Source organism: Lethenteron reissneri, chromosome 50, assembly GCF_015708825.2.
Source record: "Lethenteron reissneri isolate LAM-NWPU_2019-01 chromosome 50, ASM1570882v1, whole genome shotgun sequence".
NCBI lineage: Eukaryota > Metazoa > Chordata > Hyperoartia > Petromyzontiformes > Petromyzontidae > Lethenteron > Lethenteron reissneri.
In genome coordinates this window covers 950,968-1,008,350 of record NC_083828.1, presented here as the reverse complement: position 1 = coordinate 1,008,350, position 57,383 = coordinate 950,968, and the positions used below count along the sequence as shown (strand labels likewise).

Genomic DNA, 57,383 nt, shown 5'->3' with positions numbered 1-57,383 from the left:
CGAGCACCTACAAAGGCCAAAACACCGCGCGAGGGGGTGGGTGGCCAGCACCACGCCCGGCCGCCTTTGTCTCCCCAGTGCTAGCGATGTTTTTACGCACCACCGCACCAGGTACTCGCTTGAGGCTGAGTCGATACAATTTGTTTTTATTACGGCGAATAGTTTACACAATTCCGAAATTGAGCGACGTGATAAGATAAAACGAGACGATGATGGGAGGAAATTCCAAAGTGCGAGGGAAGAAGCAGAAACGTGAGTGATGTAACCTCCAGGGTGGTGAGTGGGTCACCGGTCCTGGGCCTCCCCTACGTTGACTCAGCCTCAAATTAGTATCTGGTGCGCTGTGTAAACATCGCCAAGAGGGAGACAAAGGCGGCCGGGCGTGGTTCTGCCACTCCCTCCCGTGCGCCGTACTGGCTCTTGCAGGTGCTCGCTGACAGCAACTTGCTCCAACAGTCTGTCAAAGTCTACGGCGCAATGTTTGTCTTTGTTTGAGTGAGCGAGTGGGTGAATGAGTGACTGGATGAGTGACTGGGTGGTTGACTGGGTGGGTGAATGAGTAGGTGAGCGAGTAAGTGGGTGAGTGTATTGTTGTGCCCTGCAGTGTGGTGGGTGATCACAGTGTCGACGAAGCAGTCTGGTAGACCTCAACGCGGGTGGAGGAACCAATCAGCAACGTTCACGGGAACACGAGCTGTGGTAGCAGCGATAGAAAAGTGATATGGAGATGAGAGATTTTCTGTATTTAATCGGTGAGTGCTAGATCATCAATAAAGTTGATTTTGTTTAACCAGCTGAGGACATCACGATACCAGGATAAGTCCCATTTGCATGAGTCACCCTAAGTCACGTAAATCTCACTGCTCTTCGTTCCATTACGTCTCGCGATCACAGTCTGTCTGAGCAAGCATAGCTCGAGGCAGAGCGAGTGCGGTCTCCAACTCCGATCCACTCTGAAGAACATCGCTGGTTTCTAAACGTCGCCTATTCCATGCTGTTATGTTGAAGGCCACAGTGTTATGCACGAATGTGTTGAGTTTGTTGTTGTTGTTGTTATTATCTGTAATTGTGCACCACCAAATAATTGATGACATCGCGCAACATACTTAAAGTCCAAGACTGGGGGACACTTTCACAACTCCGGCAGCTGCCTGATGATGCTGGTTTAACCAGCGACATGTCCACTCGCAATCATTCAACATGAACGGATCTCACTCCAACATTACCAGCGGTGCTGCTGAAGAAGTAATAAATAGGCCACGTTTGTTCACCACGTGATAACTTTATTAAATGGCTGTGTCGGGTGGAGGAGGGGTGTACGACACACATTTTACCCACGCGACGATCTGACCCCGAAACAAGAAAAAGCATACTCTTTGGTTCTTTCGGTAAAGTCACGTAGGTATGAAATAAAATAACATCGTGATCTATTTTATTTTCTACCTACGTGACTTTACCGAAATAACCAAAGAGTATGGTGGATTCCTGAAGTCACGAAAGCTTCAAATAAAAAAAAGCATTTCAATATTTATTAGACGCGAAAGCCGACACGTGTTGAATTGACCCAATAACAATAATCACCACGTGTTTAATGATCTCAGCGAGGCTTTGCCTGAGACGAAACGAACGCACTCAAGAGCTGCTGCTGCTGACAACGCCTCCGCTACGAGAGCCGTCGCGTGAGTTCACCCGAGCGGCGCACGCGAGCTCGCGTGAACTCACGCGAGCTCGGGCGACGAGCCACAGCACGCGCGGCATGCAGGGGTCGACCCGCACCACCGCCAGATAAAGCAAATTGCATAGTAATAAGTCGGTGATGCGGGACGTGTTGGGAGGGCGGGCGGTGATTAGGAATGTATGCGCGTGTGATGGCGGTGTCGGGGTGGTGGGGGTTGGCTGCTCTGCCTCTCATCATTGGTCACGGCAACGGCTGGGGTGGAGGGGGTCGAGGCTGGGGGTGGCAGGGGGGAAGACGGCTGCGCACGCGTCCCAGATACAACCCGCGGAGCCGCGCGCGCCGCCTCACTCACTTTTGTTCCGCGCTCAGAGTGGGACGCACAGAGCGAGCGAGAGAGAGGGGGGAGGGAGACAGGCAGCGACCCCACAGCCTCATCCTCCTGCAGCGCACGGCCACTGAGGCCAGCACGAGCCGTGCACTTCCACGCCCACACGGCCACAGCGCCACTCCGCATCGAGGGGCCACACACTCGATGGGCGTTCCCTCTTAGCGCGACAGTAGCTCCCGTGTGCCGCGCGTATTTACCTGCGCTCCATTCTCAGGCGGGGTGGGGGAGTAATCGAGTCACGATGTCGCCGCTCCTCTCGCTGCTGTTGCTGCTGCTGCTGCCGGTGCCGAGCGCCGCGCAGCGCGGGGCGCTCCGGTTCAGCGTGCGCGAGGAGGAGCCCCCGGGCACGGTCATCGCGCGCCTCGCCGACCTCTTCCTCGAGCAGCAACGCGACGGGGACGACCGCGACGGCGAGGAGGGCAGCGAAGCGGGGGCAGCGGCGGCGGGGGCCGCCCCGTCGCGCTTCGTGGTGATGGACGCGCGCGGCGCGGACCTCCCGCTCGGCGTGCACGGACGCGACGGCACGCTGAGCGTGGCCCGCGCGCTCGACCGCGAGGCGCTGTGCCCGCGCGCCGACCCGGGCCCCGTCGCCGCCGCTTCCGCCGCCGCCTGCGTCATCTCCATGGACGTGGCGGCCGAGTTCGAGGAGCCGCGCGCCGCGTTCCGCCTCGTGCGCGTGCACGTGGAGGTGCTCGACGTGAACGACCACGCGCCGGAATTCCCGCGCGCCGTCATCCCCGTGGAGGTGAGCGCGAAGGTTCACGATGATGGAGATGATGATGCGGTGGTGACAATGTCGACCATGATAATGAAGGTGCGTGAGTGTGCAATAGGTGAATGACGGTGCGCGCGTGTCTCACGATGACGCGTTGCTCCTCTCGACCAGGTGAGCGAGAGCGCCCCCGTGGGCACGCGCTTCCCGCTGGACGCGGCGCGCGACCCGGACGTGGGGGAGAACGCGCGCATCGAGTACTCCCTGGCGCCCTCGCAGCACTTCAGGCTGGAGGTGGGGGCCGCGGGGCCCGGCCAAGGGGCCCTGGCCGAGCTGGTGGTGACGCGCGCGCTGGACCGCGAGGAGCGCGCCCTGCACGAGCTGCGGCTGACGGCGCGCGACGCGGGCGCGACCCCGCGCGCGGGCACGGCGCTCGTGCGCGTCAGCGTCCTGGACACCAACGACAACAGCCCCGCGTGGGCGCGCGCCGCCTGGGAGGCCGAGGTGCGCGAGGACGCGGCCGCGGGCTCCACCGTGGCGCGCCTCTCGGCATCCGACCCGGACGAGGGCCCCAGCGGCGAGGTGGTCTACTCGCTGAGCGCGCACGCGGGTCCCGACGCGCGCCGCCTGTTCCGCGTGGACGCCTCCACGGGGCTGGTGACCCTGGCGCGCGCGCTGGACCGCGAGCAGCGGGCCTCGCACACCGTGCACGTGCAGGCCAGCGACCTGGGCCCGCACGCCGTGCCCGCGCACAGCCTCCTCACCGTGCGCGTCATCGACGTGAACGACAACGAGCCCGCGCTGCGCGTGCGCGTGCTCGCCGAGCGCGTGTCCGAGGCGGCGCCGCGCGGCACCCTCGTGGCGCACGTGACGGCGTGGGACGCGGACGCGGGGGACGACGGCCGCGTGAGCGTGGAGCTGCTGGAGGAGGGAGGCGGCGGCGGCTCCGCCGCGCGCGGGTTCCTGGCGCTCGTGGCGCGGGACGCGGACGGAGCCGCGGCCTCGGCGGCGGGGGGGGCGGGGGGAGGCGGCGGCGCCGCCTTCGTGCTGCTCACGGACCGCGCGCTGGACCGCGAGCGCGCGGAGGAGATCAACGTGACGGTGGTGGCACGCGACCACGGCTCCCCGCCGCGATCGTCCTCGCGTTCCTTCACGCTGCGCATCGCCGACGAGAACGACAACGCTCCCGCGTTCCCGCGCGCCGTGCTCGACGCCTCGGTGCCCGAGAACGCGCGGCCGGGCACCCTCGTGGCGAGCGTGACGGCGAGGGACGCGGACGCGGCGCACAACGCGCGCGTCTCCTACGCGCTGCTGAGCACGCACGGCGACGAGCACGAAGACGACGTGACGGAGCTGCTGCGCGTGGATCCCGCCACGGGCGCCGTGCGCACGTTGCGCCCGCTCGACCGCGAGGAGCACGCGCTGCTCACGTTCCGCGTCCGCGCCCAGGACTCGGGGACGCCGCCGCTCGCCAGCGACGTCACCGTGCACGTGCGCGTGCTCGACGCGAACGACAACGCACCCGCCATCGACGTCGGCGCGACGCGCTCGCTCGCGGTGCCCGTGGGCGCGCCCGCCGGGCACCCGGTGGGCACCGTGCGCGCGCGCGACCCCGACGAGGGGCTCAACGGCGCCGTGGAGCTGTCCGTGGCGGGCGAGTCGCCGCTCTCCATCTTCGAGCTGAGCCCCGGCACGGGGCAGCTGCGCACCCGCGTCCCGGTGCCGCGCTCCGCGCTGGGCGTGCACGCGCTCGTGGTGGTGGCGACCGACTCGGGGGAGCCGCGCCTCTCCACCACCGCCACCGTCTCCGTCACCGTGATGCTGCAGGAGGAGATGGAGCGACGCGGCGGCGGGGCGGCCGGAGCCGCGCACGGAGTCGCGTACAGCGCCGCGCTGGGCTCGCTCGGCACGGCGTGCGCGCTGCTCGTCCTCGCGCTGGCGGTCGCGGCCGCGAGGCGCGGGGTGAAAAGCGCGTTCAGGCGCGACGAGGAGCGCGGGGGCGAGGAGGAGGAAGAGGAGGAGGGGGAGGAGGAGGGGGCCTCCGACTCGAGCTCCCGCGCGCTGCACGCGGAGCGCGGCGCGGGGCGCGGCTCCCTGGGCAGCCTGGGTCTCAGCAGCAGCTGCAGTAGCAGCAGCAGCAGTGCGGACGCCGCTCCTCTCGAGCGCACGGCTCATCCCGAGTACCTGAGCGTTGGCGACGCGGCACCGAGGCCCCTGGAGGTGAGACGCACGTGGTTTGGGAAAAATGATCAGAGCGCAACGTTTCGTGTTTGAGAATTGCCGGCAGAAGCAGACATCACACAGCTACCTCTGGTCCACAGAGCAGAGGGCAGCTCTTTACCACGCGCTATGCATTGTGGGAGTCATGTTCATGGCATGGCAGCAAGACCGATATTTTTATTCTCAATTCCGGAATTTAGCCAAAGTGCACGACAGTTATTTTTTTTCCGCGCTGTTTTCTTTCGGTCATTTGGTGACCGGGCTGAGACGCTGCTGGTTCATTAACGGTGCGGCGGGGCTGCCCTCTCGCCCCCTCTCTCTCTCCTCCTCGCAGGTGTCGCAGCTGCTCGCCCTGCTGCACCAGGGCGAGTACCACCCGCGGCCCAGCTTCAAGGGGAACGCGCGGACGCGCAGCTTCAGGTGAGACGCGGCTCCTCCACTCCCCCCCCCACGCCCCTCCCTCCCCACACTCCCCCTCCCCCAATCCCCCTCCAACCCCACACTCCCCCTCCCTCTCCTCCTTTCCCCCTCCCTCCTCCTCCCTCCTCCTCCTCCCTCCCTCCTTCCCCCCGTCCTCACCCTCTCACCGGCGCCTCCTTGCGCCAGACGGAGTGAGCCCCCCCCCCCCCCCCTGGCACCCGCGGTGGTGGCGATCGACAAAATGAAACTCGGCAAAAGCTCAGCGCAGCCCCAAGCAGCTCAAGTATAAGAAACACAAACAGGGTAGAAACAAACACTCAACACTCTTGGGTGAGTGGAGAAAATTCCACATTCCTCTGACGGGAATCGATCACCCGCTTATTTGTTTCGGCCTCACCGTCCAATCGAGTGGAGCAACCAATGGCACAGCGCCACCTACAGAGGGCCATTGCCCGAAACGTCTGTATAGGCGTACGGGGTTAAAGCTATCGCGGCCTCACCGCCTGCGCAGACCCCCGTGAGCGAGGAGATGGTCGTCACGGTCCCTCTTCAAGGAGAGATTATTGGAGCAAAACCCGCAGCGCGCAAGGCGACGAGCACTGCTGAGATCCGCGCGGGAGAGTTCACGAACTCGCTTGCTCAGCTGCCATCTCTTGCCCAACGGAGGTTGGGAGTTTCACAAATCTCTGCGTGATCCGACAACCCTTTGCCTCGAAAGCGCCGAGTTACAGGCGCGCGCGCCACCACTCTCTGTGCCGCGCAATGCAAATCGCCCTCGTCACCCTCGTCACCCTCGTCACCACCGCGACCGTGTGGGTTGTCTTGCCGCAGGAGTTTGCCCACGGAGCCCGACCAGCTGAGCTCGCGGGACAGCGCGCGCGGGGACAGCGACACGGGCGGCAGCGGCTCCGAGGGTCGCGCCTCGCCCTGCGCACTCGGTGAGTCGACGCGGCGCACGGCGACCCCACCCCACCCCTCCCCTCCTTCCCACCACCTCACCCACTCACCCCCTCACCATCTCACCTCCTCACTACTACCACCCCCTAGCACCGAAGCCCTTCACCCCACCCCTTCCTCCCGTCGCAACCCTTCCCCCACATCACCATCTCGCCCCCTTACCACCAACCCCTCACCACATCACGCCACCACCACCACCGCCCTCACCGCCCTCCTCTCCGTGGCCGTGCAGGAGGAACGTGCACGGCCGAGTGCAGGGTGCTGGGCCACTCGGACTCGTGCTGGCTGCCCGCCACGGACGCGCCCTACCCGCGCGGAGGATCTCCTCCGCTCGTCGACGCCGCGCCGCCGCCGCCGGCTCTCAACAACCTGCGGGGCGGCCCCCCGCCGCACGCGGCCTGCAGCACCCTGCCACCCCGCTGCGAGCGGTGGCTCGCGGGGCCCCGGGGCGGCGGGGCCGCGAGCGGCGCCGACCTCCGGAGTCTCGACGCGCCGCCGAGGAAGCTCTTTCCCCGCGGGGCCGACGAGGCCGCGAGTGCGCCGCGCCTGCCGTGAGAGCGCGGGGCGCCGTGCCGCCCGACGTTCCGTCGCGACGCTCGCCGCCTCGGCCCGAGGCGAGCGGAGAGACCGAGAGACGACAGCGGCGTCGTCCTTCGCGAGGGTCGAGGGTCGCCCCCGGTGACGCGCTGTGGTACAGCGCGGGCCGCACGGGGCTACGGCGCGAGGCGCTTTGTCTTGAGCAGAGGTCCTCGTCCATTCCCGTTGCGCGGCGCACTTCAGAACTTCAGTAACCTGAGAACTTATTCGAGTTTCGCGGCTCACCGGATCAAAAACTCTTTGCCCAACTGCGCTCGCGCGACCGAGGGAGTTGAGAGGGCCGGGGTGGGGGCTGACGGCTGTCGGTCACCGTCCCGAGCCGTGATCAATGGAGAGGCGAGGACGGGAGATGGGGGTGGGGCCTGGATCGGCCACTGAACGGCACGGCGAGGGAGACTTCGTCTGTCCTAGCTTGCAAACAGCGAGCTTCTTTCCTATCATTGCGAAAACCTCGCGGCACACGTGGCACTTCGCCACGGCGCAGCGAGTCGCCGCTGCGGCCGTGCAGCACTTTGTCTCGAGGAAGTCGTCAGCGGTCTGGTGAGCGAGTGACGCTGGCTCCGTGCACCCGGGAACCCCCCCCCCCCACGTGGGGGGGGGGGGGGGAACACGCGATTTTATTCGCGCGGTGCCGCGGACTTGTACATGAGAAGCACAAATATTTATTTTTCTATCCACTTGTTGATGATTTATGAGCGAAAACTGACTTTATTCAGCGTGAAGCGGACCATGCAGAGTGCATTGGGGCAACGCAGATGCACTCGCCGGTACTCTCAGTGTTCACGTGTCCATTGCCAAGTTGACAGCAGCTCACCACTACGAGCTGCCGCTGCACGTTGAAAGTGATGGGGGACAGATTCTACTGATCCTCTGACAAGTTGTGTTGTATACATCTGGCCAGGGTGGATGAAGAGTAGGCCAAGTACCCTTCGTAGTGGCCAGCCGTCGCGTGGCTGAGCAGTGACAGGGCTGCACCTTTAACCGACATCTTGGAACACCCAGAAACATATCCGGTTGCAAAAGTTGGTGAAACCCACATTGCCTGTCTCGTATAGAAGTCACGTGTTTACTCCAGGGAGAGTTGACCTGTGCGCTATTCAATTATTTTAGCAAATGTCTGTGTCGACTTCAGTGGGAGGTCCCAGTCACTGGGCCCCAAGTATCCCAGGATCAGTCATCAACTCGTGAGCCATGTGGCAGAGGCGGAGCTCTCGAGGGTGCAGGCGGTGCACCTGCACTGGGGCCCACTTGCCAGAGGGCCCCAGGCGCCGGCTTGCAAAGCGAGCAGGGGCCTCATCTCGTCCCTTGCACCACGACCCATGCCGGCCGCTATTGGCACACCCATCGTATGTCGGAGCGGCACAGCTGCAGCCATGCCGACAGTCCAGGGGCCAAAGCAGAGACTGATACCGCCTACGGCACGAGAACTTGGGCCACACCGAGTGAATTAGACGGCTTATGAGAATGAATCACTTGATAATCCCACTCGTTTAAAATTGGCATCGCATAATTCACCGTTATTGTCCACCTACAGAAAGTGTAACTGATAAAGTGATGCCACCTCAGTTGGTACCGATGAGTGACACGTGTGTTGGTCTGGGCTCATGGGTGACAAGTCGGAAATGCGTTGTAATCAGTGTCCGCCACTCTGCTCGCCACTGCCGCCGCTGCTGCTGCGCTGGTGTTCATGCTGCGAGGCGAACAGCGACTACCCCGCGTGCCGTGATTGCTCCCATTCACCCGCCTGTTGTGTGTGACTGATGCACGCGCGGTGTGTACAGCCACACCTTGTATTGTACTGCAGTTGTCTGAAGTGTTGACGGTAAAATCGACGCTTTATATATTTTTGTATTAGAGGCTGCTTAAGCATCATCGACCGCTTTGAGTGGATTCATGTGCATGGCTGAGCTTCACGTTGACCTGCTCCACACCTGTATTCACACATGCATGGCGTTTTGCGTGACTGAGCGCGTCAGTCGGAGTGCTGTCTAACTCTAGAGCAGCAGAGCTGTTCTAATCGCATTCAAAGTCCTCGCCTTTTTTTCCAGCTTGCTGCGTCTTTAATAAAATAAAAATCCACGTGGTCCATCGGGCGCGTGTGTGACTCCACTGGTTGATGGTTAACTGCCTGAATCACTGCGTCTCTCCTTCATAATGGGGTTCTGTGCACACACGCAGATTACACCATGATCACTTTAACACGGAGTAGGCTTTCACGACCAATATTATTTACAATAAAGTTTTTTGGGTTAGATCTCGTTATTATAAATGTGTCGTAACCCTCCACCACCCGACACAGCCAGTAAGGTTTTTACTGGTAGGAACCTCCTGGTTACACCAGCCCACAGGGGATTATTGTGTCCGTCCGTCTGTTGTGCAGGGAGGGGCTGGGTGGGGAGGGGCTAGGTGGGGAGGGCTGGGTGGGGAGGGTGGGGCTGGGTGGGGAGGGGAGGGTGGGGAGGGGCTGGGTGGGGAGGGCGGGGAGGGGCTGGGTGGGGAGGGACTGGGTGGGGAGGGTGGGGCTGGGTGGGGGGTGGGAGGAGTGGAGCTGGGTGGGGAGTGGCTGGTCACCCCGTGGTGCCCTTATAAAACTCAACGTTTAAAGGGAAAGTGTGACAGGGGATCGGGGCATTTGCCAGGAGACTCTCCACCCGCGCATTGGTTGATCTGTTCAACAAAGACCCGACAAGAACAACCACGCGCCTGGGACGTCTCTCGAGATGCGACAGGGAGCAGGGTGTGGTGCTGGCTGGGAGGAGTGGGCAGGCTGGAGGAGGAAGGCCTCACGCCAGACGCTGCTGCGGCACTTTTACACAAAACTTTAAGGGGGAAGATGTCGCCTCGACAGCAACTGTGAGTGGATGTCAGCAGTGGCGAGGTATGGCGGCATCAGAGGCAATGGTCGCTTCTAGTTTGTTTTCATAAGGGGCCGTCCATAAATGACGTCACGCACCTAGGGGAGGGGGGGAGGGTCAGATATTGCTGACTGTGTGTGACGGAGGGGGGGAGAAATGTGACGTCACATCAAAATGCGCAACTTTAAATAAATATAGACAACACGTTCTACTTCATTAAATTGACTTTTTAATAAATGTTTTCTCCTACAACATCAGTGCAGCGCCACATTAAACACGCACTACAATGGCAACAATTTAAAGCGATTTTAAGCATGTTTTATATATTTGGGAGGGGGGGGGGGGCAAAGCTTTGTGACGTCATATTTGAGGGGGGGGTCTGACTTTTTGTGACTTCATGTGACGAAGGGGGGTGGGGGTCAAAAATCGCGTGACGTCATTTATGGACGGCCCCTAAGACTGCTGATGTAGAACTACAATTTCACATTGAGGTGGTCAAACCCAGACAGCCGCGTCAGGAGCAGCGCAGTGGATCATCGCTGTGACGTCTCCGGCCTGTTCTGGATGACCACAGGCGCACACTCCGACTGGAGAGTTTTTAATGTTCCACGTGTGCATCAGGTACCCGCACCTGCCATGGTGTGTGCAGCGGATTCGGTTTAGGGTGCACCATGAGCTTCGTGGAAGGTCAAACCCAGGGATGTTCTGCGTTTGGTCTTTCACAACAAGGTGGTGTTTTTGAGTTATTTTGACCTCCATTCAGCTCTGCAAGTGTCAAGCGGGTTGAACTCGCGCTGTTCAAGGCGCAGCGCACGGGTCCAAATGGGCTCGGCGGGACTTCAAGCGGTGACGAGGAACGTTCTTGGGGTCCTGGTGATTTAGAAGGCGACTGATTTTCTTGATTCGCAGGACTTCCCGGAGGGGGAGAGGTGAGTGACAGCACGGGCAGCCAGGGCGTTGGGGCGACTCGTGGGTTCCAGTGACACACCGCATTGCAGTGTTCAGTGGGACATCCACCAGTCGAGTGGCGACTGCTTCTGGTGGAGCACGCGGCTCGGCTGCAGGGAGCACGAGAACCCGCCTTGATGTCCCGTGCTGCCCCCCTGGTGCTCGCCGGTTTGTGGACCAGGTTGACCCTTGTTGTCGTTGTTGTCGTCTTCACGGCGACCTTTTGAGGTGGTCGTGGAAGGTGAGCGGACGGTCCACTTCACTCACTCAGGTTGTGACGAGGGGTTTCCCTGCGAGGCCCGGTGTCCTGCCACGCGGCCACACAGCCGAGGGCTGAACCTTCCCACCCGCCTTGAATACGTCAGTCAACGCAACCTCTTAACAGCATTGTGGAATCTGGGCAAATTCTAGATTTGAAGCTTTTGTGACTGCAAGGATTCATACTCTTAGGTTTTTTCGGTAAAGTCACATAGCAATAAATAAATAAATAGAAATAATATAATTATTAGAAATAAAATAATTAGTTCTATGATACAATTTTAATTTATTCCTACGTGACTTTACCGAAAAAACCTAAGAGTATGGCCAAATTAAGTTCAGAACAAAATGTATCCATTGTACCGAAATGCATAGACGCGGCGTAAAACGAATGTCTTGTTTCGCTGTATGGCGCTCACGAGAACATGAAGCCGGCTGACAACGTCTTAAACCCGCTGCCCAAACTGGTGAGCATGGAACGTGGCCACGTGGCGACACGCGCGTCCAGTCGCTCAGACAGAACAAGACTGCGATGGGCTGTGTGAGTAAAGTCACTGCTGTCCCGAGCAATGCGGTGGATTATTTGTGGTTGTACGATATTATGATTACACTTGTCCCGCCAGAGTAACGTGGAATGTAACACAAAGGGTGGACACTCGAGCCTTCGCCTGCGGCGGTAACATCTCAATCGCGTTTTGTCCACCAAGCGCGACCCGTACCCAACAGTCAGCTGATCGGCGACCAGTCGGGCTGCGTGTAAGATGCGAAGCGGAGCGCCCCCACGCTCGGAGCCTGGACTCAATGGTTAAAAGTTAATTTCTCGTTTGGCTTATAATTAGTGGTCGTGCAGGCTGCTTGACCCCACATTGGTGAATGCGGGATAAGTATCCGGTAAATACGCCAACGTTGGGCACCCATGTGGTTGGAACCATCGTCCAACGTTGACCCAACGTTCCATGTTCACTGGGTAAGGAGCAGATTGCAGTGCAAATGTGCTTATACTGGTAGGAACCCACTGGTTCCACCAGCCCACAGGGGATTATTGTGTCCGTCCGTCCGTCCGTCGTGCAGGGAGGGGCTGGGTGGGGAGGGGCTGGGTGGGGAGGGGCTGGTCACCCCGTGGTGCCCTTATAAAACTCAACGTTTAACCTACTCACGCCGGCTTGTGCCCGCCCTCACAGTCGGGCATATTTGCGGAATACACCACGCCGCCGTTGACCCTGCAGGCCATTGACCGAGCAACCCGACGTGTTCCTCGCAGCTCCCTCCACAGGAATGTGTTCCTGCACTGCCCTCTGCTGACGACATCGCCCCAGTGAATGAATACACAGTAGTGCGATGTGCACGTGCATTTCTGCTAAACATAGTTTACTGAAAACTTGTGTTTTATAATCTCAGACTAATAAATATAAATAATGGTATCTGCTCTCGGGTAGGGCCATTGCCCGAAACGTCGGGGCTACTACTACCACTACACGTGTTTTATTACAGAGCAATGCTGATGGGACGGCGTGGAACAATTCCTCAAAAGTGCGCAAACGACGCTTGGAGGAGAGACGCGTTGAATGGCACTGGGAGAGATCCGGGAGCGCGGTGGGTATCCACAAGATCGAGACACTCGTCACACTGATGCTGATGGCCGAGACCAATAACGGAACGCCGCTTCCGAGAAAATCGTCAAGCGTGGAGATGGAGCGATGAATGTAACTCGTGCGCACGTGTCGGCGGCTCGGGGAGGCATTCGTCCAGCAGTGGATCGCGCACGGAGACCGGAGACGACAGCCAAGTCGGGCGGTCACGTGGCCCAGTGGTCACGCACGATCGCCGCTAGTTGCGGTTCGAGCCGGGCGCCCACCCTGGTTAATAGCGCGGGTGTGTGCTACTGCTGCCCGTGCAACACGCGCCCTCTGCTGCACAGCGGACGTACGTGTATGTACGTTGGACTTCTTTCGCACCGTACGTAGCCAACCGTTGCTAATCGACGGCGCGGGACCCCGTGGCGTCATTCGATGAGGCTGCCCGGTAGCAACATTCCCCCCCCCCCCCCGCTGTGAAACTACTGCGGGCTGTGACACGGCGCCTTCGCGACCGCCTGGCGCTGGAAAAATGCCGCGAATACAAAATATGTAACATTTATAATACTGTAAGAAAATATGTTCTTATTACAATGCTGTAATCATGATTAAATATCTGTGGTTATGGATAAGCATTCGTATTGTAACTTTCTGACGCACCCCTACTGGACATTCCTCAAGTATAAATACATAATCTGATTGTGATCTCTGCAAAAGAGCTTCATAGCTCATCGGATTTCTCGAGTTTAAAGATTCTGATGCTGTGGGGACAGCGGCACTCCGGATCCAGCGCGAGTCGGCTCCACTCCGCCTCTTCCGAGCTGCCGGCCGTCAGACGTCGCCAATGCCAGCGACGTGTAAACGCACGCGGAAGTGAACCCCTCCGTCTTGACGATCACTCGAGCGGCCACAACAACATCACAAACAGCGGCAATTAATGCCGGTAACGCGGATATACGTACAACTCGTACTGCTGTCGTCGCGACGGCAATCTTCGGCGAGTAACACCGACAACTTATTACCAAATGTTGTGTTGGGCTTAAATGTAATGCGACCGTGTGCCGCCGCTGCTGCTGCTGACGAATCTGTCGACATTGGCGTCCTAACAGCACAATTATAACCTGCAATATATTATCATCTAATGTTTAATCTGAAAGCGTAGTGGACTTACGCAGCGTCAACACAGATATTTATAAACACAGGATACACATTAAACCACTCGCCGCGGCGTGCACTCGCTGCTGCTCGAGTGATTTCCCCGTGGGGCTAGAGCTGCTGCTGGTGGTGGTACTGGACGTCTGTGAACAAAGCGCTTCATAGCTCATCGGATTCCTCCAGTAGACTTACAGCTTCTGTAAGGATCGACACACTCGAGGTGGTCGTTGTGGGTTCGTGGCTTCGAGGTTGTTTCGCTGCTGGTGAGGGGTGGGGGGGGGGGCGAGGAGCCGGGATGTCTCTGGGGGTGTTTTTCGGCTGCACGTTCATCGCCTTCGGGCCGGCCTTGGCGCTCTTCGTGCTGACCGTGGCCGCCGACCCGGTCCGGGTCATCATCCTCATCGCCGGGTGAGAACGACGCCTCCTCATTACTCATCATCCATCACTCGCACAAAGACCGTGTCGCCTGGAGCACACTGTTGGGGCAAGTGCTGTTCGCGAGCACCTATGGAGGCCGTGGCGATGTTTACACACCGCACCAGGTACTCATTTGAGGCTGAGTCGACCTAGGGGAGGCCCAGGACCGGTTCAATTAATCGTCACCGGTGTTGGCCGTGAGCGGGAATCGAACTCGGGTCGCCGCCGGTTTTGTAGCGCTAACCACTGCGCCACCGCTCCCCCTCACATTTAGACATTCACAGACAAACACCAACGTTATATCATACACACCCGTGCACACATATACACACCCACACATCTATTACTAGGGTTTTGTATGTCCAAGGACGGGTGTATTGCAGTAAATATGAAACTTGCCAGCGAAAAGCAGAGCGCGACGTGATATTAATTGCATCCATTCGTGTGCAATTAGTAAGGGCGCGGTGACACAGAGCTAGTGCATGTGAAGGTTGTAATCCCTTGTTCATCACGACGTCCCTTTTACTTCGATGTCTCAACAGCAGCGTGACGGAGACCACGTGACGACGTGAGGGCGCTGCCTTGTGAGTGAGGGCTGTGAGTGGACGCCGAGGAGGGGGGAGGAGGCGCCTCGCCCCCCCCCCCCCGTGGAGTGACGTCACGTGCTCATGATTATTAATGAAGGGGGGGTCCATGTGGTAACCTGCTCATGAATATTAATGAGGGTGGCTGGTCGATGTGGAGTAACGTCAGGAGCGTTAAGGACGGACATTCCTGGGTGATGATCGTAGGCATGGAGATGATCAATTCCCACTGTTAACAACACGGTCCTGTATTGTATTGCAAGAACTTCCCGTGACACTGCTGACAACAGCCCATTACTATGGGCCAAGAATTACTCGGTCAGGAGTTCCCACACATCCTCAACAGTGGCCGACTTCCCCGAACGGAGTGGCGCCGCTGCCGAGGGGCCAGATTTTGCCAACTTCACCGGAGCCCCAGGCGGCGGGCATCGGAGAGGGAGCGGGGAAGTTGGACCGGGGGAAGAGGGGGAAGAGGGGGAAGAGGGGGGGGCTTTTTGAGTCCCCGCACCACGACCCGTGCCAACCACTGCTGGCACACCCCATCTAACTATTTCAGAGCGGCCAAATCGTTTTTTTCTGCCAAGTTAGATGGATCTAAAATTAAATATACATCAATAATGATAACATTTACCCCCCCCCCCCCAACTCCGGGTGCACCTCTGCCAACCACGCTATGCTACAGCCCAATGCCGCCCTCTAGGATCCCAACAGCCACGGCTTAACACGTGCCACATGGCGTCACCAGTTCATGTAAAACCAAACTATTACTCTAAACTATTCTTTTTATTTGACCAGGTAAGGCCCGCTGAGCTACACAGCTCTTTTTCAGAAGCGACCGGGCCACTAATGATAGCTCAACGAAGTGGCTTGTCATCACGTGGACATTTATAGCAGCCAAATACTCTAACCATGTGTTTTTAAACGTTGTGTGTGTGCTTGTTGGGCACTAGGCTACGTGCACCCAACCTGGCACAAGTGCTGCGATGACGTGAATGTCACTTAGTGGCGAATGCCGGTTGTTGTTGCGTTGTTGTTGTTGTTGTCGTGCCCAGGTCTTTCTTTTGGCTGGTGTCGCTGCTGGTGTCCTCTCTGGTGTGGTTCGTGGTCTCCGTGGTGACAGACCGCACCAATGTTCAGCTGCAGCAGGAGCTGCTCACGCTCGGGGTCTTCCTCTCCGTGTGCCTCCAGGAGCTCTCGCGCTTTGGCTACTACTGCCTGCTCAGGTACCTCCGAACGCAGTGGAGCCGCAACGATTTGTCGATTACAGTTGGTTCATCGACGAGAAACTGCAATCGACTACTATTTGTTTTTGTCTCTTCATCCTGAGAACAACTGACGAGAGGTTGACAAAACTACCCGCAGAGCGGAGACCGATAGAAAGCGCGAGAAGGCAAGAGAAGGAAGCCACTGGAGCGATGCACTTTTAAATAATCTCGATTGAAGACTCATTTCTTTAAAACTGCTTTTTGTGTTTAGTTTGTCGTTCATCCCCTGCACCTCCGATTAGCGCGGTTGGCTACGTACGGTGCGAAAGAAGTTCAACATGTGTACAGATACGGAAGCAGAGGAAGCTGGCAGCAGCAGCAAGATAATACCACAGAGTTCTGAGCTCGCTACTGGACGGGAGAAATGGACTAAAATTAAATAAAGGAGGCCTTTGCGCAGCAGTGGGAAGTTGCAGTTTGACAACAAATTGTCTCGTGGTCGATTACGCAGCTCCCCTTTAAATCACGGCAACTGCCTCCACGTTTTGCCTCCTGAAGACAAGAAACCCCCTACGAGCCACGTCCAGCGTGACGCGGCCGATGATGTCGCTAAGCCACGTCCATCACCTCCCGTCCAGCGGCACACGTTTGAAACAGAGGCGACATCATTTCCCTCCAACTGTTCCCGTGTTATACGATTAGTCGGACAGTCGAACTGATAATCGGTATAGTAATCGATGTATTAAGTAATCTGATTGCAGCCCAGCTGTGTTGTACAGTGAGTCCTCAAAATAAGGTGGGCCGGTATACCGTGGACGTGCCACGTATAACGGGATGTTGTGAGGAATGCTTAACAGTTAAAAACACACATTTTTGGAAACAAATTGAAAATAACTCTCCTGAAGCATGAAGAGCAAAGAAAGCTGTGACTGTTTAAGAATATGTATATATTTACATCCAACTAGTGACTGTTTAAACGCGCTTGTGTATTTCTACCAGCCGTGCCGAGCGAGGATTGGCGTCGATTAGCATGGATGGGCAGCCTCCTATCACCACCCACCAGATGGCCTACGGTACGTGACATCATGCTGCATTCCATGCAATGGTCATGATGGTGTTGACGAGGACAGCACTACAGAAGTTTGTGGTCGATCATCATCATCATCCACAATGATCATCATTGTCCTCTCAAAGCTGTCACCATGTCTGACGATCCTGCGATGTAACAATCCACCCATGGCACCTGCACACGAGCCGATTTCATTGCTCCATTTTAGCAGTGGAAGATCCAAGGTGTGTACCGTCGCCTCCGTGGCTGCCGCTCTGTCGTTAGTCTCACCAGCCACCATCGCTTCCAGCGAGTCAATGGAGAGGAGCAGAGGGAGATGACAGGAGCAAGGTGGGAATGTGGGGGGGAGTAGAGTGAGATGACGGGTGAGGCAGGAAAGGCGTGGATGGGAGTAAAGGGAGATGAGAGGGCAGAGTTATAGGAGTGTGTGGAGGGGAGTAGACTGAGATGAGGGGGAGAGGCAGGAGGGGAGTAGACTGAGATGAAAGAGGACAGCAATAAGAGTGAGTGGAGGGGAGTAGACTGAGATTAGAGGGGAGAGGCAGGAGGGGAGTAGAGGGAGATGAAAGAGGACAGTTATAAGAGTGTGTGGAGGGGAGTAGACTGAGATTAGAGGGGAGAGGCAGGAGGGGAGTAGAGGGAGATGAAAGGACAGTTATAAGAGTGTGTGGAGGGGAGTAGACTGAGATTAGAGGGGAGAGGCAGGAGGGGAGTAGAGGGAGATGAAAGGACAGTTATAAGAGTGTGTGGAGGGGAGTAGACTGAGATTAGAGGGGAGAGGCAGGAGGGGAGTAGAGGGAGGCGAGAGGTAGGTAGGGGCTAGTCCATGGACGATCTTAAGGTCGTTGAGCACGATCTTGAACTTGACCCGGGTTTGCAATGGGAGCCGTAACGCTGAGTGTACCGTCGCTTGTGCCCTGTCCGCCTCTGAACCGCCCCTATTCTCCCCACTCCGACTGGGCCTGGTTGACACCTGTGGGGGCTCCCTCACAGCCGCTGGGCTGGGCTATGGCCTCGTGAGCGGGGCCTTCTCGGTGGTGAACACGCTGGCGCAGGCCGCGGGGCCCGGCACGGTCGGCATCCACGGTGACTCGCAGTACTACTTCCTGTCGTCCGGTGAGTCGTGGCAAGCGGTTTACAATTTTTTTCTCGTTCCATTTTTTGGCCCGTCTATATATATATTTTCGAATCGTGGCACTGCCACCATCGTTTTGTCATGGTGAAGAAATTGGGTTGTTCAATGGCGCAGTGGTGAGCACACCGCTCTATTAACCTGTCCATCTGCGTTCAATTCCGAGCCCATGGCTAACGTCAGCAATTGATAACCAGTGATGTCGAAACTGGTCCTGTGCCCTTCTCCCCCGCCCCCTCTGAACTTTCCTTCTTCAACCTGCACTGACCAGCATGGTGAAGTATAGTCGAAGAACCCCCATGACCGATATGGTGTGGTAAGGCCTTCAAGCAGAAGTGGGTTGTTGACACTGGGCTGTACATGTACACGTGTTGTGACAGATTCACGACTTTGTAAATAATGTAAATACAAGGTAAGAAATTTTCAATTGTGACCATGAAAGGGGAGGGTGGCTAATCATTTCACCTCTACTTAGTTGGTAGTACACAAGAGAAGACATCCATTATTAGCGAGCAGAGAGCTTCCCTAACTGCCTACTTTTATAGACTTTGACCAGAACGTAATAATTAATAATAATTTAATATATTTGGCATTTGCGCCATTCTTATAGCACAGGGTTGCCACGAAGGTACTCCGTGTCGCAGACCACTAGTCTGGTCGGCCGGTTGGGAGCGATCTTGCCGTGCGTCATCCCAATGGAAGTAATGTACGTGTCATCTTTTATCAAACTTGGCAAAATTTGAACCGCGACGCCGGCACACGATGGCCTGCTCTTTTTGAACGACGTCAGCAGGATCATCTGCACATGTTGGCGACGATTGACTTGCGTGTGCACGTCGCTAAATGGACAACCCCTCGTGTCCTCCTCCTGTCCATCTTACTACGACGACTATCTTTATTTGGAAAGGCCCACTCAGCTATGTAGCTCTTTTACAGAAGCAACCTGGCCATAAATGATCGCTCAATGAACGGCTTATCACGTGGAAATTTACAGCAGCCGAATACTCTAAACGCACGTTCAGTCTAAATGTGGAGGGAAAAACCGGAGGACCCGGAGAAAAATCCACGTGACCACGGGGAGAACACGTAAACTCCAAGTATTGAGGCGTCAGGGTAGGGATGACCTCCTGTATATCCAGTTGCGAGATGTTAACTACCGCACTTGTGTTCATCTCCCCCCCCACCCTCCCCCCACCAGCCTTCATGACTATGGCGCTGGTGCTGCTCCACACCTTCTGGGGACTTATCTTCTTCCACGGCTGCGAGAAGCGGCGCTGGGTGGCGGTGTCGCTTGTCGTGGGCTCTCACTTCCTCGTCTCTGGGCTGGTGGGTCACGCCGGCCGGGCCGGCACGGAACTTGCCGAGAATTCTGGACGGTGACGTGGCCTGGCGGGACGTACCGCGCTCGCTGCTTGTTGCGGACGGTTCGGGGTTCTAATCCTGGGGGCCGCTCCTGGTGAATTCCTGCGGTGTGCTGTTAACCGTGAAGATAATACGACTGCTACGTGCCGTCTGCTTTCACAGTGGACGTTAAGATCCCGTGACATCATCTGAAAAGAGTAGGGCCATCGTGCGCCAGTGTCATGGTCCAGATTTGAAAAACGAGCTGCAAATGAGTCAACTGGGATTGCACACAGCAACATCGCTCCCTGCTATGAAACTACCCCAGACTGCGTGAAACAACGCCTTGCACCATAAGGATGGCACCAATACCATACGTACTCAATAATTATAATCATAACAGAATAACAATTTCCATTTAGCTGAGCAGCTCAAAGTGGCAAACATCTCACTTCAAGAATTCCATTGACTTGCAATAGTCTATCATTAACATTTAATAAACATACCCACGCCTCCTCTGCAGTGCAGTATTTAGGTGCCCTGCAGCAGGGGACCCCCCACTGGCACTGGCAGCCATCCCTGTGAGGCACAAAGTGAATGTTGCACTGGCCAGCCATGTGGGCATAGTCTGCCAGTTGAGGGCAATGTTGTTGCAAGGTGGTTGTCCCAGTTTGTGCTATTGGTGTTGCTGAGTGCTGACTTATCTTGTCATGTTATATTAATACATTGTCGTTGTCATCACCATTGTTATCATCATTATCATCATCATTATCATCTTATCATGCTCTCAGCTTTTGATTCCACAATGTTTGATCCACCCCTTTCCGTGGATCAAGTTAGCAACTTGCTCCTCACCGTCCGCACTGCCCCACAGACCCTGCTGAGCCCGCTGATGACGTGCGGCCTGCCCGTGGCCTACACCGTCCTGCTGGTCATGGCCGTGTGGGCGTTCTACGCGAGCGGAGGGTCCCTCCACAGCCTCAAGCGTTGTCTCACCTGTAAGACGTAGCCCTTCCCTCGCTCACGGCCCGCCTCTGGCGCTGTGACGCGGCCCCAGCGCTAGAGCGTGGGTCGCTTTGTTGCAGTGGTTCGCCGTCGAACCCAGCAGGCCGCCCTGGATATTGCCGCCGACGCATTAATCCGTAAGATGCGCGTTGTTTGTTTCACGGTGGAGCTTAAAAGATTCCGTGAAATCTTTTGTAAGGAGAAGGCCAGTATGTGCCGGCGTCATGGTCCACATTTTTACAAATTATAAAAAACTAGCGGGAAGTACCCGGCGTTGCCCGGGCGAAAAAGACAGACACACGCATCGACTTGCACACTTACAGACATTGACCCACACACACAAACACATAGACTTACACACACACACACGCACATATGGACTCACACACACAGACATCGACTTTAGATACACACACATGGAGCTACACACACATATCGACGTACACACACTCACACACACATACATAGACTCACACACACACAATGCCCTACACACACACATATGGACTCCAAATTATAAAAAATAACCGGCAAATGACTCGATTGGGATTACACGTTGCAAGCAACATCACCCCCTACTGGGAAACTACTAAAAACTGTGACACACGGTGCAAATATCAAATTTACTCAAGTTTTATTGTTATTAATGTGCGTACAGCCCTTTGTCAAGCCCGTTGGATGTAGTAGACGCACGAGAATGCACACGTGTACACAAAGACACTCGCACACACAAACACACGGACACAACACGTACAGCCTCCACAGTGTAATGGCTTTGAGAGGTATTCATCCAGCTGTGGATTGACACAGGGTTGGGTATGATTGTTAATATACTGTATGTGTAAAAGTGTACAAATTAGGTTGACTAGCTGATATTAGAATTACTAGCAAACATGTGAACAACAGTGCTCAAAGTAAACGAGTTTGTATATGTGTAGGTTATTTTACGTGTATGTGTGTTATTAGCTTGTGTGTGCACATGAGCATGTGTTATTTTAGGTGTCTGTATGCATCTGTGTGTGTTTCTGTTGGGCTATACAGGGGATCTTTATCTTTGTATGTGTATGGTGAGCAGTGGTTAGCACGCTCTGCTATAAACCCACAATGCGAGTTTGATTCCTGGTCACAGCCAACATTGGTGACGAATATCTCAACAGGTCTTGGGCCTCCCCTAGATAGACTCGCCCTTAAATGAGTACCTTGTGCAGTGTGTAAATATCGTCACTGGGGAGACAAATGTGGTTGGTTGTGGTTCTGGCCACATACCCCCTTGTGTACCATGCCAGCCTTCATATGTGCTACTCGCTAAGAGCATCCCCCACCAGTCTGTAAGGCTATAGTGAGGGGGGGGGGGCAGCTTCGTGTGTCTTTGTGTGCTCACGAACCTTCATCTCTGGATCAAGCAGTGGAGCGTCACTCACAAGCATGGGCGCAATCTTCCCTGCGCCAGCGTTTCATTCAAATTCGGTCTGTGTTGCACGTGTGCGTCTGTGTTGCGTGTGTTGCGCGCATGCATCCATGTTGCACGTATGCATCTGTGTTGTGCGTGTGTGTCTATTTCCAGGCAAGCAGCAGTGGGAGCGGGTGCCCTTGCTGTATGGCGACCCGCAGGACGACAGGGTCGACTAGCAGCGGCGCTGCTGCTGCTGCTGCGGCGTCTCCGTCGAGGGAACCCGTACCGGGAAATTCCTTTTTGGAGCGCTTTGTACCACAATGCACCTGCATATTCATGCGTGGGTGTGTGTGGATGTGTGTAATTCTCAGACTAATGCCCATTTGTAGGCCGGTGCCATGCACACCTTGTGCCGCACAGGGACAGCTGCCAATGGGGGGGCCCATACTGCAAAAGGGCATTGGACTGGTCGGAATGAGATGCGTGATTGCTAAGGCCCTTACAGATTCTATCTTGGCTGTACGTGCAAATGCTCTGTGGGAAGTCAATAGTAGCTGTTCAAAGATAACCACTCTGAAAATATCTTGTTGGAACACAAACGCACTTTGACTTTTATGATAGCTGCTTTGAAGTGAGATTCAGCTCCAGTAAAATTATGCTAATTCTGTGGTAGAGTCTGCGCCGACATTTCTGAGATATCATGAGTCTGAATCCAGGAGTCTACCACCATGGGATTAGCTGAAGTTATCAAGTGTAGATAATTGATGGGCTAATCCCGATTACCATTGGCTTGCTAAAAATATGACGTGTTGAATAGTTTTTCACTTAAATTGTCATATTCCAACCCTGAAAATGTAAAGTATTGGTTTACTTGTCATGCCAGGAACACTTTTTGCAGGTCATATAAAAGGTGTGCTTGTCATGATTAATGAGTCTCGAAGTGCTTTCAGAAGTACATTTTGTACATCATCTTCTGGGACTGTTCTCTGACACTGTCTGGTGCACTGCTCGCTGAAAACCGTCCGAATGTGAATGTCTTCTTCCTGTGACATGACACTAAAACATAATTGGGTAACCAAAGGCAGAATAGAACAGCACAACTCCAAAGCTCTCTCTCCATAGGCGAGTGGGAAGGTGGCTCTTACTTTGTGTCCTCACCCTGTCAGGCTTGGGCCCATGAGACTGAGCTCAAGGTCAGGAGCCCCATGGTGACATGTGATCTGCCCACCTGAGCACTATCCAGGCTCGCCCCTACTTGGCTTTCTGCAATCTGACTAGATTAGCCGCATTCCGAGTGATTTTGATCACAGGCGCAGGTTATGTTCGGCTATTTACAATTAAGTATCTTACCGTTTTTACCAGGTATTTGTATGTATGTTGAACTTATTTCACACCGTACGGAGTCAACCGTGCTCATCTCATTTCCAGGTGGATTTTTAACACAAACACCGCCGCCTGAAATTTAAACTTGGCAAGTGACGTCACGGCACACATTTGATTTCTGTCTTCGCCAACGTTGCGCACAACAGAGTGGAGGCGTGTGTAGGGGACACGGTGACACCGAGTTGAACTGACTGAGGTCACACGCGACGAACGCGTCAGTAGCACCACCCCTGACCGTACGTGGCTCCGAGCCGGATCCAGATGTCTTGCGAGTCCAGCGTATCGTGGTTTGGTTCCGGCAAATAAGAGGAAAGCCAACTGGACCGTTAGGACCCCTGCGCTGGCTTGATTCGGCTCGGATGTACCGGTGGGAAAGGGGTTGAAGGCGGCCACGAGTTGAATTGCCGCTCGGTAAGTAAAGAAAACCACTCTGGGTGCAAGTCCCAAAGCACAGGCGGAATGTTTTGCATTACGGGACCACAGTGCCTATGTACTTGTTGCAACAGTTCAGTTGCGCCAGAAACAACGTGTGTTCTTGTCATGGCCGTGAGGGTACGCATGGCAGATGGATCGGTGCCAGCACGACGATGGCATTCAAATGAAGTGCGCGGAGCTCTTGAACGATTGTTTTAAACGAGACGATGACCACGATGATCATGATGATGTGCGGTATAGTGGGTGTCGGGTTGGTATATTTTTTGAGCAAACCTTTTTAAGAAACGTGCGGCAGTGTTTTGAGTTATAGAGACGCGGTCGTGGATTTAATGTCCTGTTAAAACCAGAACACTGAAGACGTGACTTTTGTAGAAGAGATGTTTTTTTATGGGACAAAGTTTGGACGAATGTTTGCCTTTTCTGCTACAAGTTCAAGTTGATTTTACCTAACCGAGTGAGAACTTTAAAGAGACCAGAATAGTCTCATGTGCAAGAGTGACCTGGGGCATGTCTAGCAGTAGGGGTGATGATTGTTACGTATAATCCAGATTGAGTAATTTGTGGTGTCATTTTTGAACTTTTTTTTAACGCGAGGCGGACGGCACATAGTATTATATTACAACTTCTGTGATTGGGGGGTGTTCTAGTACATTGTAGTGCAATTGTGCATATTCATACAATTTGTGAAGAAGACCAAATGACTTAGAATATATGGTTTTCCACAAACTGAAATATAGGGTGATTTGTTGAATTGGTAGTAATTCCATACTTTTGTGTGTAAAAGTGGTGTATATAATGCACTAGGCATTGCATTTGGCCATGGCAATGCAATGGATTACAGGTATACACTAACACAAGTGATTTGTTATTGATTTATTAACCAAAGTATAATTGAATTACAGTATCATTTAATTATAAGACAACGGGGTGATGTTTCATTGCCATATTTTTGTTGTATACAGGACGCATACACAAGATGTGTTGGTAAATAAACTGATGGCTCACTTGATGTGTTCCGTGGCACTTCTTACATCTGTCTATTGCAATATTTTATCCAGTAAAATAAATTTGTATTTTCCCCGTTCACTACAGCAGACAATGCACGTTATGTTTGAATACCAACTAACACAACTCTCCTTGCGTGTTATTTGGCGATGCTGCTGCGTTGTCAGTGGTACACACAAGCACAGCAACAACAATTACTCAGCACACTCGTCAGTATAATAACACGGTGGTGGCGGTGGTGGTCTTTCAATAAACATGTAATCGGCGACGTTTCCGGCAATGCTTTCGGGCAATCGCCCTTCGCTGCCTCTCCGTGTGCTGGGGGGTTTGGGGGGCAGAACAGGGATGTCTACACTTGTGGCACTGAGTCTGGGGGCTGGATTCACATCTAGTCGAAGAGACATCGGTGACAACACATTGTATCCAGTAGACTGTTGATGTACGAGGTGGCGAGAAGTTCTCTCTCTCGCCTGGTGTACAGGAGGAGGTCGCGGGCTCGATCCCGACCCCGACGCTCTGCTGTTCGGAGTTTGCGTGTCGCTCTCCGTGGTCCTTTGCAGTTTTCCCCTCCACATTTTTTCACGCGCGTTTCGAGAATTTGGCTGCAACAAATGTCCACGTGACCAGCGTGTTCTGTTCCAATTGGCACGTTCTGTTAATGTAACAAACCTTACTCATGGGCTGTGGCGGCTGGTGGCGTGTTTAACGACATTTATATTTCCACGCGATCGAACCCAAACAAAACAACTTAGATTTTGAACACCAGAGGAGGCAGAAACCTGGATTCGATCCCAGCTTATCGAGCCAGAGGACACTTTAGCCAGCTCAGTGTCTCTACCGCATGGCCTCTGAGCATCAAACTCGGCATGCTCGTCAACAGCACTGCCTTGACAGCACCAGCTGTGCACCAGCTGTGCACCAGCTTCACCAGCTTCACCAGCCGGCTTCGCCCGAGACTTGGATTCTTGTCTTGGATTAATACACGGCCGACGTGGAGGGTGTGGGGGATGCGTGACGTCACAAGGCACACTGCGTGACGTCAGCAGGCACACTACGTGACGCTCCCGCATGCGGGTGACATCACAGGTGTGACGTCAAAATACATGTATATCCATTCTTTGTTTTTTTACACTTAAGCGGTTCTGCTTTCGCTACGTTGTCCCAACCTGAAGGACGCTTGTGTTGCGCCCTAAACGTCGTGATTTAATTTAGTTGTTTTCATTTATTTCATTAGTTTTTTTTACCTACGTGACTTTACCGAAAAAGAAACAAAGAGTATGAATCCTTGCAGTCACGAAAGCTTCAAATCTAGAATATATCCATTATTGCGCCCCCCCCCCCCCCCCAAATACAAAAGTCGATTTTTATACGTTTTACATTGTGTACAGTCTGGAAGCTACCCATATGCAAAATTTCAAGTTTGTTGCATGTCGGGAAGTATGCTAAACATTTCGAATAGACACACATTCACAAATTTCCCTTTTATATATATACTGTCATCGTCGACGTATCGGGCAATGTCCCTTCTTGAGGACACGTGCTATTTGTTTTTAAGTCAAGGCGGTGTGTGAGCTGTTGTTAATTGTGCCTGTGCACCACTGCGAACCCACACGCAGCATCACGCGATCACCAACCACTGAATGGTCTTCGCATCAAGTCGACGCATTATAAAATCGCGTTTCCCCTCCACAATTCACGCTTTGTCCTCAGCGCGGCCCCGTACTTCCGCACCACCCCCCACCACGCCCCACGTGTTCCCTGCGACTCCACGTGGGTGTCATGGCAGCGCGCGTGAGCGCGGGTCTCCGCAGGGCCCGGCTCGTGCTGAGTCGCTGCACCGCCTCGCCGGAGCTCTTCCTGGGGTAGCCGCAACCCCCTCTACCTCGCCCGCCCTTCCTGCCTTCCTGCCTTCCTTGGCCTCATTCCGCTCGCTCGCTCGTCGGTTGGTTCGTGGCCGCGAGCGCTCAGCGCGCTGGGGCTGTTGACTCGTGCGTTCGCGGGGCCTCGCTCAGACACGGCTCCCTGGTTCGCGCTTAGATCGACTCGGCCTTAAATGATTAGTAACCGATTGCCGGTGTATGTGGACGTCAGCGTTGGGGAGACAAAGATTGCCGGGCCTTTTGGTCGCACCACTCTGCTTTGTGAAGGCTCACACCAACTCGCATGTGAAGGCCTTGGCTTAAATGTGTGTTCGGTCAGAGCACTTGCCCCGACAGTCTGTGTAGGCTATACGGGGGATATTTGTGTTCTCGTCTTTGTGGCGTGGAGAGAAATTGTTCTTGCACATTGCGCCACGAACGCGGGACCCAAGTTCGATTCCTGGCCACGGCGAACATCATTGGCGAGCGGTATTAAGACCAGTTGCTGGGCCCCTATAGGTGGACTAAGTCCTGGGCACCTGGGGTGGCGTTTAAACTAAAAACCCATCGGCACCGGGAAGGCAAAAGCGGTCGGGCGCGGTTCTCGCCACACCACGGCCTTTGTGCGCCGTGCGGCCTTCATAGGTGCTCGCCGTAACAGCACGTTACCAGCACGTGCCTCGCCCCAACAGCCTGCTCAAGGCTGACTGCCAGTCCTCTGTCAGTCACGCCATAACGTCTGGGTTTGTCCCGTGACCTGCCAGCAGCGAACCTTCGACACTTGTTGTGGCCTCGCCTCGCCTAGGTCGGCACAAGCGTCGTGGGGGACATCGCCGCCACTGAGCGAGTGGCTGCTCCGCGGTTGTGTTGTTTACGGTGTCTGGGTGTGGACGGGCAGGGTGCAGGATGGGCTGGCGGACGAGCTACGCTCTGTCACCAAGGAGCTCTACGATCTTCACAAGGGGCACGAACTCCCCGGCTGGGCCGGGAGTCCCCTCGCCGACCTCGTCATCGACAACTTTGACGACGAGCAGATCTGGCAGGAGCTGGAGCTGCAGAACGAGGCGGCGCTCGCTCAGCTGAGACACCAAGTGACGCAGGTCCTGAGCAACGAGGACATCGTCATTTTGCCCCAAGATGACGAAGGTGCGTTTACTTAATGCGTCCGATTTGAAGTGCATGAGAACGTATTTCGGGTTGGATCGCGTAAATGTGCGTAAATGACACAGAGCTGGATTCACAAAAGGCTGTTGAAAGCCATTCGCTGTTAACGGTCGTGTTTGTAATTGTGTTGCTAACGTTGAACGCGAACGTTGAAACTGACTTGCAGGGACCGAGTCTGAAGGAGATGATCCGGACCGTGATGACGACGACGATGACAGTGATATTGACGACGACGATGACGACGTTGGCAGCGACTTGAATGACAAACCGGCAAGCAGTGGGGCCAAAAAGAAACGAACCTCTGGAGCTGGTGGCGACACGGACAGTGAATCCTCCACGGAGCTAATCCCAGAAAGGGGTAAGAAGCGTGTGTGGGGTAAGACGCAGAATAAAAAACCCGATAAGAGGTCCCGCGACGAGGATGATCAAGACGATGCCACCGACTCCGACGTGGACTTTGACATCGATGAACTGGAGGCGAAGAGTAAGCGGAAAGTCGCGAAGGACGCTGGGAAGGTGTCTGGAGATTTGGACGTTGAAGACGAATTCTTGAAGATCGACCAGATGGAAGCGTTTCTAGAAGCGGAGGAAAAGCGTGATGAGAGACGGAGGCTACGCGACGAGGGGAAGGCACGGAACGACTCTGATGATGATGAAGAAGTTGACCTCTTCGTCGATCAGCTGTCCGATGACGACGACGATGATGATGACAGCGATGATGAAAAAAGCAAAACAAAAACTAAAAAGGTAAATTACATCTTGGACTTGTTTACCTCAGTACAGTCGTTGAAAGTCAGTGGTTTGCTGTTTTTGCACGTAGTCACGGCGCTTTGCGCACTGCACTTTCAATCTGGCGTCCCGAGTTCGATTCCTGTGTCACAGCTACCATCAGTGGCTGGTGATATCTGAACTGGGCCCGGTTCACCCCCTTAACCAACCTGCACTGACCAGCGTGTCAAGTATGGAAAAATAAAATCCCGTTTACAACTTCTGTTAATCAACACGGCATGGGAAGACCTTCACGAAATTAATAAGTGGAAATGTATAGTGGCCAAATAGTCTTAAACACATGTTTCTAAATGTGGAGGGAAAAACTGAAAGACCCGGGAAAAAATCCATGCGACCACCACGGGGAGAGCATGCAAATCCCAAATATAGAGCAGGCGTTGCGGTCGGGATCGAACTGGCGACCTCCTGTACACCAGGCGAGGCAATTAACACGGCGTCACCGTGGCGCCCCTTATTGCGGTGAGCAACTGCGTTGTTTTACGAGGCCCACTCTCCGGCAGACCCGACAGTGCGAGCCGCACTGCTCCTGAGGCTATCATCACGTGGCTCGCATGGATGTGTAAATGACACAAACCTGCCATGTGCTAGAAGAATGAGAATTGTATGTAAAGGTGCATTTAAAAAAAAACTAATTTTATAACTAAAAAATACTTTCTGACAGAGATGAACAGTTATTTTGCTGTGCCTTTTTACACCTGATGAAGGAAGCTTGTGTTGCCTCCGAAACGTCGTGATTTATTATTTTATTTCTATTATTTAAAATTTTAATTTTTTACCTACGTGACTTTACCGAAAAAAAAACCTAAGAGTATGAATCCTTGCAGTCACGAAAGCTTCAAATCTGGAATGAACAGTGAACTAACCGTGTGCAGTGGCTGCTTGTGAAATATTTGCCGACAATTTTTGTAACGTTTTTGTAATTTTTATGTGTGCTCAACTGCAGGCCAAGAAAAGCAGCAGGGACTTAAAGTACAAGGATTATTTCACCGCAGACGGTGCCAAAGGGATAGACCCAAAGGTGGTGAAGGGGAAAAAGGTGACGTTTGAAGACGAGGAGGATGAGGACTCCGAAAATATGTAAGTGCGCTCCCGAGTTTAGAGTTGCAAAGCCAACTTACGATCATCATATCTGTCTTATCAGCTCAGGCCTCCCGTCAATCACGTGGCTTCCGTGTGGCTTCCACCACCCACCCTGAATCCCTCCCCGCTGTAAACACAGATGCTGCTCCGTGCAAGTCGCTTCTGCTCTCTCCTTCGCTCTCTTTCTCTTCCCTCCCCTCTCATCCTTGACATCTTGGCCTGGTCATTCCTGGAAACCAGGTCTCCATGGAAAATGTGTTTTTTTTTGCCTCGTGGGTTTTACCTGTGTGCACTTCAGATAAAAAAATGTAGCAGAAATAAAACTTGCGGAGACTTCTCTCTTCTGGGGGCAGTACGTTTATTGTAACGTAGCAGCAACACAAAGGGCTACGGCCCCTTCCACCCGATACTTAGGGAGATATCCCTCCGGCTAGCCTGCCTAACACTGGCTATGCTCTAGCCTCTTCACTGGTGAAGCTTTTGGCCCGACCCTAGCCAGGGGTCCGGTTCAGCCCTTTGGGCTCTTCGCTTCGGGTCTTCAGGGTGGCAGCTCCAGAGTGGCTCTTGAGTCTTCAGGTAGAACGACGACTGCCGGACCCGTTCAGGGGACCGTCTTTTATACCGGATTCTGGCTCACTCCACTCCCGGCCACTCCTCCCTTCTGGAACCGTCTGGAATGTGCCTGGGGAGTGACGTTCTCCCCCAGCCGCCTTCCTGGGGGTCTGGGGGTTTGTCCCTGTGGTCCCGAGCTGCCTTAGGGTTACCTTGGCCCAACGGCCTGACTCATCACCCTGAGACTCCCCTCTGCTCCCTGTTGACTCGAGGACGTTATTACAGACTACAGGTAGTAGCAATCGCGTACAGCGCTCAACGGCTACACCTGTGCCAAAATAAAACCTCTCAATCCTACACCAATTCTCCCCCCCCCTCTTCCCCCCGTGCTCCTTCCTGCTGCTCGTCTTGAGCCGCGTCTTCTTTGTCCGTCTTGGGAACTTCCGTCCCAGTATCCCTTCCCGTTCCTTTTTATTTGTCCATTCTTTGTTCTTGACTCTGCTCCCCCGACCGTGGTGTGCCACGGGCACGAGGTTTTATTTTAAACAGTATCAAGTATCATGGCAGCTTTGGTAAATGCCATCTCTAATTGCCTCCTATAGAAATGTTATTCATTAGCTGTGCGGTGGTGGCGCATGCCTGTAATCCAGCATTGGAGGTGAGGGTCTGTGGATCGCACACACGTTGTGAAACTCCCTTCTTGTGGGCATTGAGCTTGCCAGAAGTCAGTACTGTGCAGGAAGGCCATTGCACAAACTTAGCCTATTATTTCTTCTTCTCTTAAGGCCACTTATTGACGAATGTGTTGAGTTTGTTGTGAACTGCGCGTGAGAAATGTTGATCGCAGTGATCCTGGCTCGCACCTCCGATTAGCACAGTTGGTTACATACGGCGCGAGTCAAGTGCAAGGTGCGTACGTCCGCGGTTAACGCCGGCGAGACGCCTCCGCGCTGAGTCACTGCCATGCGTCCGCATCGCCGCGCAGGGAGTACGACCTGGAGGACGTGGAGGAGGGCGGCGAGGGGCCGCAGGCGAAGCAGGCGAAGCAGGCGCTTCGCTCGCAAGTCCTCTCCGACGACAGCGAGGGGGAAGACGTGGAGGACATCTTCGGAGGGAAGAAGAACGCGGAGGGAGCAGAGGGAAGCCGCTCGAGCTTTGAGAAGCGCGAGGACAAGGTGACGTGCCGGAGTGGCGCGCGCCGCTGCTGCGTTTTTGGGTCTGTGCCGTGGTGTCGTGTTGTGCCACCCCGCTGTGCAGCAAGACCACAAACACGTAAACGGAATTGTTACAGTTTAGACTTGTCGTCTGGGTATGCGTGCTGGTGTCTTTGGGCAGCGGTGGCGCAGTGGTTAGCGCTACAAACCCGGCGGCGACCCGAGTTAGATTCCCGCTCACGGCCAACACCGGTGACTATCTGAACTGGACCTCCTCTTTGTCGACTCGGCCTCACATGAGTAGTAGGGAGACAAAGGTGGCCGGGCGTGGTGCTGGTCACCCACCCTTGTGAGCTGTGCCAGTCTTCATGGGTCCTCTCTAATAACACTTGCCAAAATGTTAAGGCTATAAGGGGGATCTTTGTTTGGATGTCGATTAAAATGGATTATTATGCTAACAGTGCACGCATCGAATCAAGCGTGCGATATTCTCTTGTTTATAGGTTAGATGCAGAAGGCTGTGAATGTTGTTACATTTAAGCTCAAGAAGTGAAGGGGAAGTCAGGGGTAGTAAAGATCACTGTTGTCTCATTCAACACGATTCGTAATTTTTGTTTTGGGTCGGGCTACATTCCGACTCTCCACCACCCGACACAGCCACGCAGATTAAACTGTCGTGTGTGCACACGACATTGTTTCTCACAACCAATTTAGCAATTCGCACTTCCTCAATATGGTTTTTAGAATTCTTTTTCAATTTACTGGCGAGCCGAAACGATAATATTTGGCGTGGTGTTCAATGCGTGTACACGTGACGGTTTGTTTTGCTGCGTCGCGTGGTGGAGGGCCTTAGGACATACCTTGGCCAGATCGTATACGTGGCCTTTAAATTTGTTTTATTATGAATCGTCAACTATTGTCCGTTAAAGGGCATCCCCCGGGCGATCGTTGCCTTTGCCTCTGTGCGTCTGCGTCCTGCAGCTCAAGAAGAGGATCAAGCAGCTGGAGGAGGCGGCCCTCTCAGAGAAACCGTGGCAGCTGATGGGGGAGGTGACGGCGCAGAAGCGACCGGAGAACAGCCTCCTGGAGGAGGGACTCATATTTGACCACGCCATCCGCATGGGTGCGTTGCGGTGTCTCGCTTGCTAGCAGATCCAGGGGGGTTTGATGATGGCGTTCGTAGTGGCCCTGTTTAAAGAGGTTGACGTTTTGCCCCCCCCGCTCCCCCACCCCCTGCTGTGTTGCTGTTGATGCTTCTGTGGCTGTGGTTCTTTTCAGTGTTTTTTGTCGTTTTCCTCAATCTCATTCCATTGCGCTATCGGCGTCGCGTCACGAGACTAAGAGAACGGCCCGCAGAAGTGGATACCGCAGAGCTACCTCTGACGTCAAGTCGATGTTTTTAATTGTCACATTTGGATTTTAACCAAAATTGTGTTTATTATTTAGATTATGGTTTACTCAGAAAAGCATTAATGAGCCTCATGGCTCTTTTTCAGGTGGGTCCTGTAATGTGTTCACAGTCCGGGGCGATGAATTCTATGCATAATCCAATAAAGTAATTTGCTCGTCGTTTTTAAAAAATGTGGAACATGATGCCAGCACACGATGGGCCCACTCTTGCCTCTGACGTCGCGGGATCTTTAACGCCCGCCGTGAAGCCGACGGCTTGTCGTAGTTCTACGGTTAACAACACGCCACGGTACCGATCGGGGCGGCCGCTGGATTCTAATCGTGAACGTCTGTCACAAGCGGCGCCCGGGGCCATGCCACTGCCCACTCGTGGAAGACAACAACAACAACCCCCTTGCCTCTCCCTCCCTCCCTCTGTCTGCAGCCCCGGTCATTACGGAGGAGACCACCATGAAGCTTGAGGACCTCATTAAGCAGCGGATAAAGGATCAGGTGAGCCGTGTGCCGTCATCTTCCGACACTCGCGACACCCGAGTCACCCAGTTCAATCACAAGCTGGTGTAAATACGTTGATGGGTTTGTATGCGAGTCTATGGGCTGTCTACGTGAAGATCTAATGTGGAAGCTTATGGATGTGCATGTGAATAGGGTTGCCGCATGTCAGGGGTGGACCCGGAAAGTCCGGGAATTGGCATCTGTGTTTGGGTGGGCGGGATTGATTTATTCCAGAGATGTGGTACCGGTTTTATTGCAGCAGTGTCCTGCACAATTTCGATGATAGACCTAGGCTGACTGAGAAATATATCCGTGTTTGGTCGACAGTGGAAAAGGTGGCAATTGTAGTGGTTGAGCGTGGTTGGCATGGGCCCCGATGCACCTCCCCGTCTTTGTAGCCCTGGCATCATTGAGCTCTGTGTGTCGATGGGTCTCTGTGCAACTCATTGGTGCTCTGGCTGAACACAATGTCTATCAGCACATTGTATTCCGCGGAGGGCGGTGTCGATGCCCGGATCCCACGGTCTCCCTTCTAGCACTTGTAGCGTTGTCACTGTTCACGTGGACCTCAATCCTTTACCCAGCAGACACTGGCGGTTTCGGCTCCTCCACACTGTGTTGAACCATCACAGCAACACACACCCACTCCCCCAACTCACTCCCCCACTCATCCACTCGTACTGCTACTCACCCATTCACTCCTCCACTCACCGCACTACAGGTCACCTCCCTTCTCTTTTCCTTCTTCCCTTGCACTGCACCACTTGGGAATTCCGTCCCCCCGTATCTTCCCCCCCCAAGCTCTTATCATAATAACCTTGCTCAATTCAAGCAGGGTGTCACGCTCTCACCTGCTACGACTTCGATAATAGCGACGGTTGCCGCTGGCCGATAGACATTTGGGCCTTCGGACCTCTGCTTGGCAAACTCTGTAAAGAAATGCAAACGGATCTCGGCGGTGGCGGCCCGGCTCGCTGACCTGGCCGCACGCGGTCACTCGCCCTCCGCCGGTTCTCTGCAGGCGTGGGACGACGTGGAGCGCAAGCACAAGTCCAAGGAGGAGGCGTTTGAGTACAAGAAGCGCGTGGTGCTGGACCAGGAGAAGAGCAAGCTCAGCCTGGCCGAGGTCTACGAGCAAGAGTACCTCAAGCAGGTGCAGGTACGGAGACGCGGAGAACCGCTGGCGGCCGTCCCCTCGCGCTGGGATCGACCCGCGGGCTTGTTTGGTTATTTTTGGTCATTTTGTTTCAGCAAGGTAAGAACTGTGAGAGAGGGAGAGCAGGGTGAGCCTCGTTTGCCAGTGACCCTAGGTCACTGAAAATGATAAAGTACTGCAATTAAGCAAACATAAATTAGAAAAAAAAAACTAAAATATTGTCAGTGTACAGCACTCCGACTGACCCTAGTCAACTAACCAATCAGACGCGAGTACTCACCCTCGCACGCACTCACCCTGGCCAGCCAATCAGACGCGAGTACTCACCCTCGCACTCACCCTGGCCAGCCAATTAGACGCGAGTACTCACCCTCCCACTCACCCTGGCCAGCCAATCAGACGCGAGCATCCGCCCTCTGAACGACTCTCACCCATCCCCCTCTTTAGGAGAAGAAGGAGGAGGAGGAAGAGAACCCGAAGCACGTGGAGATCAAGAAGATGATGGACACCCTCTTCCTGAAGCTCGACGCACTCTCCAACTTCCACTTCATGCCCAAGCCGGTGAGAGAGCGAGGACGTCCCGTGGCAGTCGGAGCGAGCGAGCGATGAGCGCGAGGTGCCGCTTCCGAGTGTGCTCGTGGTGCGGCGTGCTCGACGGCTCGTGTTGGACATTCTCTCTCTGCATGTGCCAGTCTGTGTGTAAGCAACAGCACCGGGGAGATAAAGGCAGCCGGGCGTGGTGCTGGCCACCCATCACCCTCGTGTGCCGTGCCGACCTTCATAGGTTGCCCCAAAAGCATGTTAATTGCTACGTGGCGGATCTTTGTTTTTGTGTTGTTGATGAGCAGCAGCGCAGCGATTGGCGCATGAGCTACGAACCAACCCGTGTTCGAGTCCTGTTCATGGCCAACATCGCTGACAAAGATTTGAACTGGGCCTCCCCTAGGCTGACTCGGCCTTCAATAATAAGTACCTGGTGCGATGTGCAAACTGGGGAGACAAAAGCTTCCGGGTGTGATGCTGGTCACCCACCCCTTCGTGCGGGACCGTGTTGGCCTTCATAACTGCTCGCGAACAGCACTTGCCCCAATGGCCTGTTGAGGCTACACAGGGGATCTTTTCTTGGTTGCTGACGCCCCCCCCCCCGCCCGTGTGTTTGTGTACGCGTGCCGTGACGACCCCGCAGCCCGTGCCGGAAATGAAGGTGGTGGCGAACGTTCCGGCCATCACCATGGAGGAGGTGGCACCCGTGAACATGAGCGACGCGACGCTCCTCGCTCCCGAGGAGATCAAGGTTCGTGTGCACGCACACCCAAACACAACAACTACAACAGCCGCCATTCGCCACTTAAGTGGAGGTGATGTCACCACGGCACTTGTGCCAGGCTAGGTGCACTTTGAGGCTACGTGATGTGTCGAAGACTCGCTGGCAGGATGTCACGGCACAGACCCAGGTGCTTTCAGCTCGTTGTGAGCGTCGCTCCTCCGTCCTCCACTGTTGTTTGATTGCAACTGCCGACAACTGCCCAGTAGCGTCCTTAACGAGCCTCCTTCAATAGAGGCCGATCTTGACACCTCTGGTAAGTCTTCTGCAAGTCCACTCAGCTCCACATATTCCTGTAAAGCATCAGCCCATCTATCTAGCCCATGCTGCACCTGTTTAGCCCCCTCTATCCAGCCTAGCACAGGCTGTTTGGGTATGCGGTGGCTGGGCATACGGGCTTCGCGACCCAGCCAACGCAGCCTCGCCTGCCGGAGGAACTTAGTGATGCGACTGTGTTTAGATCTTTCAAGGATTTGTGAGCTCACATAATCCAGTCTGGTTATGCCCAGGATGGATCGTGGACAGGGCAGCCTGAGTGTTTCAAACCGGTGTAGATGTTCCATTAGAGGGACCCATATTTGCAAGTACAGAGAAGGGAGGGCATAACTGTCGGTAAGAATACCAAAAGCTTTGTGTGGAGTGACAGACCAGGTAGCATGCACATAGCGTTATGCAGCTGATAAAAGATAATGCCTCTCGACTGATTCGGAGTGAGACCTCTGCTGCCAAACCGGAGCTGGTGAAAAGCACACTGTAGAGGTATGCAACCCCCTCTCCACAACTCCTCTGTCAATGGGAAGTTGAGGGGTAGAGTGTTTGATCATACAAAATACCCAGGTAGGTGCTTAGTTTTGGTGGGGCTAATGATAAGGCCCCCACCTCTTAGTCGCACACTCCAGGTTCAGCAGCAGTCTCCAACTCCTCAGAGTGAGCAGCAATTACCAGATCATGAGTATACATAACATGGTTGACTAAGAGAGGGAGCCTTCCCTTGACCGCACCCGGGCATCGGTCAGCCTCTCATTGTATCTGTACCAGCTGTAAATTCCTCTGGTACACCCATGTAATGCTCCAACTTCGCGGTCGAAAAATGTTAAAATGTCGGAGCCAGAGGACACCCTTATCATTATGTTCCATCTATCTAACCACGAGTGGTGAGACCTCGGTGGCATCGATCTTTGTAAATGTAGTTCCATTACAAAAAACAACTCCACACACATATGTCAATAGCCCTTCTTTACAGCAGAGGCCAGAGAGTGACCGATCCAATATTTTTTCTGTTTAAGGCGGTGTTATTGATTATTTCCAGTTTTTTTTATTTGGCTTGTGCAGCACTGCCAATGCAGTATCACCACATAATCCGCTCCATTACAATGCACGTTTCGAGCGTATATCTTCCCGGTGAAGGTTATTGTTAAAAAAAAAGATGAAACACTTTTCTTCAATCTTTCCCCCCCCAACTTTTTTCGAATTGTGCAATCCACGTCACGAGATGAAAATCTGTTTGGAACAATGCTCCCCCCCCCCCCCCCCCCCATGTGTTGGAGAGCGGCCCGCAAGGGATACGACAGAACGACTTCTGAAATCACTTCGTGTCGATTGGTTAACTCCTAAAGGCCCAAAGAGTTTGTTTAATTCCACGCAGTAGAGGGCAGCACTTTCCCACCCACCCGGATGCAGGATTAATGTTAACCACATGGCCGCTTCAGCAATATTCTTCATTGCCAGAGCTGGAATTTTGACAAATGAAAAAACTAAATGAATATAATGGGAGTTTGTGCATTCTGGTGACCAGGCTAAGAACATCATGTCGCTACGTTTCAGAACCTTGCTTAATCACAAACCTGCTTATGGGGTCTGTCAATTCATGGGTCTCTGCAGTGTATGGGTCTCTGATAGTCCATGGAAGTCTGTGAGTCTATGGGTGTCTATGTCAGTCCATGTGTCTCTGTGTGAGCATATGGAGGGGTCTGCATTGTCATTAATGTCTGGGCTGGGACCATCAACTCACTGCACTTGAGAACCCAGGTGAATCCCTTGGCAGCGGACACCTGGATTCCAACGCAGAGTCTCAGCAGTGCTGCCTCAGCGCTCTGGCCCCTGATGAGGCCACAAGGCGACCATGTTTTCAGCCTCACGTCTAAGCATTTACAGAACCCACGCGAAGTAGCGTGAGGATGACCTATGGGTGGACTGGTCGCCACTATAAAAATATGAAATTCTCAGCACTGGCTCAGCACTGGTTTAATGAGGGGAGCAGCTGAAACCCGCATTAAAATCCTGGATCTCAGCGACTTGCGCGGTATGCCCATTCCTCCCGGCCATTAAAAATAAAACCCACGAATTAAAACTTTGCAAACGCTTGCATTGGCTTCAGGAGAAGAAGAAGGGCGGCGAGGAGGTAGGCGACCTGGAGAAGACGGCGTCGCAGCGCAAGCGCGAGCGGCGCCTCAAGAAGTCGAGGAAGCGCTTGAAGCAGCGCGAGAGGCAGCGGCGGCAGAAGGTGCTGGAGGAGAAGAAGCCGGGGCTCACGGGCAAGATCGGCAAAAGCAGCGCCGAGCACAAGCTGCAGCAGCTGACGCGCGAGGGCAAGGCCTCGCTGCTCAAGGTACACGGCGGGGCGAGTGACGTACTGTTTGTTTTGCCCTCTGGACTATTCTGAACTCCCCCTGCCCCGGGGTCCTTCTCTCACACCTCCGATTAGCAGGTTGGCTACGTACGGTGCAAAAGAAGTTCAAAATACATACAGACATGCATACGTCAAAATACTTTATATTTGAGATGAGTTTCAGATTAAACATTTTCACATTTTCTGGCACATTCCGGGTGGTTTGGCGATTTGGTCTTAGGCCAGATCTTTACATGCGTAGTAGTTATTATTGCGCTGCGTTTTCACGACCCAGGACACTTGCGTATGACAGTCGGAATTTAAGACAGCCCCACGGATCCGCACGGCTGGTGACTCATTGTCTCTCGTGTCGACTTGTGCCCTGTGTGTGTGCGCGCGATCCACAACTTCAGGACGAGGGTAAGGGAAAAGCCCTGCGATCGTCGCAGGCGTTCTTCACTCAGCTGCAGGAGCAGGTCCGAACGCAGGTGAAGAGCGACAAGGCCAAGGGGTCGCGCAAGACGACGAAGTCGAAGGTCTCTGCCTCCAAGCTGAAGCTCTGAGCCCTTTGGCATTTTTTATTTTGATTTCTCTGGAATAAAGACCAGGCAAGAGTTCTGCCACTGGGTTTTAAAAAGGTTTCCTCGTGCTGTCATTGATGCTTGTTTTTTCATCACTGTTAATAAGATGAGTACTGTTTTTAAAACGATTGCATCGCGAAATGCACTGTGGTTAAGAGTTCTCGTGAATGTGATGTGTACGATCGGTTTAGGGTGCCACGCTATTGACTTTGATTCCCTGGCACGGCTCACATCAGTGGCGAGTGACATCTGAAGTCGCTACTCCTGGGCCTCCCCCACTTTCACCAACCTGCCCCGACTGGTATCAAGTATGGTCAAACAACCCCAATGGGGAGGCCATGCAGCAGTGGATTTCTAAGGCTGTGTATAGGATTTAGTAATTACATAATTTTTATTTTATTTATACCTCCGCCACATCTACTTTATTGGTATATTATGGGCAAGTCGAAGTCGTGTAGGCAACTGGCAAACTCCACCAACTTGCGAGGCAGGGCTCAACCATATGCCCCTTGGATAAAAAAAAAACCCCTTTGTAAATTATTTCCATTGTCTACAGGTATGGAGTCTTTCATAATACAGCTTGTTTTTGGGTTAAATTGTGTAAATGTCTTTAAACCTGCCGCAGCCAATGAGTAAGGTTTGTCACAAACTGAACATGACAATTTGTTACTAGTACACACCGGTGTGTTGGAGAGTAAACCCACGTTTTGCCAGTAATTACAACTAGCATCAGGCGGACAGCCAGATGTGGAGAAATATTTGTTTCATTCCTTTGGAGGGATAGATGTGATGGTGTCATGAGTCCTTGTGTGAAGGCCAGACCCCCCCCGGGGGGGGGAGTTAATGAATGCATATAATTTCCAACTTATCAAACCCCTTCGTGCCAGTTTGCATGAACAGCCATTGACCAATTGAGTCCCAGGGCCAATTCCCTCCCATCTCCATTCTCTCCACCATTGGTGTGCAGGCTGCCTCCACTGCCCCACTGTGGGAGCTCTGGGTGCTGCCAAGGCCAACAATATTTTCAGCGGCGTACAATGGGTAACTCAACCTTCTCACCCAGGAACAGGAAGGGAGATTGCCATGGTCGTGGCTCATCTTCAGCACGAGGACATTGATCTTTTGAGTAGAGGATTAATCGGCTTTGCCCATTTTATCAAATGGTTCATTGTACAACTGTTTAAATCCTGAAATATTTAAGGCTGTAGAGTAAACGCTGCACCTGAACACTTGTGGTAAACGCTGAAGGTTTAGACAATTCCAAAATTGGATGACCTTTTTTTAAATGTAACCCAATGCTTTTCTTTACCAGCAACCAGATGTAAAGGCTTTTTGATGTCTCAAAGTTGTACTTGTCAATATAAACATTTCAATACACAAATCAAACGCATTCTTGTTTCTTTCTCACCACCACACAACCATGATACAGAACACAATGCATGTCACCTGGCCACTGGATTGGGCTTCAGCCCCTTTTATTTTTAATGTTTATAATACACACCATACTCTACAATACAGATTATTTTAGATAAACATTTTACAAGAAATGAACGTTCTTGCAACGGCCAAACTAGACAGCTTCGTTTTGTGAACACGCTCTGCAATCCTCGCCAAGTGCAAAGATCATTATTCGGTCCCTGGTTTTGCCGCTGGAATAACCCAAATCAAACGGTGACGTTTAACCTCCTCAGTGGCAAAAGGATGACAAACTGGGTTTAAGGTATATATATTTTTACAATGCCGACTTATCAGGACACTTCAATTTGAGATACTCCCCTTAAAGCAGGTAAGGGGGGGGGGGGGCTTTCAGATAGCTCTGGCAGGTGACATGAAAACACTTTGGCAGCATCTCGTAACAAATTAGGACTCAACGCGTTTCCAATTATCGAAACGTGTAACCAAGTGGAAAACAATCCCACACCCCTACCGTAAACCATTCAACGATGTCCTCGCTCAAGCGTAGTGCCAACTTGCAGCATTCGCAAATGTGGCGAGATGTGATCTTAATTCCATCAGTTCTGACTGCACGAGCAAGTCTTACATATTCTGGGGTGGGTGGACTCATGTCAGAATCTTTGCAGGTTCCAATGAATTTGCAAATATGCACACAGGCAGTTGCAGAAGACGTAAAGGCTGGCTCAATTACACCTTCGTAAAACAAACACGCCCCCCCCCTCTCAAACTCTACACTACTTTGAGGCACTGTGGTTACCAGTGGTTGCTCAGAAAATGTTTGAAATGCATTGGCTGGTAGTGCCACCATTCGTGGCACCTGTGTTTTCATTTAAACCTGGCCAACATCCTGCATCCAGAGCACGTGGCTATAAATGGCAAGGTGTAACTTTACAAGTTTGGTGAAGTTGCCATGACAGTATTTTAAATATTTAGTTACCAAAGTCCACCTATGCACCCAGAACACCCTAAAGTGCTCCCTGTTGCATCCCACACGTTTGAGGTGTAGCGAAACTCCCGAGTGTGCAGCTATCGAGCTGATGAGCAAGTGGCAGCCGGCACCATTCACTGCGGCAAAAACCTGCCAAGTAGACTTCCAAGACCACACGGTAAATCGACCAAAACCAGCGGTAGGCTGAGGAGGGTAATGCACATCCATTAAAATTGCAGGTTATCTTTTCAGTATATGTTGCAGTTCGCAGGGTATTCCACTATTAACCTATGTAAGTTACATGTTTTTCTTAAATTATGTATTGTGCAAAGCTGCTAAATGTCAACCCTCCTGAATAAGAGACAACTTAGCGTGAATTAATGAGTAAATTCCACAAGTATTTAACCACAAATTTACAATTCGAACAAACCAAGCAGATCGGAAGCTGAATATTATTGCAGCAAAGAGGCCATTCTCTCGTGGCAACGCGGGTGTCAGCTGTGATGTGGATGGGTGCAGGACAGGGGTCAGTAGGTCGCATGCTTAAAACATACCAGCTCGCTGTACAGACCATGGAGCAAGCGCCTTGTGTCAAAGGGTGTCATTTTACTGTCACGAGTCTTGCGTGTTGGCAAATGTTAAACGTATCGCTTCTGGATTACAGAATGTTTAAAATAACCCCCCCCTCAAGGTATTTCATTATTTATGAGCCATGTTGGAATTTGCTATCAAGGTGAGTACCGGTAGGAAATTATACATCTCAGGAACCACTTACAACAAGGCTGCTGCTAATTCCAGGCTATGAAGTATAAACGAAACAGATGCCAGCACTGGCTCGATACAGCATTCTCGGAGTATCTTGTGATCCACTAAAAAAAGTGCCATCGAGCCAAAATGAAATCTATCTGCTGACCGACCCGGTTCATGAGCTTGGGCACAAGTTCACCAAAACATAAATCAGGAAAATGCTGGCAAGATATTTCATGTTACGATGAAAGACAGCCGCTGAGTACAAGCACAGCTTGGCAAACTCCATGCTCTCCTTGACTCCATTCCCACTCCGTTCCGCAACTGGTTTATGCAGCAGCCTTAAGGTAAATCGCTCCGTCGACATCTTTACCCTGCATCACAAACTTGTCTCGTGACGAATGAGGTTTACAGCGGAGCAACTATTTTAGGCCGTGACACACCAAACGCCACCACGACATGAACGCGCGTCAAGGTTTATACGGTTTGCGAGAGAACAATTGTGCGCGCCGAGGATGAAAAATCTGCCATAGGGATGGGATTTACAACAAACGCACTGGCGCTTACAGTGACCGGCATGAAGCCGTGCATGTAGAGAATGTGCTGCGTGTGCGTGTGTGGCGGTTGGTGGCTTGGGGGGGGGGGGGGGCAGACCCTTAGGCCGTACGGCACTGCACGCCGCCGTGCTGCGGGCCGTCCTCGTCGTCGTACACGTCCCCGTTGTGCCCGCGCCGTTGCGTCGGGTCGATGTTGGTGAGATGCGCTTCCTCCATCTCCTCGGTGACCATCGGCTCCGGAGGGCTGGGCAGGAGAGAGCGGAGCTCGCCGAGCCGATCCACCTCCAGCCAGCCGGCTTCCGGGAACGACACCTGTGAGTGAGCGAATCCCATTAGTTGGTCCATGCGACGTCGCACAGTTGTTGTTTTGGTGCCAGCTTGCATGTGTGTGTACAGCTCTTTGGGAACCAGCAGTAGTGCATTTACCACTCGTTGCAGAGGTTCTCAGAATCTAACAGGGCTGGTGCACTAACCATAAAATGAACGCAGTCTACTTCACTGTGGACGTGAAAAGATCCGGTGATGTCATTCACAACGAGTAGGTCATCGTGTCATGGATCAAGTTTGAAAATTACTCCCAAGTTACTCAATTGGCATTACACTTCAATTATCGTCCTCCTACTGGTCGACCAATGTCCTCTTGCCGGCCAGGTGCCAAGTCACCTTGTGCTATACACAAGGACAGCTGCCACTTGGGGTACCGTTTCAAAAGTTTGAGATGAAATACAAGCCACTTATCGAGTGTAAAGTGCTCCGAGATGCTCTGGCGTGGAGTGTGCCATGCTAAAACAAATCGTTGTTATCCAATATTGGATCAAGGCATCTCCGTGTCATGTTGGGGTTCTTTTTTCATTATACTGCACACCACCGGTCAGTGAAGGCTGGTGAAGGGGGAGCTAGGACCTGTTCTGATATAGTTCACTACTGTTAGCCCTGGCTGGGAATTAAACTCGGGTTGCCTGATTCGTAATTCACTGCAACACCACTCCACCCTTATCACCACATCAAAACAAAAGTCGACCATCCCTCTGCTCAAGCTCACACAAGCATGGTGGGCTCTGACCCAGCAAAAGATATTCCAAATTCTAGGAGATGGAAAAACTAAACAAAAGCAGTCCCCCCCCATTCACATTTCACGACTTACAATCTGAAACTAGTGCACTCAATGATTGATTCTGCTGCCAAAAACACCACTCAAACCTACGAAGCACACTAACATTTAGACGCACAATTTTGAAACGGTAGCAACGAATGATGAAGGCAATGGTGATGGTGACAATCAGTATCTGAAATGGCCAATGAAGTGTTCAAGCCGGGTCACCGATTGCATCGATATAAATGCCCCTAACCAGCAGCTGTGCACCTTGTACGTGCCGCCTGGCTCTCTCACCTTGAAGTGGATGATGAGACGCCCTTTCTCGAAGGGGTTGCGGTGAAACGGCATTCCTTCATTCAGCACACACTTGATGGCATCGTACTTGATCACTTCGCCTGCGAGTGTAAACAGAGGGGGAAGGCAATTGATACGTGCACGACTTTTGGAATAGCTTTCAGCCTGCATGCACTTTTCCATACGATTTCAAGGAATCACCTTTCTCTAAGCGTGTTATAAACCCTCATTTGTTTCCAGTCAGCATGCACGTTGCCATCAGTTTCTCATCATTTGTGGAGATTGGTTAGTTTGTTTATTTTGCCCCTCAAGCAATGCCAGACACCCTTCACGATGATCATGAAGGGTTTGTCCACAAATTTTCGGAGGCGCATGGCAACTATAGAAATGACGGCGTTAACTGTATTAATGATTCCTACCAAGGGGGGAAACCAGGATGAAGTTGTTTCAGTCCTAATGCTGAAAAATAACATGGTCATAATATTGAATCTTGTGCCCTAAAACAAGGCAATTGTGCATTGCAGTTTGGCGAGGTCACGTAATTGCCAAAGCATGACACATACAGTGAGATTGCGCCGACTGCTGTATAGCAGCGGCAACTGTGGTGGACAGTTTGTGCACACGCCGTTGAGCTTATACACGGTGTGTGTGTGTATCGGCAGGGCGGAAGAACTGGGGCAGGGGTCGGCAACCTACAGCTCCGGAGCCGCATGCGGCTCTTTACGGGCTGTTTCTTGACGATGAGTACGTATGTACTCAGATGCATTGCGGCTCTTGAAATACTGAATTTTGTACCGAATTGGAAAGAAATGGCTCTTCTTGTTATTTTGGTTGCCGACCCCTGAACTGGGGCAAGGGTCACGGAAGACCTCATCTGGAAGCCCCTGGAACCCGCTGGTGGGTTTGAGAAGCGTGTTTGTGTTGTCCCACGCATTACAATGTCCGATATTTCGCTCCATGTCCTCGCAACTTCTCCGAGTATTGAATTCAACTGAAATCAGACAATGCCTAACACGAGGTAACAACCCAATTAGAGATTTGAGCACTGAAAACTCTACTGCTGGATATTAAAATGTATACTTATCAATCTGAAGAAAACAACCTAGCAACAATAACTTTGTGTAGAGTTAAGGGAAGTCTTTAGGCACCTGGGTGGGAGGTGATGACGATGGTGCGGTTGTCAAGTGTCTTGATGGGCCGTCTGAAGCCGCACAGAGCCTCTGTGAGACTGATCTCCATCTCCATCAGCAAATCCTGTCCCTTTCTGTGGACGAAAACAACGCATTTAACGGCGTGCACGTGAAACTCAAGAGAGTTGTCTTCATTAATATTATCATTATTATTATGCGTGTTTACCCAGGAAAGCCCCACTTCAGTCTGAAGACTCTTTCAGGAGGGCCCTGTCACGTTTTCACAGTTGGAGGCAATGTAGCTGTGTGCAATCCAAATTTAGTCATTTTCAGGTAATTTTTCAGCATTGGGATGTTTGGCCAATACCAATGTATATGTTTCTTTTAGCTATTGGAGGACACCCCCATGCAGAATAGGGGGATAATATACAACTCTCGACAGAAAAGCCCCCGAGTTGGGAATGAAACCCAGGCGTTTCTTGTTGAGAGGCACGAGTGCTACCACTGTGCCACCCCAATACGGGTTTGAGGATTAGGATTTGCATTTGTTAACTACTTAAATTCCAAGGGATCTCAAAGCGACTTACAAATACAGAGACAATGAAAAACACCAGGGCATAAAAATTGTTCCAAAACTTAGCAAAAAAAAGGCATTTTGGTTTCTCTTCATGAAGTCTGTCTTGCTACGTGAAACAAACGCGAGTTAAACATATTGCCCAGCAATTAAATACGTGACGTGTGAATGAGAACAGTCAATTTGCTTTGAAGCCAAACACATGAATGACACCGTGTCCATTTTGTCTGGACATGCCTGACAGACAGCTGATGGGCAAGTTCTCTGAAGCGGTGCATCACATCCACTCACGCACTGTTGTGATTCTGTTAACAATCTCGCCACAGTGCATATGCCTCTAAGCGCATGCAGTATACCTCAGAGGACGTCATATATTCAGTGTGGCAACCTAGTGGAGGAAAATATTACTACTGCTACAGAAGACATTGGATCAAGTGGAGCTTGGCATTCAAGATGGTGGCAGCTGGTGGAAGTTCAGTGTCCACTGCAACGGACATTTTCAGAAATCTGTGAATAAACTATATTCAGTATGCTTATCATTTGGGTGGGGTTTCCATTGACTAAAAACACACTAAACCAATAAAAATGTGTATTTTACTAGACAACCTGTAGCCGGCTAATGGCAGCTATGCTGTATGCCTGAGTCCAGAACTAGAGACAAGGGTTGGTGGCTCACAATTGTTTTTAAATGTCCAAACCCCTTTAGGCTGCGAGGTTTCCATCTCCTGGCTTCCCCAGGCTTGGCAGTACAGCAAGTGTATCATCTCCATCTGTACGGAGATTGAGTGTTAACTCCGGCTAGCACGCATGGGGTTTCTCTGCGTTCTCCAGTTTCCTCCCACATGTATGAACACTCATGAATGGAATGGCCAATCATCCCAAGAGGTCCGGAGAGCTTTGGCAATTATTTGTGCCAATTCTGGCTACCCTCTTGCTTGTCTGCGGTTTCCCGCACTGCCGAATCCTTCTGGCCCACGTAAAAAAAGTCATAGAAAAACTGTGCATGTGACAAATGTGTGAAATTATTGTTTAGTGTTTGTGGTCTACGTCTCTGCCCGACGCAGCAGTGCCCCCCCCGCCCCTCACACCTGCGGAACACGTCGTGCTCCTTCTGGTCGAGCACGATGATGACATCTCCAGGGTCCAGGCCGGGTTCCTGGTCGCCCTCCCCGTAGAACGAGATCTTCTGGTTATCGGTCATTCCTGTACATGGTCAGGCATGCAGCCATTAGCAACACGTTACCGCGTAGCTTGGGCGCTGTTAATTGTCAATAAATAAATCTTAGCAGAAGCTGGAATGCTAAGAAAAAAGTTAGGCTATATAGAACCTTGGTTATATGCAACCATCTGGCCACATGGCTGACCAGCTCTGAACCAATTCCTCAACCACATCAATTCCATACACACAGCCATCAAACTCACCATGGAGTTGTAAAAGGATGGCAAGCTACCATTCTTGGATGTTTTAATCGAAAAGAGACCAGATGGCTCAATGGGCCACTGTTTACAGGAATGCCACCCATACGGATGCCTACCTAAAACCTGACTCCCACCACCATCCATCCCAGAAGAATTCCCTCATCAAAACTCTACACCATAGGGCTCGATGTATTTCCGACCGTCATCACCTAGCCAGTGAACTGGAGCACATACACCAAGCCCTCAAGATGAATGGATACTTGAACTACATAATCCATAAAGCTATCACCCCAACTGTTGGGAAAGAACCATCTGAGGACCCAATCAAAACCATCACCTTGCCATACATAGCAGGGGTCATCAAAAATATTTACAAAATCATGAGTAAACAAGATCCAAGTTCGATCTAACACAGTACGTAAAATTCGTGATCCGATCCCATCTGTGAAGGATGTGATCTCTGACATGCAATACCCCGGCGTCTACAAACTAAGATGTATCTGCGGCAGTAGTTACATTGGGGAAACTAAGCGACATGTCTCGGACCGTGTTCGTGAACATAAGGCAAATCTGAAACATGGTAGGACCAATACTGCGGCTGTGGCTGATAATTGTTTTGATGCAGTGGGCTCACACGAAATCGATTTCTTTAAGATGAAGGTACTTTACAAACCCACTGGCTATCAATAAAGATTCGTTCATGAAGCCATCCATATTAACAGACAGACACAATTTCAACTGAGAAGATGGTTCCAAACTCAGCAACCACTGGAAGGACGTTATCAACCAGTTTAAGTCATAACTGGCTGTAATGTTTCCATTTTAGACCTGGCAGCCCTTTAATTGGTGGAAGCCCACCACCAGGACCATCACTGCCCACTGCTACCATCACCACCAGCAGCAACCTCCACCGCCACCAGTGTGTGTAATTACCTGGCAGCACCACCCTACATGCTGCTTGGGGGACACCGTTTTTAATCCCTTACATTAACATTAGCTACCCCGCCCATGCTACCGACACTTAGGCTACGCCCATTTTAAACCTTTATAAACAGTTTGCCTTAGAGACCAACCCCCTTTTCCCGATGACAACCGCTTGTGTTGCGATCGAAACGTCGTAGTTTTTTTACCTATCTACGTGACTTTACCGAAAGACCCAAAGATTACAATTTTATAATGCAGAAACTTGGGCACTGACATTTTATACACCTTGTTTTGGTGGCAGACCGACGTTCAGATTAACTGAGAATCACACTCCCATGAGCAGAGGTTGGAACATTGCCTGGTGCTGGGAATCACCCCCTACAGCAGTTACGCAAAGCTAGAGATGGACAGTTGGAAAACTGGTCACGAGTTTGCTTCCAATGGGTGCTTAAATGTGGGTGTTGCCCAGGCAATTAACTACAGAAAAATATTAATATTCGCGGGGATATGTTCCTGCAGAACGTCGCGAATATTAACACTCAAAGCTTACGAGGAAAATATATCGGGGGCATAAACATATATGATGTTTAAACAAACTATATTAATATATATAAAATACATACTGTATATTATTGTGTTAACTTACCTCTAATAATGACGAACATAAAACATATGTAAAAGTGCAAATACAAATGAATATATTAATATTTTATGGTATTGTGTCACTTTTCGTTTAGGGCCATGACTCGCGGTAAAACGGTGCCCAATTATTTAAAAAAAACTGTACAGGAAGGAAGCTCGTGTGTCAACAGTGAAGCAGCAGCAGGTGGACTGAGGGGGAGCGTCACATGGGGAACTTTCACGGTCTCAACATCGACGCCACTCCCAGGCATTAGTATACTACATACCGTACTTCTCGTTGGGTAGTCGTCTTATACAGCCGCAAATTTTTAAGACAACGCCGTGAATTCCCAATCACACTACAATAATTTTGATGCAAACAAACGAAACCACGATTATAAACAGTGTGAAAATTAAGGGTTAATTGTATTATTAAAGCCACTCTGGGGGCAGTTGTTAAAAATCAACTTGACTTGAACTGGCTGTGACAAAAATAATCGGGGCTTAACCTGCGATAGACGAAAGCAATCGGTAAAAAGGTATCTTCACCTTTGTCGATGTGCACTTCTAAAATCTTCTTCTCCTTGAGGATCTTCTTCCCGTTGCAGTTCTTGCACCGGTCCTTTGCTTTTATGCGCTCTCCCTCCCCGCTGCAGTCGGAGCACTCGCGCTGGATCTGCTGTACGAAGCCCGGCGCGATCTGGCGGATGTGCACCTGCACGCCCGAGCCCCGGCACTCCGGGCACCGCTCCACAGCACCCTTCTTGCCGCCACGTCCTGCACAAAACACAAACACGCCGAAGACGCAGCGGCACACTGAGTATCCAGTCATTACCCCACGGGGGCACCCATTTTGGTTGTTTTCAGATTAAACCACGCTCATTCTTCAAAGCCAAAAGACCCGTTGTTGTTGCATGGGGTCACCATTGCATCACCATTGCTCAATTTAAGACCAAAACGGGAAGACTTCACAATTTTGGCTAATCACCTAATGAAGCTGGATGTCATCATCACCTGCAAAATGTCATACTCGAATTGTAAATGTTGTTGGTTTACTCTCCAACACACAAGCGGTGTGCTGAAACAGTAAGTAATTGGCACGTTTTGTTTACGTGACAAACCTTCCTAATTGGCTGTGTTGTTTACGAGATCTAGCCCAAAAAACAACCTTTATTACAGATAACATTAGTCGCGAAAGCCTACGTGTTAAACTAACCCTGTAGTTCTATCCACATCCTTTCATCTCACCCTCGGTGACCCTCTATTCCTCATATCCTCAATTGGCATCTCCTCCATATCCCTGCTCATCACATATACTTTGTCTCTTCTCAATAAGTGCTAAAACCAAGTCTCACCTCCCTAACTTTCTCGAGATTATTAGTAACTCCATGCTAAGGTTAAAAAAAATATCAAAATTTATCACGGAAAGGTAAATAATGTGTCTATGAAATGTATATTATGCAGATGTTAAGAATTTCATCGAACAAACTTGCTTACAGTAACGTAACATTTTTTTTTTATGGTTCGGCAGTTAACCGCTCTTAACCAACTTATTTGTGTATCTAGACGAAGTCGCATTAAATCTGTATTTCCCAAGCTACTCGGAATATTTATGGCTTTCAGATGGCTCCCAATGTCACTTCTGCACATTTGCCAGTGCGAACTTGGTTAATGGATGCAAACAACGCGGCCGTGGAAATACAGTTAATGAATGCAAACAACGCAACACCGTGCAGCAAACTAAGCATTCCCACAAACATAAAATTCACTCCACATCTCCCCAAGTTCTCGACTGGATAGAAAAACTTACCATAATAACGCAAAATGTAGATTTTCCTCTATAGGATATCATGAACTAAAACTCAGTCGTTACTTATAAATGATATTTGCATATTTATAATGGCTTTGTCACGAGAAAGTTTGACTCACCTTCGCATTTGTCGCAGATGACATTTTTCTGCATGGAAAGCTTGCGTGTAGCTCCGTTATAAAGATCCTCCAAGCTCACAGATATCTGATGCACCACATTCTTTCCTGAAATAAGATCACATGTGTCAGTGGAACCTTCCTACAACAGCAACGCTGCCATTTATAACAGTCTTGTGAACTGTTGCACTTAATGTCCAGCACACACACTGCTTGTAAACGGGATACATGTTCAGCCCTTTTTTAAATCAACTGCTGGATGAGCCCCCCCCACCCCCCCCTGATCCATGTAGGATAATGGGGCGATATGACTAAACTCCACCAGGGTGGTCCATGCACGTTTTTGAAGGTGTGGAGCATAGATATGGAAAAATAGTGCAGTGCAACAATAGATTTTGTTGCACTGCCCTATGCTGATACTGTAGCTTTTAAAAGCCGACAACATCCGGTTTAACGCTTGGTGGTCGCTCATCCAAGCACCATCTCGGCTCAACCCTGCTTAGCGTCCGAGATCCGACGCGACTGGGCACATTGCGAAGCGATTTGGTCATACGCGTATTTTAGTTATATCCATAAAAAAGGGCCATGGGTTTAGCTTCAGATTAAATTGACTTCTCAATCACAAAACAAATATAACACTCAATTCGAAACAAAGACACTGTAGGATCAGATTGCGGTACACTTCCATTGGGCGTGTTCCAGATACCGGTTTGTATATTCTTACCTTTTGTCTCACGTTGCATGCTTCCTCCACCTCCGAAGAACATGTTGAAGATGTCCATGGGCGAGCTGAATCCTCCGCTACCGCCTGCGCCGCCCTCCTTGATGGCCTGCTCCCCACCCCGGTCGTACAGCTCCCGTTTCTTCACATCTGACAGGACTTCATAAGCCTGAGATATCTGCTTGAACTGTTAATGCGACAAAACAGAAGCCACGAGTAGAATAATCATACTTTTGTAATTGCAACTTTTTGTTCAGCGTTAAAACATGAAACACTACAACCAAACCACCCGTTGTGTTCTTCATCTCAGACCCCAGAAGATAAGCACAGTCTTAGGATGGGTGACTACAGGGTACATGAAGTTGTCAGATGTTGTGGGGCTGGGTGGTGGGCACCAGAGAGAAGAGAGGCAAAATCAAACGTCGCACTGTACATCAGATACATTTTTACACATCTTGCCCACAGTGACCAGGATGGGTAAGTATGGCTAAATAACCCCCACGGCATGGGAAGGCCCTCATAGTATGGCTAAATAACCCCCACGGCATGGGAAGGCCCTCATCCAGCAGTGGATTAACAAATGGTTGCACGTGTACATACTTGAACAATACACAACTCCAATAACCGTGATCCAATAATCCAGACTTCCTCTAATTTGCAGATTATTCCCAGTTCACGATTGCTCCCTTAATCCGCAGCGCACCGTAGAAGGTTGAAACGGCTTCACGGAGCAAACACCACAAAGTGGAGAAATGGATGGGGCTAACCTGAGGCTGCAGAAGTGGAGCTACAGGGAAATGCTGATTTTATATATTTTTTTTATTTGGAAATATTGATTTGTTTTGCATCAGCACACAGGAGCTGTTTAGCATCAACATTTTTTAAAAAAAAAATCTAAATATTTTTTTGCTAGACTTGGCTATTCGCTCTAAATATGACTAAAGAAACCTTTCAGAGACCAGGGGTCGGCAACCTGCAGCTCTGGAGCTGCATTCGGCTCTTTAAGAACTGCTTTGTGATGTTATTTATTAAGAACCGTCTCGCATTCACATGGGAGTTTTTTTTTACAAATTCTAAAGATGGCTATTCTTGTTATTTTTATTTTGGTTGCCAACCCTTGACCTAGACCCATATGGCAGATCTGCACCATTTGTGTCTCAGTAAAAGCCACTACCTTATAATCCGACAATTTATTGCAGTTTAATTTATCCGCTAATCACATGCCATGCATCCCCCGTAACTCACGAATGTTTCAAGGATTAATGCAATCTTGTGGCTCTTTCCTCCAATAATTTGTGGCACACCGCGTCGGTACAAACATTTCTCCGCCTATTTGTGAGTGCTCCGCGGATTACAGGATGGCTATATCATCTCCCATATCAATGCGGATTATTGGAGATCTGCTGTATTGGCTTTCATGATTGAAGGAGAAAAACAGAGCAATCTCAAAAAAAGCAATCTTAAAAGATGTTTTCAGTGCATACTAATTGCTAAGACGTAAAGGTCAGAAACAAAGCAATTAACAAAAAAAATTGAACAAAAATGTAAAGTGCACATGCTTGGAATTAGTTTCTGACATAAAAATGGGAATTAGAGAAGATGTGCAGGCTAATTACGAATGAAATGATCCTTGCTGGTGATGATAAAGGATAACAAATGGGGTCCATACCTTTTCCCCCTCATTGGGGTTTTTGTCGGGGTGGTACTTAAGGGCGAGTTTTCTGTAAGCCTTCTTCAACTCATCTGCAGTGGAGTTCGGCTTCACACCCAGCAGATCGTAATAAGCAGTCTCCTTTACCATCTTGTCAGGCTGCTTAATCCTTCGTCAACAGAGCAAACTGCACAACAGGTTCAGTGCAGACGTTAGAAACACGTTTTTTAAAATCCTCAATACAAATCCGCAGCAGGCGGTGTAATCATTAGCACGCTGCCCTTGTACAGCAAGGTTGCCGCTCCGAGCTCCCGGCGCGGCACTTGAAACAAGGGCCACTCCCAGTCGTAGAGACGAATACGCCAGTTGGTCCATGAGCAGATCACACACATGGCGGGGTAAAGTGTGGGTACTCACACCTCTTCCCAGATGTCTGGACAGCACAAGGCCAAATATTTGGAGGTACTTCCGCCAGCAGTGGAGTGAGCAAGCAATTTCAAAAGCTGTACCTTTACTTATGACAACAAGACTCCTTGTTAACGTCAGTTAGAAAAACTAGCAGTTCCGTTTCTAAATCGTTAGCCCTATTTAGCCATCGATATCGTACGTTAATTTTAAAACAACCAGAGGCACACCGGCATGCTAATCGGGTCTTCAAAATGAAACCTTCCACGCCGACACTGCGGGTTGTGCTTTGTCATGAAAGCCTCACCTACACACGGACGTAGTTTTCATAAATATTTATACCTCATCGTGGGCGGGGCTAATGTTGTTCATTTGCAAGTATTATTATTCGAAAGATGACTCAACTGTGCTGTCATTTACGCCACTAACAGCAGTGCAGTATGTTAAGTTTCCTTTCCATTTATAGTGCTCGGCCTTAAATAATCTACACAAATGACGGGACATGATTTCCAGAAGATGCTTGCACAGACCAACATTCCCAACCCAGTTTCTCAAACTACAAATGCTTTAGATTGTCTTGTTGATTGGTGTTAAATTGCAGCATCCATATATAAAGAAATAAAAAAAACCCCACGACGTCACGCTAAACACCCCACCACCACATCAAACAAAGAAAGCCCCTAACACAATGCACTTGCCTACTATGGCAACAGCAGCGGCGGTTGTCTACAGCACTATTATACAGTACAATCATGTAACAAACGGGTTGACGCCTTTGTTACGATACATTGCATAAGCCCAAAGGCGTACAAGGGTCAAGGTATGTCGCAGCGTCAGTTTTCGTTCCTTGATACTGTACGCATCCGTAAATACGGACATGAAACCGATTATACTTCACGGTTCGCACTAAAACACAGCACTTCATCAACGTCACTGTTTTAACATCCCATCGCAAGCCCAGGGCTGGATCAAGGCTTCCCCACGCCTTCCAGTCCTGGCAATGTCTTTGCCGAGTGCGCGTTGGCGATGAGGCGGGAGGGCCCAGCCATCACTCGCCACCGATGTTCGCCGTGGATGGGAATCGAACTCACGTGAACGCACTGCGCTAATGCGCCACTGCTCCCCCTCCCCACTACCACGGGTGGTAGTTCGATTCGCACGGAGTTATACAACGGCCTCGTAGGGGTTACACAACGGGCTCGTGGGAGAAAACGACCAACGTATCTTTTGATGCTAAAACAGAAAGCAGGACCCCCCCCCCCCCCCCACAGGCAAGCCGGGACGCACAATCCAACGTCGCGAACACCGTGCCGCCGGGTGATCCCGGGCTGCCTAACGCGAGTCGTGGAGGACGCCTTCGGCTCACGATGGACGGGAAAAATCCCCCCCCCGATTAAAGTTGCGGCAGGAGCCGTCGCCTCGTGACGCCATTGCAGAGATGTGCCGTGAAGAGCGCCCGGCGGTGCGACCCTCATCTCAAACGACGTCTCTCACTCGGGGATTGCTTCGTAGCTCGTTTACGAATGACACGCAACAAAGGCGCTAATAAACGAGATCGCAAATATTGATTTTCTTCAAATAAATACATTGTTACCGGCTTGGGCCTAGTCGGTAGGCCCGGACCCTGACAGGACCACGCCGCTTGCCTGTGCGGCGCTGCGGGGAACGCGACGGCGAAGGCGGCCGCCGCGTCCAGGCAACGCGGCGGGCATCGCGAGGGGAAAAAGCTTCACGCGGTACAAAAAAAAGATTAATATATTGTAAAAAAGACAACAGACGACAACGGTCGCTGTCTCGGTTCCACTTGTGTGCGTGAGTCTGTGACTCACCGAGCCGCTCGGAGGGGAGTGAGAGTCCGCGACGAGATGGGAGCGAGCCGACGCTTTTCTATAAATGGAGGAGCGGCGAAAAGGAACCGGATCCCGAGAGGAACCGGAAGTGATCTCGGGCTGCGGCCCCCGCGTGGAACCGGATCCCGCTTCCTGGTTTCCCAGTTCTCTCTTATCAGCGCGTGGCAACTCACGCCGACAGAATAATACTATTATAGTACTATTATTATACTATTATAATACTACTATAATAATAGTACTATTATAGTACTATTATTATACTACTATAATACTATTATAATACTACTATTCTAATACTATAATAGTACTATTATACTATTATAATACTATAATACTACTATAATTCTATTATAATACTACTTTAATACTATTATAATGCTACTATAGTACTTTTATAATACTACTAGCTTTTTTGCCCGTCCAAAGACGGGTGTATATTGCAGTAAATCTGAAATATTCAATAGAAAATTGTTCAGCTCATGATTATTAATGAGGGGGGGGGGGGGCTCATGAGGAGTGACGTCACCGCTCGTGATTATTAATGAGGGGAGCGGCATGAGGAGTGACGTCACCGCTCATGAATATTAATGAGGGGAGGGGTGTGGCATGTGGAGTGACGTCACCGCTCATGAATATTAATGAGGGGAGGGGTGTGGCATGTGGAGTGACGTCACCGCTCATGAATATTAATGAAGGGAGGGGTGTGGCATGTGGAGTGACGTCACCGCTCATGAATATTAATGAGGGGAGGGGTGTGGCATGTGGAGTGACGTCACCGCTCATGAATATTAATGAGGGGAGGGGTGCGGCATGCGGAGTGCGCTCTGGGAGGAAACGGGGCTAGTCTGGAGGAACCCCACGCAGAGCAGAGCAGGGGGAGAACATCTTCATGACTCAGCCCGCAACGAGGAGTCGGCTGCAGGGATGCAGAGTCCATCTCAGTGCCCGTCACGGATATTGCGATGAGAATCGATGTTTTGTTCGAGTCTACTCCATCCCTACGTCCGACTCCAAATGTTGGAATCGAAATTACGCATTCGTTTTGTTATCGATAAAAACGAATGTATTTATTAAGCAGTAATTGTAAATATCCCGATTTGAAGCTTTCGTGATTGTAGGAATCCATACTCTTTGGTTTTTTCGGTAAAGCCACGGAAATAAAAATATTTTATTTCTAACTACGTGACTTTACAGCAAGAACCAAAGAGAATGTAAATATCCCTTTTATTGTTAGTTGTAATCTGAGGTATCAAATGTTACTTGTGAATAGGACTTTGGTGAGTATAGCTCAACATTATAGTTTATTCTCAGACAATGTACAAACACGTAGAGACCACACTTACAGAGGCTTTGCTCTAGAATGTGCCCCTTCTACATCCTGTGCCACCCTTTCTAGCAGTTCTCCTCTCTCACCCCAACCCCCCTTTCCAAGAGTTATGATGCGAATGGTCCGATGCCTCCCAATCAGATCGGTGTGGTGGCATCACCTACGAAGTTGGTTGTCAGTGGCCCTGCTACTTTTAAACTCGGCCCGCCTGTGAAGTCGTTAAGTCGTCTTGCAGACTAACCCACACAGCACAACCCTTACACTTGTTAGGGGAAATTACGAATTTAATTAGCACTTGATCATTGGCGCCCTCGAGTCTCATGTCAAACGATGTTTCTTTGTAATACGGAAGGTCCCATCGAACCAGTTACCCGAGGATGGTGCAAATCCACAACAGCGGCAGTAATGTCCACAATGTGGGCTACTCTACTCTTCGTTTGTTCATGAAATGCATAAGAAGGTGAATTGTTGCATTTGTAGAGACGAACGTGCTGCATACAATGACAATACAAAGTCATAGCCAATGTGGAAACACCTCTGGAGTTCTATGGGACATTGTTTTGCCAGTATCGAAATTACAAGACGAGACGAATCGGCTCTACCCTTCCTGGCAGTTACACAGGAGAGGTTTAGATGTTCAACACCAAATAGACACACCTATTGCAAGGCGTCGAGTTTGCATGGGCCACACATACTTGTGGCAAAAGTTTTGTTGCCAGATAAAAGGGTAAAAAAAACAATTGTCATATTTTGCTACTGGCAAAGGAGGTTCCAATGTGAAATATGTCTATTCTTATTTCCATCCGACAATAGAAACAGATCGGCGTGGTTAAAATCAATCTGTCTCTCTCCCAG

General features: G+C 51.5%; 4 protein-coding genes across 5 annotated transcripts; 3 read left to right on the top strand and 1 right to left on the bottom strand.

Annotated features, from left to right (window-relative positions):
- The first annotated feature begins 1,974 nt into the window (after window positions 1–1,974).
- Window positions 1,975–9,069, top strand: LOC133355176 (protocadherin-10-like). Its single transcript, XM_061572519.1, has 5 exons — window positions 1,975–2,811; window positions 2,953–4,998; window positions 5,333–5,418; window positions 6,250–6,356; window positions 6,608–9,069. Exons 1-5 carry the CDS (start codon window positions 2,308–2,310, stop codon window positions 6,928–6,930), a joined length of 3,066 nt encoding a protein of 1,021 aa, XP_061428503.1. The 5' UTR covers window positions 1,975–2,307; the 3' UTR covers window positions 6,931–9,069.
- Window positions 9,070–13,417: 4,348 nt separating this feature from the next.
- On the top strand, window positions 13,418–24,756 carry LOC133354991 (gamma-secretase subunit APH-1A-like). Its single transcript, XM_061572238.1, has 7 exons — window positions 13,418–14,170; window positions 15,816–15,986; window positions 16,968–17,041; window positions 18,031–18,153; window positions 19,368–19,495; window positions 20,385–20,508; window positions 22,080–24,756. Exons 1-7 carry the CDS (start codon window positions 14,058–14,060, stop codon window positions 22,142–22,144), a joined length of 798 nt encoding a protein of 265 aa, XP_061428222.1. The 5' UTR covers window positions 13,418–14,057; the 3' UTR covers window positions 22,145–24,756.
- Window positions 24,757–26,467: 1,711 nt separating this feature from the next.
- Window positions 26,468–40,289, top strand: MPHOSPH10 (M-phase phosphoprotein 10). Its single transcript, XM_061572536.1, has 12 exons — window positions 26,468–26,593; window positions 27,489–27,736; window positions 27,921–28,501; window positions 29,487–29,620; window positions 31,161–31,350; window positions 32,311–32,452; window positions 33,164–33,231; window positions 34,256–34,393; window positions 34,838–34,951; window positions 35,577–35,684; window positions 38,092–38,322; window positions 38,736–40,289. The coding sequence occupies exons 1-12, from the start codon at window positions 26,511–26,513 to the stop codon at window positions 38,883–38,885; spliced, it is 2,187 nt and encodes a 728-aa protein (XP_061428520.1). The 5' UTR covers window positions 26,468–26,510; the 3' UTR covers window positions 38,886–40,289.
- A 65-nt stretch (window positions 40,290–40,354) lies between these two features.
- LOC133355189 (dnaJ homolog subfamily A member 1-like) lies at window positions 40,355–55,313 on the bottom strand. Of its 2 annotated transcripts, none has more exons than XM_061572538.1 (9): window positions 55,181–55,313; window positions 52,965–53,133; window positions 51,299–51,482; window positions 50,578–50,682; window positions 49,198–49,425; window positions 46,773–46,887; window positions 45,129–45,244; window positions 43,981–44,081; window positions 40,355–42,902 (listed from the first exon to the last, which is right to left on the bottom strand). In XM_061572538.1, exons 2-9 carry the CDS (start codon window positions 53,094–53,096, stop codon window positions 42,690–42,692), a joined length of 1,194 nt encoding a protein of 397 aa, XP_061428522.1. In that variant the 5' UTR covers window positions 53,097–53,133; window positions 55,181–55,313; the 3' UTR covers window positions 40,355–42,689. The 2 variants fall into 2 exon arrangements, with proteins under 2 accessions (XP_061428522.1, XP_061428521.1); XM_061572537.1 differs by lacking the exon at window positions 55,181–55,313 and adding an exon at window positions 54,443–54,568.
- Window positions 55,314–57,383: the final 2,070 nt, after the last annotated feature.

Coding starts and splice junctions, on each gene's coding strand:
- LOC133355176 (XM_061572519.1), top strand. CDS start 2,308: ATGTCGCCGCTCCTCTCGCTGCTGTTGCTGCTGCTGCTGCCGGTGCCG. Junction 5,419..6,249: donor GCGCGGACGCGCAGCTTCAG/GTGAGACGCGGC, acceptor GTCTTGCCGCAG/GAGTTTGCCCACGGAGCCCG. Junction 6,357..6,607: donor CGCCTCGCCCTGCGCACTCG/GTGAGTCGACGC, acceptor GTGGCCGTGCAG/GAGGAACGTGCACGGCCGAG.
- LOC133354991 (XM_061572238.1), top strand. CDS start 14,058: ATGTCTCTGGGGGTGTTTTTCGGCTGCACGTTCATCGCCTTCGGGCCG. Junction 14,171..15,815: donor GTCATCATCCTCATCGCCGG/GTGAGAACGACG, acceptor TGTCGTGCCCAG/GTCTTTCTTTTGGCTGGTGT. Junction 19,496..20,384: donor ACTTCCTCGTCTCTGGGCTG/GTGGGTCACGCC, acceptor ACTGCCCCACAG/ACCCTGCTGAGCCCGCTGAT.
- MPHOSPH10 (XM_061572536.1), top strand. CDS start 26,511: ATGGCAGCGCGCGTGAGCGCGGGTCTCCGCAGGGCCCGGCTCGTGCTG. Junction 34,394..34,837: donor AGTACCTCAAGCAGGTGCAG/GTACGGAGACGC, acceptor CCCCCTCTTTAG/GAGAAGAAGGAGGAGGAGGA. Junction 38,323..38,735: donor GCAAGGCCTCGCTGCTCAAG/GTACACGGCGGG, acceptor CCACAACTTCAG/GACGAGGGTAAGGGAAAAGC.
- LOC133355189 (XM_061572538.1), bottom strand. CDS start 53,096: ATGGTAAAGGAGACTGCTTATTACGATCTGCTGGGTGTGAAGCCGAAC. Junction 51,483..52,964: donor ACCCCAATGAGGGGGAAAAG/GTATGGACCCCA, acceptor TCGCATTAACAG/TTCAAGCAGATATCTCAGGC. Junction 46,888..49,197: donor AGAAGTGCACATCGACAAAG/GTGAAGATACCT, acceptor GACCATGTACAG/GAATGACCGATAACCAGAAG.